Below are 68744 nucleotides of genomic sequence, written 5' to 3' on the forward strand. Positions count from 1 at the left end.
CAGCACCTCTGGCATCAGTGAGGGGCAGCACCCCCAGCCCCCTGCCCACCCTGCCAGCAGCCCTTGGTGCTGCCCCGGCCGCACAGCACGGGCCGGGCTGTGTGCAGGCTCTGTGGGGTCCCTCTGAGGATGGGAGATGATGGACAGACGTTTCTGGCATTACTCAGCACACACAGCACCAGGCCCTGGCCGCTGTGGTCAGGTGCTGCCCGTGGCTGCAGGATGGGCAGTATCTGGTCAGGATGGAGAGGGCAAGGAGTGGGGCAACAGGGAGAGGCCACTCAGGAGATGAAGAACACGGGTTGGAGGTCTCTGAATAGAACCCCTGCAGCTGGGACACCTGTGGCCACCACGCCCAAGGACCTGACAGCCACTGCGGGCAGGGCTGCTGATGCACACGGAGCCTCTGGATGCACCTCAGCCTCTCCCAAAGCCCCCGGCTCCGTGCTGGGCACGACCCCTCCCGAGGGCTGCGGCACCGACCCGCCTGCAGCCAGCCGTGCACACACCACAAGGGAGGTGTCCCTTGCCCTGAGGAGCGCACAAAGCACGGGCTGCCCACACACCGCCTCCCCCCTCGCAGCGTTCCGAGGAAACACAAACGACAGCATTCCTGGGAAGCACAAATCACCTTGACTTTTGCTCAGCGCCCTGGAATATCTGGGGCAGAGCGTGGCTGGGCCCAGCGCTGTGCCTGGCTCGGGGCTCCGTGGCTCCAGGAGCGGGTTGTTTTCCACTGGTGCCTCCCCAGCACCGATGCCTTGGCCGGTGGGCTGCAGCCACGGCTCCCCCGATCCGCTCAGGGCGGCTGAAGGGCAGCCCCAGCACCGAGCACCCAGCCCGGACTGTGCTCTCAGAGCTCCCCCAGAGCATTCCCGTGTTTCTCTGCAGCCGAACTGTGCCCTGTGGCCAGAGGGGCCACGGCTGCAGCAGCTGCTGGGGTTCACTGAGAGCAGCCAGGGATGCTAAAGCACCCCAAGAGTGGTGCTAGAAACAAGGGAACGAGTGCATCACCCTCCCTGGGATGGCTCCAGGTTTAAAGGAGCTGCTGCAACACCCCCTGAGCAGCTGTCATCCAAACCCGAGCTCCACACAGCACTGGAACCCCTGGGCAGTGTGTGATGGCCGGAGTGGGGACACAGCAGCAATGGAACAGGAGGTTTCCCCACAGCAGGGGAAAATGAAGGATTTCTTGCTAGAGCCAGAGGGACTGAATTGACACAAATGGAGAAACCAAATACTCATCCCAAAAGAAAGGTAGTGGCTTTGAGGGTGGTTTATTTTCTACGCTTAGGAGTGTTTTTGCTCCAAGTCACATTTTTGCATTTGTGACTTTTCCCTGACATTTACAGGGAGCTTAGAGATAAATCACCAAGGGGGGTCCACCAAAGGGGGGAGAGCTCTTGGCCTCTCCCAATGGCCTTTTGCTGTTTGCAGACACTATTGCTTGTTTAATTCCATGTGAAGATACTGCCTGTGCCCTAAGCTGAATTTGCTGTGGCTTCTCAGTTCCTCTTGGAAAACAATGTGGCTGCCCCGATGCAGAGAGCAGTGCAGCCCCTGCTCACAGAGCTGAGAGCACTTCCCTGCACACCCGTGATACCGACCCACAGAGTGCCTGGATGTCCCTGGGCTGTTCCCTGTGAGGCAGCCCTGGGAACTCACCTCCTGCTGTGGCTCAAGGAAAATCCCACCGTCGTTTTGGTTTTACTGCTGTAAAATGGGTTTGAGTGTTCCTGCCGTGCTTTACACCAGTGACTCCTGGGAAACCCACTCGTGGGAGCAGCGCTGGGATCCCCCAGGAGGCTGAGTGAGCTCAGTGCAGTGTGCCATGGTCCCTGTTCATGATCCCCACGGAGCAGGGGAGGAGAAACTGCAGATCCGGAGCCTGTCCTGGCTCCTGGTTGGCACCGTGATGGGCAGGTCAAACACTGAGGGTGCTTCAGTCCCCAGACCCCCAACTTCCATTGCACAGCACCCCCACGGGGACCAGTGACACAGAGACTGGGGCTGGAGTGGGTGGGTTTGTCTGACCCTCTCCTCGCCTCTGCAGGAAGCCCCCGTGTTCCCCTCTCATGTTCCATCATCACCCTCCACGAGGAGCCAGTGCCGTGGAGACCCTGATGGGAGCCCCCCGTGTGAGTGGGGCAGGCTCAGCTTTGTGCCCCGGGGTCACAGGGGCTGGCACAGACATTGGGCTGGCCTCAAGCCCCAGTGGGGGGACAACAAAATCACAGGGGAGTGGAGTCCCTGAGGACAAAGGGGGACAGCAACCCTGGGGGCCTCCTGAGTGGTGCCCACTGCCCTCCAGCAGCAGCCCGGGCTCTGGGTTACCTGCAGCAGCCGTCTGTGTTTACTGTGTCCCCTCCCTGCCCTCTTCCCCCTTTCCTGGGCAAACAGGCGTGTACCAGCCTGGTTATTGCTTTGCTCCCGCAGCCGGACTGTTTGCTGGAAACAAAAGGGAACGTTTTCCTCCTCCCACGAGGTGTTTGTGCCTCACGTGCCCTGACTCTCTCCAGCAGAAGTGCCATGGGATGAGGGGCTCACGCAGTAGCAGCAGGTGGGGGAGATCTGGAGCAGTGTCCCCTGCCACCTCTGCAAGGACAGGTCTGCTGCTGCTGTGTGCTGTCACAGAGAGCTCATGGCAGCCCTGGCAGCTCACCAAAGCTCTCCAGAAGCCTGGCTGAAGCCTCATGGGGTTCTGACATTGATTCTGACTTAAGAAAAAACTGATATTTTCATTAACAGAGCAGGGGTGAAAGAGTCTGAGCCCTGCAGGGCTCTGGAGAGCTGAGCTGTCTGCTCTTGCTCTCAGGGTCTGATAAGGGACACGCTCCTGCCCAGGGCAGAGGAGCTGGATGGCTCTGGGATCACCAGAGCTCGGTGTGAGGATGCTCTGCAATGTGATGGCCACATGAAAAGGAGCCTGAGGTCATGGACAAGAGCCTCAGGGACAAGGTGATGGGAGCTGCACGCCGTGGGGGACAGGGCAGCTTTTCCCTGCTGCCCTCCCAGCCCAAGGCAAACAGCTCAGCACCACTGGCAGTCACCTCCTGGCAAAGCTGCTCCTCATCCTGCACACAGGCAGCCCCATTTGCCCTCAGGTGACCCATCCCATCTGCCCACCCCACAACCCATCCCAGTGCCCATCTCAGCACACGCATCACACTTGCAGGCACTGCTACCTTATTGCTGCCCAGACTTTGAAGCTTTCTCCGTCTCAGTCACTCTTCTGGGCTTGGATTGGAACAAATGGCCTGGAGAAACTCACCTTTCCCTCAGAAATTCCCGAGTCAGTGAGCAGTGGCAGAGAGACCACACACAGCTCACCCCACTGGGCTCCCCCACGAGGGAGATGCTGGAGCAGGAGAACACAAGAGCATCCTGCAGAGGCAAGGAGGGACTCAGAAACTCATCAGAGTCCCAACTGTACCCAGCCACTCACCCTGGTGTTTTGATGCTGATCCCCTCATTATCCTCCCCACCAACAGGATCAGACATGTCCCTGTTCCACCAGCCCCAGCACCTGGGGAGCCGTGGGGGTACATGGACATGGGGGCATGGGGTAAAAACAGATTCCCAGGTATTTTTACATCTGCCCTTGGCTGCAGCAGAGCTGTCCTGTCTCAGAGGAACAGCTTTAAAGAGCCTCAGAATGGGGCAGTCAGTTGGTGTGGTGCAGAGCAGGCTCAGGAATGCTCCTGACCTGTGTCCCTCTTCCATCAGAGCGCTTGGAATGTGCTACTGGGGGTGTCCCTGTGGGCCACAGAGTGGGGGGATATCAGTAGTGTATGATTTTTATGCAGATTTGTACAAAACACAGAGGGTTGAATGAAATATCTGGAAGGGGGGATGTAAGAAAAAACCTCTCCTGGGTCACAGTGGAATATTTGGACTCCGGTGAGGCACCTCCCAGGAGACATCTGCAAAGCACACACTCATCTCCCAGGAAACAGTCTCACCCCTGTGTGAATTCAGGCTGGAGAAGATAAATGTGCCATTCCCAAACAGTGTCCAGGGCTGCTGTCTGTCCCCCACCTTGGTGACAGCCAGGGACCTTCACTGCTAGGAGCTTTTGGAAGGAGGAGGGAAGGAAGAGGAGAATCTCCAAGAGGCAGCTCGGACAGTGATGCCATGGGTTACTGAGCCAGCCTGAGGTCACTGCTGTGCCACTGAAGTGTCACCTTGCCCCAGTGAACTCTGCTGTTGTCTTCAGGCAGCTCCGTGACAACGCCTGGCCCTTGTGCAACGGCCACGAAATGAAACTAAAAATAGCTCCAGCTCCGTACAGAACACCTGGCTGCCAGCATCTGCCACGAGCTGCGCTCCGAGGGCTCCCTCCTCCGAGCTGTGTGGGCACTGAGGGAACACCTCAGCCTACTCCCGTCCTGCCCCAAGCCTTGCCTGGCCTCTGTCATGCCTGCCTCAGTAACCTGGGGCGTCTTGGAAGGCTACTGGAGGATGCTGTGGGATGCTGGGGCGTGTTACATGGGTGCTGGGGGATGTTAGGGTGTTGCTGGAGATTTTGGGGGGAAGTTGGGGGATGTTGGGGGATGTTTAGGGGATGTTTGGGGCTGCCAAGCTGCCCATCCTGGCCCCTGGCACAGCTTGCTCTTTGCCCAAGCCTCTCCAAGGTGCACTGTCATCACTCCCGGAGCCTCATGTGGGGACTGATGCCACCATCTCTCCTGCCTGACCTTTGCAGAGGGAGCTGGGGTCAGCACTGAGGGTTCACTGAGGAGCAAGTCCAAGTTACTCATCCTTCAGCTAACCCAACTTGGTGCTCAGCTGACCAAGCTGCCGTGCCCTGACTCTGCTGGCACCCCCACACCTGGGCACAGCACTGTGCCCCATTCAAACTGGACACAGTCCAGCTCTTTGGGGCATTTTTTCTCCACTAAGGAAGATACTTAGCTCATTTTAGGTATTTAGGGCAGTGGACCGAGGCCAGAGCAGTCATGAACCCTGAGGATGTCACATGAACTTTTACAGATTCTCTGGAGTCCCTGCAGCCAGAGCACCTGAAGCACACAGAGACCCTTGGGCTGTCAGGGAGCTCAGGCTGAGCTGTTCTTCCTCTGTTGCAGTCAGGCTCTTCCAGCATCAGGCCAGTGACCCCTTCGAGGCAGCAGTGTCTCCCTCACGCAGGCCAGACCTCGAGCATTGCCATTGTCTGCTCCTGTAGAACCCAGAAAGAGCCAAAATCCTCCTTTTCTCACGGAAAACTTCCAAATGATGCTCAAAACTCAGAGCATTACTGAGAGTCAGAGAGCAGCACCTGACTGCTGAAGCTGTGTGAGAAGGGAGAGACCCTGGGCACAGCTGGGCACAGCTGGGTGGTGCCCCTGAGCTCTGTGGCCACGCCTGACCCTCACTGTCACACACACTGAGGACCAGCCCCAGTGCAGGAGTGATGAAGGGCTTGTGCTTCACTGAGCCCATTGATTTGAGGGCACTCACTCCTTCTGCCTCCCCCTCCAAGAGTTTCTGCCAGCCCAGCTGTGGTGGCTCAGCACCAAGTGCTGGCTGAGCACTGTGGAGGCCCAGGGCTCTGCCACCAGGAGAGATACCCTTTGAGATTAGGGTGAGAAAAATCTTCCTCCCATGGGCCTTTGCTGCCATGTATTTCTTAGGTTTCACTGTTTTGTCAGGTTATGTCACCCTATATGTCACCCCATTCACCATATATATACCCTTCCTCGAATGTTCTTCCTTCACTTGGACCCCACTGGGTTATTTTTGCCGCAGGACCCAAAAGTACCTGTGACCCCATTAGTCCCCCTGGTTCCTGGCCACCCCTCTTGCACCACTTTTCCCTATCCCTATTGGACCCTCAGGACTCCCCCTTTTCTGTGGTATATAACCCTGGATCCTTGGCCCCGTTTTGGCTCTCATCCCTGGAGCACATTGGAGGCTGTACCCACAATGCAGACAATAAACAGCACTGGGATTTCCAGATGGGACCCGTCTCCTCATCTTTGTCATCAGCCCTTTATTAGCAGAGTTCTCCAGGCCCCAAAGGTGCAGGTCACTCTCAGGGACATGCAGCAGCACGATGCAGCAGAGCACAGAGTGACTTTGAGTAGAGCAGGGGCCATCCCACCACCAAAACACCTGTCAGCAATGTTCCCCATCCCATCCCATCCCATCCCATCCCATCCCATCCCATCCCATCCCATCCCATCCCATCCCATCCCATCCCATCCCATCCCATCCCATCCCCCCCATGTCAGCAATGTCCTGCATTCCAGCATTGGAACCCCTGTCAGCAATTCCTGCCCTCTGGTGTCACACACTCCCCTGAGTCCCAGGACTCAGATTCCCTGCTCTGGCTTCAGTGGCACTGTCTGTGCCAGTTCCCAGGGACACAGCAGGAGGCCCATGTCCCCCAGTGCTCTGGGGTGCCAGCCCATGGTCCCTCCTGCCTCAGGCAGGGGTGGGCAGTGCCAGAGGTGGCAGTGGGGTCCCAGGAAGGGAGAAGCTGGGGTTTGCTGTCTGCCAGGGAGGAGGTGCCCTGGCCCTTGGCACTGCCCTGGGCAGGATGGGGACACACTCCCCTGGCGTGGGGCAGCTCTGCAGCTCCAAGCCTGGCAGACATCCAGCCCCACAGGCTGTCTGCATGACACAGGGCAGGTCCCCAAAGGGAGCCCCATGGCCCTCCAGTCCCACAGGCTGAGAAAGAGGAGACGGTGCAGGGAGGGATAGCAGGAGTCTAGGACAGAGGAGAGGAGGTGGGTTTGGGGATAGGAGGGAGAAACAGAGAAAGACAATGGATGGGGTGAGAGCTTGTGGGTCTGGGGAGGACTCACAGATACAGAGATCAGGCACCCCAGTTCTGTTCAAACCAGTCTTCTGAGGGGAAGCCAGGAGGAAAACCTTGGGAGAGCTGGGCCAGCAGATGTGACCCCACATTGTCACAAGGAGCATCGCCTGGAGTCACCAGTTCTTCCTCCTGCCAAGGGCAGCCCTGTCAGCCCCCTGTTCCCAGGGAGATGGTTTGGCCATTTGAGAGTGTCCTGACTCCAGGCTGAGTGGGCAGGGGATGTGGCACATTGTGCCAGACGTGTCACATGAGGCCCAGGGCTGCACCTCAGGCCTCCTGAGTGCCACCTGCTCCAGGGAGAGAGTGGGATATCTGCCATGGGAAAAGCTGAGCTGGGCAGGCCATGGGCAGTGCCAAGCTATGGGCATCCCTCTCTTGGCTTGTTCTCAGGGGATCTTGGAGGATGCTTGGGGCTGTTGTGGAATACTGGAGAATCTTGGAGGATGTTGGGGATGCTGAGGGAAGCTGGGGGTGTTGGGGAATACTGGGGTGATGCTGGGGGATGTTGAAGGATGGGGTATTATTCTAGGGGGGATGCTGAAGGAATTTTTGAGGATGTTGGAGAATTTTTGGGGGGATGCTGGGGGGATAGAGGGTAATGTTTGGGCATACTGGGGGATTTGTGGGGATGCTGGGGAGAGGTTTGAGCATGTTTGGGGTATGCTGCGGGATGTTGAGGGGATATTTGGGGATGTTGAGGCAAATGCTGGGAGGTGTTGGGCGATGTGGACCTGCCCAGTCTGGCCACTGTCCCATCTTCCGGGCGGTGGGTGACCAGCAGAGGGCTCGGCTCCCCTCCTGCCACCGCTTTATCCAGCCCAGCGCTCCGCCGGCTCCCAGAGCCGCGGCCGGAGCCGGACCGAGCGGCTGCGCCCGGCCACAGCTCCCCAGCCGCCCCGGGGGCTGCGCCGCCTCCATCACACGCGCTCCCGGAGGGTGCGGGGACCGTCGCGGGGGCACGATGCCTTCGCCACCACTTCTGCTGCTGCTGCTGCTGCTGCTGCTGGCCCCGGGGGCGGCGGGGAGCGGCAGGACTCAGCGCGGCCAGGCTGCGGACAGCCCGGAGGGGCAGGGGGTGAGGGAGAGGCTGCGCCGGGGCACGGAGGAGGACTCCAAGTCGGTGCAGCAGTACGTGCCGGGGGTGCGCGTGGAGTTCCCGCGGCCGCTCAACTCCGCCAGCCTGCACCCCACCAGGGCCCTGCTGCCGTCCAGCACGGACCCATCGGAACCGGGCGTCCCCACGGACAGGGACAGGGCAGAGCCCCGAGACAACCTCACCACTGTGTCCGACAAGCGCCTGCAAATCCACAACCCCCTGTACCCGGTGACGGAGAGCTCCTACAGCGCCTACGCTGTGATGTTCCTGTCCCTCATCGTCTTCACGGTGGGCATCATCGGTAACCTCTCCGTGATGTGCATCGTGTGGCACAACTACTACATGAAGAGTGCCTGGAACTCCATCCTGGCCAGCCTGGCTTTCTGGGATTTCCTCATCCTCTTCTTCTGCCTGCCCGTGGTCATCTTCAACGAGATCACCAAGAAGCGGCTGCTGGGGGACACGTCCTGTCGCATTGTGCCCTTCATGGAGGTAAGGGGCTGCACAGGTCCCTGCAGGGATCAAGGACTCTGCTCCTCTCTGCCCTCTTGCTCCGGGGGTGTCCTTGGTGCTGGTGGCCTGGCACAAGGGCTGTGTGCCAGAGACCGCCACTTTGGGGCACAGCAAGGAGTGAGGGACAGTGCCATTGGTGACCTTCCCTCTGCCCCAGGCCATTCCTCAGGCTCTGCAGCCAAAACCGATGCTGCCAGGGCTGGGAAAGGACCATTAGACCCTCCTCCAGCACCGGGACTTCTGTCAGCAGGGTCCCTCCATTTGTCTGTTCCTGTCCCAGCCCAATGCCCCAAAGGCTGTGGACTCGGCCCTGCAGTGTGCTGGCCACTGGGGCTGCTGAGGATGGCCCAGCAGCAGGTGGACAGTGCTGGTCTGCACTGGAATGGGACAGCCCAGGAGTTAGTTCTGGAAGCCTGAGGTCTATGTTTGTCCTCAAACCTCATGTGGGAACAGGTTGGCCACGCTCAGGGAGAGCCAGGCATCCACTGAGAAGGCCAGAGGGACTGTGGTGACAGGGGATGGCAGAATGAGCAAAATTGCCCCAGAGGGCAGGATTTGGGCTGATGCTGCTCTTGTGCTGGAAACTAACCCTCAGTGTGCTCATCTGCCATCCTCCAGGGAACCTTGGGGTCCAGCTGTGCCCCTCCATGCCCTGGTGGGACAGACAGACCGAGCCTGCTGTCCTCTGTGGCCACTGCCCCGGTTATCAAAGGGTGCAAACACCTGGAAGAGTTTAGGGACAGTGTCAGATCACTGAAAACTCAGGCTTGGTCAGACCAGACAGGGTTCAGAACCTGCCCCTCCCAGTGAGCATCCACCCCAGTGTTCTGGCCTGGCTGCTCTGTGCCCTGCTGGTGCCAGAACCTGTGACAAAGCCACCTGTGACAGTCACCTGTGTGTGCCCCAGTGCCCCTGTGCAGGGTCTGCACCTGCACAGGCGTCCCTGGCTGTGCACAGCCCCAAACCTGCACAGCACAGCCCTAAACCTGCACAGCACAGCCCTAAACCTGCACAGCACAGCCCAGCACAGGGATGTGGGGTTTGCTGGGGCAGCCCTGCAGTCCCCCTGCTACCCTGTGTCCTGCCCAGCAGGCAAGAGCTGCTCCTTTCCAGAGGTGTCCCACCCCATCCTCTCACTAACTGGAGAATGTCCCACCCCTGTCCTCCACCTCAGGCTTTTAACATTGCATCTGGGGGGACTCAGAGAGGGGCAGGAATTTCCCCAAGCTGGTTCAATGCCCCAGGGAAGGATGGGAAGGGTGATGTCCCCAAAACAGACCCTGTCTCAAGGAGGATCTGAGGAAGACGTGCTGCCCATGGGCTCCCTGTTCCCGTGGGAGAACCCTGGGGATGGCACCAGCAGGTTCAGGGATTCAGCAGCACCAGGGTGCCCTGGGACAGCTTGGTCCCAGAGGAGTCAGGAAGGGACGGGAATGGTGGGATGGTGGTGCTGCAGAAGGATGAGCATGCCACAGGCTGGGAGGCACAGTCCTGGTGTGGGGGCTATTCTTGCTCTGCCCCCCAGCACCAGCCCTGTGCTGCCCTCCTGCCCTCCAAAGCACGCGCAGAAAGGGGCTCCAGGGCTTCAGCTGGGACCCAGCTGCAGGGAGCCTGGGTGGGAGCCACAGCCCGGCCAGAGCCAAATGCCCAGCAAAGGGTCAGCCATGAGAGGGGAACCGATCTGGAGGCCAAGGTTTCGTGCCTGGTGGGACTGTGGCTCAGGCCACTGGATGGATGCTGTGGGAAGCAGATCTATCCCCTGTAGCTGCTCAGTGCTCTGGCACAGAGCCAGGTTTTGGGAGCAAAGCTGGTTACAGGGGCTTCTGGGGACAGGCCATGTGCAGAGATGTGCTGCACTGACTGATGCCTCCAGGTACATCCCCACCAGGGCACTGGAGATGGCGCTCTGCAGGACCAAGGGCACCAGGAGAGATGGAAGGTGTAGGGGAGGAGGCAGCAGCACAGCAGCACTGAGGGCTGCAGGTGCCAGCCAGGGAACGGGTCCGGGGTGCTGGGTGCTGGCTGTGGGGCAGAGCAGGCTGCTGAGTGCCCAGGCCGCCTCTGGGCTTTGGGCAGAGGAGCTGGGGCATGCTGGGAGGTGGTGCTGGGTGCAGGATGCTGCTGCTGGGCTGGTGTCCTGATTCTGTGTCTGGAGAGATGCTGCTGTGCATAACCGATGGTGCTGCTGAGTGCTGGCATCACTCTGGTCATCAGCTGCTGGAGTGACCAGCCCAGGGCCAAGGAAAAGGCTGGGGGGTCGGGGGGGGTCAGTGTTCCGGGCTGTTCCCCATGCACCACGTGGAGCCCTGGGAGGTTTCCTGAGTGCTGGGAAGGTCTTTCAGCACAGGGTAGTGTTTGATGGCTTCGTGAGGCCAGGAATGGCCACAGCACTGGGACACCAGCATGTGACTCTGCCATCATCTTGGCCAAGGGCTGTGGGACTTGGCTCCCAGCTCTGGGACTGGGAATGTTGGTCGGTGCCTGGCCATCCCTCCCAGAGCCACAGTGGCTCTCCCTCCCTTGGCCTCCTCCTTTGGCAAAAGGGGATGTTTTTCTTGCTATTCTCAATGCAGCGGAAATTGCCCCAAGCTGATTTGGGACAAGAGCGCCTTCAACTCACTTGGCCTCTCCAGGCAGGCCTTGGGAACCCTGGGAAGGTGCTGGTGGGTGTGATGGTTCCTGCTTCTCCTGCAAGAACCATCCAGAATAGAGGAAGAGCCTAAAGGACAATCCTGCTGTTCCCACCTTGGGTGGATGGACAGACAGACATCCAGCCAAACTTCTCCCTTCTGCAGAAAAGGGAGCTGGGCAGGGACGACAGGGTCAGGGGGACATTTTTATCCTTTCAGGAGTCACAGAAAAGTGGCTCTAAACCCTGGGATGCAGCCACAAGCTGTGACCTCCCTACAGCCTTTGAAGGAGGGGTTGCAGTCTTTGGTAGCCAGGGGTGGAACCAAGTTCCCCGTGATGTCCCTGCAGCAGGGCCCACCTGTTCTGCCTCCTCCCTCACCAGGTATCGTCACTGGGAGTCACCACCTTCAGCCTCTGTGCGCTGGGCATCGACAGGTTCCACGCGGCCACCAGCCCCCAGGCCAGCACCCGGCCCATCGAGCAGTGCCAGTCCATCATTGCCAAGCTGGCCGTCATCTGGGTGGGCTCCATGACGCTGTCGGTGCCCGAGATCCTGCTCTGGCAGCTGGCGCAGGACACGTCGCCCGTGTCCGGCGTGGTGACCGAGTACTGCACCATGAAGCCCTCGTCCAACCTGCCCGAATCCATCTACTCTCTGGTGCTCACCTACCAGAACGCCCGCATGTGGTGGTACTTTGGCTGCTACTTCTGCCTGCCCATCCTGTTCACCGTCAGCTGCCAGCTGGTGACGCGGCGCATCCGCGGCACCGAGAAGAAGAGCGAGTGCCGGGGCAGCAAGCACGGCCAGTGTGAGGGTCACCTCAACTGCACCATCATCGCGCTGACCATCATCTACGGGCTCTGCACCACCCCCGAGAACGTCTGCAACATCGTGGTGGCCTACATGTCCCCCGACATGTCTAAGCAGACTTTGGATCTGCTCAACCTCATCAACCAGTTCTTCCTGTTCTTCAAGTGCTCGGTGACGCCTGTCCTGCTCCTGTGTCTCTGCCGTCCCCTGGGCCAGGCCTTCATGGACTGCTGCTGCTGCTGCTGCGAGGGCTGCGGCCCCGACACCACCTCCAGCGAGAGCAGCGCCGACAGCAAGCTCAAAACAGAGATGTCCTCCTCCATCTTCTTTGACAAGCCCCGGGAGACTCCCCCACCCCTCCTGGCCCTTGGCACCCCATGCTAAGCGCCACTGGGGAGCTGTAGAGATCATTTCACCACCTCCTCCCAAGACCAAACATTGTTTTGCCATTAGTACTCGTGTCTGGACGTGGAACAAGCAGAAAGAGACAGCTCAGGGGGCTGCGCCGTGGGCTTCAAACCCAGCACTGGGTAGATGGGGCTTGAAATCCCAGTCCCCGTGACTACACTGGTGACCCTCTTGCCTCTGCCCAAAGGTCAGTGAGGACAGCAGCACCCTCCCGTGCCAGCTGCCTGGCTGGGCTCCATGGGGCTGCTGCTCTGGAGATGGTGTTGCGCCGGAAAGGTCTTACCTGAAACCACAGAGGCTGGCCATGATGGCTCACAGAGGACACAGCGAACACAAACTGCCCTTTTCCTGTCCCCTCCCCTCCTGCCAGCCCCTCCACAAGAGAAGGTCCAACTGGCTGTATCCCACGGATTCAAGCCATGCCCTGTATGAGCTCAATAAACCAGTAACCTAGAGCACGTCGTGCTTGCAGCCACTGGCACTGCTGGGCTGAGCCCTGGGAGCCCCTTGGAACGGCTCTTCCCTAAACCTGGTGGTTCTGGGGTGGGCAGGGGCAGCTGGGGGGGCAGGAGGGCAGGGAAGCAGCTGTGCCAGAGCAGGCAGCAGCAAGGGGAGTTGGGGAAAGGCCTCCAGCCCCTTTACTCCCTCCCTCTGGGGTGATGCTGAGTGGTGCCCATGAGAGGGTGCCCTCTAAGTGTTGGGTTTATGGTGATTTGAACTGGTCTCAGTAAAGCCCAGCCAGGCCAGCACAGGGCTGAGGTACCCCCCAGCCTGCTGGTTCCCCATGCACAGCCAAGGTGCTACTGCTGCACACTGCTGCTGTGCAGGGCTGGGAGACGTGGGACCACCACCCTCAGCACCCCTTGGGGAACCTTGGGGTGAAAGCATCTCACCCAAACTGACCCACAGGGCTCCTGGCCCTCATCCATGGGCCCACTGCAGGGACAGAATTGTCACACGAGGACGGGTTCAAGGCATCAGGGTTTCCAAGCCCACATCCACCCCCTGCCCACGGCAGGACAGGGGCAGGGGGGTCAGGGAGCAGGGGGGTCAAGGAGCAGGCAGGATGGATCTGCCTGAGGGCAGCCTGGCCCATCCAGCAGAGCTGTTAGAGCTCCTTGTCCCAAGCGCTGGCAGCCGCCCCAGCCCCCGAAATGCCGGGGCGAGGGAGACGGTTGCCAGGGGCAGTGAAAGCGAGGGGCTCACTGCGGGCTTTGTGCGCAACACCCACCGGGCTCCGCGCGCGCTTTGCTTTCGCAGAGCCGTTTCCAGGGAAACAAAAGCCCCAGTTTTCTTTCGAGAGCACAAAACTGGGTTTTTCTTTTCATCCTCCTCCTCCCAGCCCTGTGCTGGGCCCCACAGTTTGGGAGGGGTGTCATCCAGGCCCAGGGATGCAGGGGGGTTCAGAGCCCAGGCCGTACCTTCAGGCCCCTGTGCCCGCGGGGTGAGCGGGGTCCCTGTGAGGGTTTGGTGCCTGTGGGGTGGTGGGGGAGGGCACCTCTCATGCGCCTGGTCCACATCGCTCCGTCCTGAGCCGGGGCCAAGGGCGAACAAAGCCAGGCTTGTGCTGCGGCCCCGCGGGGCTGCAGGCGTGGGGAGGGGCAGGGGGTGCAGGCAGCACTGTCACCGTGGCCTGTGGCAGCACATGGCCCCACTGCAGGCACAGCAGCCCACTCACTCTCACCCTGCCCCCTGGGCACCTGGCAAGGGCAGGGAAGGGGCCATCCCCGGGGCCCCCAGCAGCAATGGCCACAAGCTCCCGGGGACACGGGGAAGGAGGCCACCTCCTGGGGACACAGGGCAGGGGCAGCCCCACAGCAGTGGGCACAGCCCCCAGGAGGCAGCAGGGAGAGGAGACAGGAGCACTGCAGCCCACCCAAACCCAGCAGGGTTCTGCAGCTGTTCTGGCATGCACCGGGGGCACAGGGAGGTCCAGCAGCAATGACGGCCGTGGGTGGAGTGTCCGAGCTGTCCTTGGTACCCAAGCCAAGGAAACAAGGCATCTGGAACCATCAGAGGTGCATCCAGCACCTCTTGGGTGAGCATGACCACACAGGTGCCCAGTGCTACCCAGGGGACAAGATCTCTCCCTCCTAGGCAGGGCCCTGAAGGGTGGGTGGCAGAGATGGCGAGGAAGAAATGTGACTGTAACCACACCCGCAACGCAAAATTGTTAATTTATTATTAGGAGGCAAAAAAATTGTACAGTTACAAGAATCATTTCCCAACAGAGGTCAAGTCTGAGTCAAAATATCTCTTACAAAAAAAAAGGGGAGGTGGGGGGGCAACAACACTTTACAAGTCATTAAATTAAAAAAAAAAAAACCAAAAACCAAAAAAACAAAAAGAAACCTCTCTTTGTGCAATTCTGCAAAAACAAGAACAGAAGGTACATCCCTGGCCTGACGCCCTGGAGCTGAGTGGGAAGAGGCTGAGAGGGGCCCTGCAGCCCCGCCAGCCATCCCCACCCTACACCTGCACAGGGACCAGCAGCTGCCTCCCTCTGCACACCCACCCTCCAGTGCCAGCCCACTCAGCCCCCCCAAACCAGCCCCAAACAACCTGGCCAGGCCCCCAGGCTGCACCTGAGAGCCCCACCAATGGCACGGACACGGCACAGACAGGCACAGCCCTTCTCACCCCACAGGATTCCACAGCCCTGCACCCTCTGCAGACACAGACCTGACCGCTGTCCTGCTGCCCCCTGCCCCATGGCTCCCGTGCCTCCCAGCCAGGGCAGAGTGCAGGGGGAGACACGGGCTGTAAGGAATGGGGAGCAGGGCATGGGAACAGGCACAAGGCACACCCCCTGGGTCTGGTGAACAGCACTGAGGGTGCACAGGTGCTCTGAGTGTCTCCAGGTGCCTCCATGTGTCCCTCCTTCTCTGGCATCCCAAGGGATGTCCGTGGCCAGGGCAGAGCCAGCAGCCCCAGCCGGCACAGGTTCCCCACTTGGCATGTGGGGAGCCAGCCTAGCTGTCCTGAGAGGTGACACTGGGCTGAGCCAGCCCCAGGACAGATGGGAGGCAGGTGCCAGCCCCCTGCCCCTCCCAGGGGCTGCTGGTATTGCTGGGCCCCCAGCACTGGTACCCGTGCCCCAGATCACCCCACGAGCAGGCATATGGCAGTGGGCAGGACTCGCCCAGGCATAAGAGCAGGGGACACGTGGGGCAGGGGGACAAGTGGCCCTGGGCCCCAAAGAGGGGCTGGGGAAGAGGAGGCAGTAGGGGAGGCTGATGGCAGTGGCTTGTGGCTAATGCCTGTCCCCTGGAGGGGTGAGGAGCCTGCAGGTGGCATTGACACGCCCTCTCCAAGCCCAAGGCAGGCAGGGCAAGGTGGGTACCCCCCAACACCCCCAGGGTGGTCTCTGCCTGGAGGCAGCAGCAGGACACCCAGAGAAGGAAGAGGGAGCCTCAGGGGACCTGCCTGCAGCTGGCACAGCCCCATCCCCAAGGGTTGCCTTCTGCTACCACCCTCATCCTCCTCCCAACATTGACCTTTGGCTGGCCTTGGGGAGCCCCAGCTTTCCTACTGCTTGCAGGGCCCAATTTAATAACAGCACTATCCCTTAAATTAAAAAAATTAAAATATATATACATATATATATACTGTATACACAGACAACAACAGAACAGTGCCAAAATGGAGGAAGAGAGGGGAGAGGAGAGGAGAGGAGTGGGAGAGAGGAGGGCAGTCAGACATCTTCTTTACAATAAAAACAAGGACTCTGCCCCAACGTGAGCAGAGTCTGGGGTCCCCTAAAAATACCCATCTAGAGAGAGAGCTGGAGGGACAGAGCAGGAGAGAGGGGCATGGGCTTGTACAATGGCATCTTCCCAATCCGAGCCAGGCCTGCAGGACCTCAGCTTCGCCTGGACTTCGAGTGCTGGATAAGCCACTGTAGGGTGATGTCTGCAGAGGCAAGGGGACACTTACAGCCTCTGTCTCTGGTTGTCACCTCCCTCCATACCTGAGCACACATGTGGGCACAGGCTGTCCCCCATGCCCATTGTGACCCCAGCCCACGGCACTCACCAATGTTGTCCTTTTCTTTGCAGGAGATGGAATAGCAACAGATCTCTCGGTCCTGGATGGCAGAGAGGTTCCTGTGGGAAGGGAGCAAGTGCTGGCTGCAGACTCTGAGCTGTGTGGGGTGGCCATGGGAGACATCCCTGGGCAGCCCCTAGAGGGTCTCTTTGGACTTTGTCTCTGAGACAGAGTACATTGAAGGGGCAGCAGCTCCCCAGGAGCTGCATGTGGGTCAGGAGAGGGCACCATTGCTCCATGCCTGAGGGGCAGGGGTGGGCTGGGGGGGAGCTGTGTGACAGGGCAGGAGGGACCCAATCCCACGGAGACCCTGGCCACCAAATTCCATAGGTCCCGCTCAGCCCTGCAGCCAGATGGGGCAGGGAGGTCTTGGGAGCAGCACAGGGCTGGCAGCATGGGAGCTGCACAGGTGCCCATGGTCCAGAGGCGCTCTGCAGGTGGCTGGAGGGGAGGAAATGCTGTGAGTCAGTGCAGCATCCCAGATCCCCCCTGTGGAGGAGCCCAGTCCACTGTCCAGTGCAGCACCTGGGGGACCAGCTCCACCAGCCAGTGCCACGCTGTGCTGGGCCCCCACGCCACCATGTGGCATGTGAGACCCAGCCCTGGCACTGGTGGTTCCAGCTCCTCTGGGTCTCCACAAGGCACCACCTCGGACATCCTCAGCCACTCATCTCTGCCAGCCTGCTCCAGGCACCACAGTGCCACCCCAGGTGGGTGCTGGTGCTGGTGGGGACACAGCAGAATGGGGAGGGGGGTCACACTGTGTCACACCCCCTGTGCCCAGGGCACCGGCACACTTACATCTTCTCAATGAGCTCCTTCTCATCCAAGGCACCGGGCAGGTCCCGCTTGTTCCCCAGGACGAGGACCTGCAGGGCAGGACAGGGGACACCTGAAGCACCTGACCATCAGATCAGGCAGGAACCTGCTTCTGCCACTCAGAAGCAGAGCCTGCTTGTGACACCAGACAGCCCTGGCTACTCCACTAGTATGTCCCAGACAGAAAAACCCCCTTCAGCAGCACTCAGGAGGAAGAGCACTTCAATTTACTGCCTTAATTAGCCTGTACACAGCATCTCCTGTGCACTCCCTACTCCCAGGGCAGAGATGGCCCCACAGCACATCCTCTCTGAAGGGCACCAGCATCTGCTGTGCCACCTAGGACATTCTCCCAAGAGCCCCTCACTGTCTCTGAGCAAAAAGTCAAGTGAAATGGCTAACAGTGACATTATCCAGCAAGAGCAAACTGTGGATGCTGGGCAAAACCCACTCTGCAGGCAGCCAGCCCCAGTCAGGATCAGCTGTTTGTGCCATCACTTCTCTCTCCTTCAAGGCTCTTGACAGCCACAAAAGCATTTTCAGATTGTGTAAGGAAAATAACCATCCAGCAGGGCTGGTTTGTCCCTCCGGAGCAGCCATGTGACTGTCACCTGACAGGGGCGGTGCCGAGGCTGTGGCTGCCCCGGCTGCCGGGGCTCTGCAGCAGCACAGGATGAGCATCCCCTCCTCCCCGCTTCAATCAGGAGGCTTGTTCTCCGAAGAGAGCCTTCAGAGGCCTGCAACTGCAGTGTGGTATGTCAGGAGCTTAATTTAGCTGGCAACGGACATTTGGGATCCGTGGCAAGATCTTCAGTTAGCTCCTTTCAAAGGATGCTGATTTGGGTTGGTTGGTGCACGGCCCACCTGACACAGTGTGCCTGGCACTGTGCCATGTCCCACCTCCTGCACATGTCACAGCCCAGCAGCTCCTCTCGCAGGAGACAAGACCTTCCTGTCACACCATAAATCAGGTGTGGTAAATCCATGCAAGAGGACAGATTCACCCAGGGGCCTGATCTGTGCTCCCTGCTCCAAGGATCTGTGCTCAGCTGCTTGGCCCAGTTGTGACCTAGAAAGTGTCACAGTCCCAGCCGGCTCCCTCAGGAGTGCAGCAGGGAAGTGACACCTCCAAGACAAGGGGAGCCCCTCCCTGAATCTGCCCTGCAAGCCCTGGCAGTGCCCAGCCCCAGGACCACCAGTGGCTGGGGGCACAGGCTGAGGCACCAGCTCACCGGGATGCCCTGGAGCTGTGGCTTGTCGAGCAGGTTGTGCAGTTCGTTCTTAGAGGCCTCTATCTTCTCTTGATCAGCAGCATCCACCATGTACCTGCAAGGCAAGGGACAACCCTGAGCACAGGTGACTAAGTCTCCACGCCCTTGTGCTGTACAATGACATCTGAGGTCTGTGCTGAGGTCTGTGCCACCCCCAAACCTCCTCTCATAGCGGCTCACTGCCCCCCACTGGAAACTGCGCCAGCACGTGGTTGACAACAGGATCCTTCCACCAGGATGCCTCTTCCCAGGGACAGCTGTGAGCCTCTCATGTCTCTGAGGGGAGGGGGCACCACCCCATCCTTGTCTCTGCAGGTGCCAACCTGCTGACAACAGGGACAGGCTGGGTGAGGGAAGGCAGGAGAAGCTGCAGGACACACATTGTCTCCAACAACATGTGAACAGTGGCAGCTCCCTTGTAAACACCCAGGACAGAGGACAAGCAGAGAAGGCAAGAGAAGCTGAGGATGGAAAGGTGATTATGGGAAGGACTTTCTCATCCCATCGATGAGGTAATCTTGGGAGGGGCCACGGAGCACATGGATGTGAAGCCGGTGGCAACCAATGCTTCTCTAAGCAGAAGGGGAGATTTGGGAAATTATTTTGTTCTTACAGGCCAACTTTTATCCTGCAAAGGATGTCACTGAAGCTGAAATTTGGGTGAGGAACCGATCAAAGCAGCCTTGATTCCAAACATCAAGAAGCTGGGAGAGAAGGAGTGAGAAGCACCAGCTCATCAGGCCTTGGGGAGTTATTTAAAAACAGGAAAAGGGCTACTAAAGTGCTTAACACAGGAAAATGGGAACACTGTGCTGAGAAGGAAAAACACCCCCAGGGGCTGCCCCAGTCCTTGTCATGTTGAGCATGGGTGGGGAAAGCTGAAAGCAAAGGGAAAAGAACCTGACACAGCTCGATGTGATGAGGGCAGACTGGAGTGTGACCTGGATGCCGACAGGTCCTTTTGTTTCCTGACAACCATATGGGCCAAAATTATGACATTATAGAAGAAGGCAGCAAAAGGAGTGAAAATACAGAGATTTTGTAATTTCTAGCAAAGCTCATTGTAATAAAAAGTGTAATAAAACCCTCCTGCAGATCCAAGGCCATGTCCCACCATGGTGACAGTCTGCAAGGGCAGAAGCAGATACCACTGTCCTAACATGCAGAACAAGCAGTACCACACTCTTCCTCACCTGCCAAGGCTTAGAGTTGGGAAGAGCAGCACAGAAAGCAGCCCTCCAAATCTCAGGGTATGGTCACCTGGGAAAAGATCCCATAAATCTCGTTTTCTGACTGGGTTTAAGTAACCCTAGTATGGTGTCCCAAGATCAGTATTTGTCCTTTGGAATAGGCAACCTGCTTCCCATGAGTGCCTTGCCATGCTCACCCTGAGCCTGGACTCCCTTGGGATTGCTTTTACTGCACTGTTTGCAATGGAGACACCCAGGGACACTCAGATTTGCTGACTCAGTAGTGGGTGAGACTTCTGCTCTCAGCACAAGATTTATCTGGCAGCACATAAACATCCTGACCTGGAAACCAGCCTCTGAGAAGGGCTGAGCCCCAGGACTGGGTTTGCAGAGCCCCTGCAGTAAGCAACCAGCACAGAGGATGCATGGGAGCCTGGGAGGGTGACATCTGAGGAACAGAGCTGGACTGAGTGATGCTGGAAGGGAAGAGAAGGGTCTGGCACAGCTGGAGGGACCTGGCTGTCTTCTGCTCAAAGCCCATGTAGATATCAGTCCCCAGGGGAAGTATCTAGATAAAAGGAGGTTCATGGGGCACCTTCTTGGTCTCTCCAATTCCTTGACAAGAGGGTGGAGCCAGGTGGGGGTCAGGCTCTCCTCCCAGGAAACAAGCAACAGGACCAGAAGAAATGGCCTCAAGTTGGACCAGGGGAGGTTTAGGTTGGCTATTAGGGAAAATTTCTTCCCTAAAAGGGTGGTCAGACCGTGGTACAGGCTGCTCAGGGCAGTGGTAGAGTCACCATCCTGGGAGGTATTCAAAAACCATTTGGGGACATAGTCTAGTGGTGAATATGGTGTGTTGGGTTACTGGTTGGACTTAATGATCTTAGAGACCTTTTCCAACCTTCATGATTCCATGACGATCCAGTGATTCCAACTCCTGACACAGGTGTCCAGCCCGGGCAGCAAAGGCACTGCAGCCCCCTGGCAGCCCAGCACTCTGGGTAGGTGATGCCCCCAGCCCTTGGCAAGGCTCAGCAGCAGCAGGGGCCAGCAGGGCTCTGGATACTCACACGATGGCACTCACTCCGCGGCAGTAGCGCTCCCACATGCTGCGGAACCGGGGCTGCCCACCGATGTCCCAGAGCTGTGACAGGAGACAGCAGTGTTACCCCAGCACTGCCCCACGCTCCTGCCCCACACAGTTCCTCCCCCACGTGCCTGACTGAGGCACTTTGGCCATGCACCAAACCCACCCCCATCCTCTCCTCTGCAGCTCACACCTCAGGAGGAGGCTCCTGACTTGATAAAGAAGGGAGAAACTGTGGAGGCCCAGGGGCTTATCCCTAAGGGAGCTGTGCCTCAACCCTGGAAGGACAGAGGCAAATGGGGAAAGATAACCTTTTAGATCATGGCAAGGAAAACTTTCCTCCCATGGGCCTTTGCAGACACATGTTAATGTTTCTTAGGTTTCTTTGGTTCATTGGTTTGTTATGTTCATGTTACCCTGTTCAGCCCTGTTCACCATACATGCACCCATGCCAGAATGTTCTTCTTTCCGTTGAACCCCATTGGGTTAAATTTGCCACAGTGTTACACCCCTGTAACCCCATTAGTTCCCCTAGTTTATATTTACCCCTTTGCACCACTTTTCCCCATTCCTATTGGACCCTGACCCTCAGATCCACCCTAGTTGTCTCGTTTATAGCCCTGTGCTCTCGGCCCCCTCCTCACTCTCATCCCTGGATTTTATTCAAGGCTGTTGCATCCCTGAACCTCTATCCTATGTCCCTGGACCCCTTCGCTATTCCTGCCTGTGTTCCTAATAAACACCTTTGGGATCCTCAAACCAGAAGCCTGTCCCTTTTGCTATATTGTAGCAGTGTGCCTGGGGCTCAGAGATGCTGGGCTCTCTCTAGCACCAGGCATCACTCCCACATTGCTACAAGAAACCTCAGGAAGGGGAGCTGGAGGACGCTGAATCTCCCTGCAGTGTTCCTCTGCTGGCAGGGAAGGGACCCCCTGCCCCAAGCCGGGTGCTCCTCCCCATGCCCATCACACCTCCTGGCATCTCCCTGAGGCATTTCCCATTTAAGTTCAGCACACTCTCAGAAGTGTTCCTGCAGTAGCCAGAGATACACCAGCCTGTTTTTCAAGCCTGTCCAACAGCTATTTCTCAGTACAGTCCCGGGCCCTTGAGATATCCAGAACAGGTAGAATCCTCCTCTTCCTTTGCTCCCAAGGCAGAGACCACCACTGCAAGCCATGACCTGTTTTTCCCACCACTATCACCCTCACCAAGGTGACCATGTCCATAAGTCCCTACCAGCAAGCCAGAAACATACGAGGAAACCTGCAGCTTTGCAGCCCAAACTGACTTACTGCACAAGTCTGGATCTCCTACAGCCCTTCTCACCACCTCCTCTGGTGGGTACCTGCAGGACCCTAACAGGGCAAATCTTTCACTTCCAGATGGTGGAATCACAATCCCTGGAAATGTTAATAAAACATGTGGATGTGGCACTTGAGAGACATGGTTTAATGGTGAACATGGCACTCCTGGGGGAATGGTTAGACTCCATCTTAAAAGGACTTTCCATCCTTAATGCTGCCATGCTTCTATTCTATGAGCTGCAGCTGGGATCCCTGGAATTCTGCCCCCACCCCTAGCAGAAGAGCCACCAACCTCCCTCACCTTCACCTCATCTCAAGAGCTCTCACCAGCAGTAACAACTGCATCTTACCTTTATGGTAACATTCCCTTTGGTGATCTTCCTCATGTTGAAACCCACTGTCGGGATCATGTCTTCATTGAACTGCCCCGACTGCAAGAAACAAGGTGAAACAGCGTTAGGGAGGCAGAGGAATGGAGCCAGCCCACCCTGGCAGGGCAGCAAAGCTGACAGCCTGGGATAACCCCAGAGGCTCTGCCAGCCCTGCCCTGGGCACGGTGCAACCATCCTGAAGGTCCAAGCCAGGAGCATAGAGCCCAAGAGACACGGTGCCACCAGGACTACGGGAATGCTGTTCTTTTCCAGCTGGGAGAAGCCTGGTGGGGGAAGGGAAACCATTGTTTCATTGTACCGGGCTTGGTGAGCATTTTGCATGTAAATCACCCTCTCTTTGTACACTTTTGTTATTAGTACTGTTGCTCTTACTGTCTTCTTATCTCGTTGCTGTTTCTAGTAAATTGTTCTTATCTCAACCTGTGATCTTTGCCTTTTGTGCTTCCAGTTGGAGGGGGAAGGGGAAGCAAGAGGCAGGGAACACCTAACACCAGTGGGAGCACCAAATTGGGGAATACCATGCCTAAACCACGACGCTGTGGCTGCTGCAACGGGTACAAGTGCCCTGGGTGCCCCAGTGCAGTCCCCAACCCTGCAGCAAGCTGCCAGCATCAGCCTGGACACACTGTTGTCCCGTTGGGCTGGAGCCTTGCCCATCCCAACTGTTTCAGGATGGGATTTCCAAGCCCTTCGTGGAAGGAGGCTGAGACCTTCATCCTCCGCAGTGACCTCTGGTGAGGCAGCCCCGCAAGGACCTCCGGGGATTCAGGCTGGGCTTCCCACCCAGGGAGCCACCTCCTGCTCCAGCTCCTTTCCAGCTGCAACTCCTGGGGGCACCAGCGTGTTCATGCTTGGGATCATTTACAGCCCAGCTCAAACCAGACTGACTTCTGCTTTCAAGCGAGTGCTGTCTGCACTGGTCCCCAGTTCTGCAGCCTGCCTGTGCTGGGTCACTTGGGGGTCACAAAGGGTGCCCCTCCCAACCCGCAGGAGCTGCTCTCAGTGCAGCTTCAGTGTCTGCTGAGTTTATGCACCAGATGCATGAGATCCCTGTGGGGCTGCAGCATCCCAGCACCGCTGTGGAACGGGTCAGGCTTGTTGGAGCAGTGAGCAGGAACCAGCCCTCAGCTGATGCTGGCTCACGAGCTCACATGCCCAGCACCACGCCAAAGGGTCTGGCAAAGCCCACCACATTCCAGTTTGCTGCTCACCTCCCAAGGCTGCCAGACTGGGCCCAGGAGCACAGCAGGACATTATGGGCAGTCCCAGCAGTGATGTGGGATCTCTGAGGCAGGAGCTGGCCCAGCCCTTCACCCATTGCCTCCAGCAGCTTCCCTGGGACTCAAACCTGCAAATGCATCCTGGGGGGAGGCCATGCTGCGGAATGCTGAGGAGCAGTAGGGCAGAATGTCTGACAGCCAGGACAGTGCAGCCTTGGGGATTTCAGCCACTAGTGCCAGAAACCTGCAGGAACCACCACCCACAGCCAAACTCATCCTAGCAGGTTTTACTACCTTAAACCTCAGTTTCTTGAGGGCTTTTCTCTTAGTTAACACAAACTTCAAAACAGGAAGTCAGTTTATGCTATTTTCTCATAAGCAGATTTTTGTGCCTGGTTGAGCCCGTGGCTCCTCCAGAAGCACCACATCAGCAAGTCCCCAGGGTTCTCCTGGCGTCTTCCAAACACTCTGCAACACACACTGCTTCCCTTTTTCACATCCCTTTTGCACTCAGCAGCAAAACCTGGCAGCCAAGGGGTGTTCAGGCCATGCTGCACCCAGAAAGCACTGTGAGGAAGGGCGTGGGGAGAGGAGGGGAAGCAGCAGGGGATGTCTCCTGTGTCTCCTAGGGATTGAGGTTCAATGCACAACTGAGCTTTATGAAACCAAGAAATTCTCAGGCTTTGATCGATTGGCATGGAGAGCAATTGCTGAAGAGCTCTTGGAAGCTGTAGGCACTTCCCTCAGGGATCCCAGACCACATCATGGGATCTGCTAGCTGGGCAAAATCCACACAAGACAAGGTTCCCATGTGATAGAAGCTTCTTCAGGAAGGGGTGTAAATGGAGGAGCCAGGAGTTACCTCTTCTTTCCTCCATGGGTGGGACAGAGCATGTCTGTGTGAGTGACCACAGCCTTGCTTCCTGCCCCAAACCCCCCTCCCACTGCAGCACCTGCCTCCAGGCTGTCCATGGCCAAGGGGCCAAGACAAATCCACTGGAGCTGTCCAAAACAGGCTGAGCTGGGAATGCAGGGCATTGTGGTCCAGGATGGCTCACAGGAGCTCCCTGCTGTACCAGCACACACAGAAGCATCTTGCATGTGCTCCTCCTCCACCAGCTCGTCTCTGCATCAGCTACTCTCTGAAAGTAACTCTCAGTGGTGGAAACACCTCTTCCCTCTCCAACTACCCCTGACACTGGTGCCTTCAATATATTTTCAACTCCCTGTGGGGTCCAGTCATCCACAGCTCCACTGTCAGGAAAGCAGTGAGCACCCAGAGGGAGACAAGCAAGAGCTTCATTCTTCTCTCAAATTTTGGTTATGTAGTGGACATAGCATCCATGCTGACCCTGAAGATGATGCCAATCCAATTGTTTAAGAATGGGATTCCATTGGGAAGCACAAAAATCGTTTCAGGCAAGATGGATTTTGTGGCCAGAAATGGCAGATCAGGTCTTTACAGACTCCAGTTCCGTGCTGGTCTTGCCTGAGTCACCCACTGCTCTGCCCAAACCACTCTGCCTTGGTGCCCTGCCTGGAGGGCAAGAGACCTTTCTGCCCAGTCCCAGCACTTTCCAGTTGGGTCACTGAGAGAGGCAGCCAGAATTCAGCTTTTGCCAGGGCAAGTGGTGCCCCCAGCTCATGCTGAGCCCCATCCCAACACGTGCACATGGATACTGCATCACCTGCCACTTCAGCCACCACCCCTTGCCCAGACAGGGCCTGGGACCTTGGCTTGCTGGCACATGCAGAGAAGCCACCTCAGCCTCCATCCGCTCTGGTGAGCAGCATGCAGGGCTGAGGTGGCCAGGCCCTGCTCCTCACCGTGGCCAGGTGGCTGCCACCCTGTCCCAGCACAGGATGACACTGCTCTGCTCTAGATAAATCACGGCTCTGCAGCCCTGTTCCCCAGAGATGGCAGTGCTGGAAGCCTAGCCCTGGGTCTATGCAGTTGTGTCTCCACCACAGCATGGCCCTCTGTGGGACAGAGGCAAAAAGCACCTCAGGTTGAGTGCCTCCCATCAGTGCCTGGACCATCCCCAGAACTGCCCAGCCTGGCACTCCTGCAGGCATCTCCTACCATGTGCCATGTGAGTCCATGCCAAACCCTGTCCAAGCTTTAACATGGAGTAAAACTTTTATATAAAAGATATAAAAAATAAATGTTTTATGATGTGAGAGGTGAGGCTCTGGCACAGAAGCTGTGGTTAACCAAAGAAGCTGTGGCTGCCCCATCCTTGGAAATGTTCAAGGTCAGGCTGGATGGGGCTTGGAGCAAACCAGTCTAGTGGAAGGTGTCCCTGTATGTGCCTGCCAATGTTAGGGGTGTTGGATAAGGTGATATTTAAAGGTCCCTTCAAACCCAAATCACTCTGTGATCCTATCTCAGGAAAGCCAAATTGTCCATTTTTCTTGGCTCACGTTGACAGAGCTTGCAGCAGCAAGACAAGACCATGCCTCAGCCAGATTCTCCTCCTCTCCCAGGAAAATTGATAAACGCCCCAGAAAACCTGCCACCGTCAGTATTATGAAGCCAAGGTGCAAAGATATACTTGTGGAGGGCCCAGGTGCTGCATCTGGAGGCAGAATGACCATGAGGCAGCATGAGAATCTATGGCCACAACCCACCCACGCTGGTCCTGCCAGACCCCACTCAGGGGGCACACCCAGAGTTCTGGGGAGAGGTGGGTGTCAAGACAGACTGGCACAAATGCAACAGAACATCTCCCTGCTACTTCCTCAGCACCTCCCTCCTCTACCTCCACAGCAAACCCTGGGGACCTTACAGACCTGGAGCTGCACCTTCCCTCCCAGCCCAGGTGCCAGAGCACATCCTGCCAAGATGGGTCAGCTGGCTGGGGAAGGGGTCAGTGTCTCTCTGAGGCAGGTGCTGAGCTCTGCAGTCCTCTGAGCCATAACCAGGCCATGCCTCCCCCAGCAGCACTGCTGGAGAGCTGGCTGCCTGCCACACCATCCACCATCCTGCCTGGTGCCAAATGTGAGGCTGATGTGGTTTCACAGGATGGGTCAGCTTGGAAGGACCACAGTGGGTCACCTGATGCAACCTCCCTGCTCAGCCAGGATCATCCCAGAGCATATGGCACAGCATTATTCCCAGACAGTTCTGGCATAGCTCCAGTGAGGCAGACCCCACACCCTCTTGGGGCAGCCTGTTCAGTGCACAGTCACTGCACAGAAAGAAGTTCTTCCTCATGTTCGGGTGGAACTTCCTGGGCATCAGTTTCTGCCCATTCCTCTTGTCCCACTGCTGGGCCCCAGGGAGCAGAGCCTGGTGCAGCCTCTGAGCCCCTCCCTGCAGACACTGACAGACACTGATGAGGGCCCCTCTCAGCCAGCTCTTTTCAGCTGTTTGGCTCAACAGCCTCAGCTCCCTCAGCCCATCTCATGAGATGCTCCAGCCCTGTTAGCATCTTCACAACCTCCACTGAACTTGCTCCAGGAGCTCCATGCTTCCTCATGCAGCACTGGTCTGAATCAGTTTCTAGGCAAAGCTGAAGCACAAGATGGTGGCCCAGAGCTCCCACCACATGTCCAACACCCTGGCACTTGGGGCTTCAGTGTCCTGGAAGGCTCTAACACAGATAGAATGAGTGTGATATTAAAAAGCAGCAACACTCTCTTGTTCTAACCATGGCCTGCACTGACAGGTTTTGGGCCCCAGCACCTGCTGAGGAGTTCTCCATGCCTTTGAGTCACCCATGTCACCAACCAGACTGGAGAAGAGGCATCTAAAAGCCCACTAGCTTCAGGTTAAATCAAGACCAGGTGTATCTACAGTTTTCACTTCTTGTAGGAAAGACTTCAAGCCTCAGCTATCAACAGCTAGGAAAAGAAAAAATAAGTCCTGGAAAATCGAAGTCCCCAGGGAGGTGAGCCAGGAGGAGTCACCCTGATCATAGCTGCCTTCAGCAAAGCCCTTGCCTGGTTCAACCACAGCCTGGCTGCTGGAGGGAGCCACCAACCTTCCAGGGAACCAGAGTGCACTTTTCAGTCAGGTGCAGCTACAAATCCTGGAAGAAAAGGACAGTGCCAACAGGCCCCCAGACGAGCTCCAGTCCCAGAAAGGCTTCTTGTGACCTCTCTCCAACACTAAAATCCCATACTTCTTCAGTTCAGTTTTTCCCCCTACAAAGCCCAAATCACAGCTACTTCCCCTTCCAACAACCTCATTGCAACACCCTAAAGCCAGGCACCTCCAGACCTTCTCAGGCAGTTCCTGACGAGTTGGCATTTTCTGTATCATGCTTCCATTTTGCTGTGCCCAGCAAGTCCTTCTTTCTAGGATGTCTTCTCCTATGGGTGCTCCTTTTTGTGTGCATCTGCCACAAAACTTGAACTTTCCAAATAACTTTAGAGGCTGAACTCAGCACCCTGAGCCTGACTGCCGTGTAAGGGTGTCAAACACCCCACAATAGACCTGACAGACCAGCAGGCTATGGGGCCAACTTCAGCCATGTCAAGAGCTGCTATAATTCCTCCAAGTCCCTTTTCCCTACACCAGCAATCCTGGCTAAGCAGAGAGTCCCAGTGCATGTGTCTTGCCCAGAGTAAAAGTGCCAGGTACAAAGTATTTACTCACAGAAGCAAACCCCACAAAGCTCACACCGAGCCCAGTCTGCTCCAAATGTGGCTGGGAGAGGAAAAGGCATGTGGGGAACAGGGAGCTGAGTAACACCAAGCCTTGGGGTTTCCAGCCCTGTGCAGGCAGAACAGCACAGCAGGTCTGGGATAAAGCTCCATCACCCTTCACAGCTTAACTGGGTGATTAAAACCAACACTAAAATACTTTGCCATTTTTAAGGCAGCCTGGGTGCTGTTGACAGCAACATCCAGTGGATCCAGAGCAGGACCAGCCCACACATGGCACCGCTGTGTCCCACCCTGGAATGGGATCGCAAAAATTGACTATTAAACACACACATGGCAGGGAGAGGTCCCCTGAAAATAGGATTGGTGCTCAGGGTCACTGCCCCAGAGCCAAAATGCTCCCTGTCCCCAGACACTGGTGTTGGTTTATTGGGGGAGCCAGCTGGAGCGCTGAGACATGACTTCCAGCAAAACAGCTCAAGAGCAGGAGTGCCATTGTCTCCAGGATGAAAAGCATTTTAGGGTGTCCTCTCTCTGCCCCTAGACGCTTCAGGAAGGACGTTTTTGTACCTCAGCACCTCCCAAAGAGCATGGCTCCAGTGCAATGAAGCTTCCATATGAGTTGAAAATCCTCTCTGAGAGCCCAGCAGCTTCCAGCACCCTGAGCAAGCAGCAACATCTCTCTGTTTCAGATCCATGGCAGGCATGGACTTCGGAGCAATGTGCAGGGACAAGGGGGCAGCGAGGGAGCCAGGGCGGTTCTGCATCCACCTCCCTCCATGAAACCCCCCAGGGGCAACAGCCCAAACCCACCCCTTCAGGATCCTCCCGCCTTGCACCAGGTATTGAGAAGGCGAGAACAGCCCAAAAAGCGAGAGGGGAGACTGCCGAGCATCCCGACGGGTGAAGCCACGCCCTGGGCATGGGGATCCAGGACATGCAGCTCCTGATCCACTGCTGGATGCAGGGACCCCGCGGACGAGGCAAAGCAGCCGGGGAGAGGCCGGGGCTGGAAGGGCCCACGGTGGGTTTCGCTGTCCCCATGGGGTGCGGAGCGGTGCTGCTGCAAGAGCAGCCGGCACCCCCAGGACGCTGCTGCGGGCGGATGCTTCCCCAGGAAGGTCGCCAGGCAAATACCTCCCACACCGGCCCCAGGCAAGGAACCCCGGTGACACCGGGCCCGACAGGGTCGTCATGAGGCCCCACCTGCGCGTCCCGGCGGCGGCAGCCACGATGACAAAGCGCCTGCTGTTACGGGAACGAGAGAGGGAGCTGCCCGGCTCCCAGGGCCAGGCTCCCGTAGTCCTGCCGAGCGGCACTGCCCTCACGGGGCACCGGCACTGCCCGGCCCAGGGCACCGGCACTGCCCTCACAGGGCACCGGCACTGCCCGGCCCAGGGCACCGGCACTGCCCTCACAGGGCACCGGCACTGCCCTCACAGGGCACCGGCACTGCCCTCACGGGGCACCGGCACTGCCCTCACGGGGCACCGGCACTGCCCTCACGGGGCACCGGCACTGCCCTCACGGGGCACCGGCACTGCCCTCACGGGGCACCGGCACTGCCCTCACGGGGCACCGGCACTGCCCTCACAGGGCACCGGCACTGCCCTCACTGAGCACCGGCACTGCCCTCACAGGGCACCGGCACTGCCCTCACGGGACACCGGCACTGCCCGGCCCAGGGCACCGGCACTGCCCTCACGGGGCACCGGCACTGCCCTCACGGGGCACCGGCACTGCCCTCACGGGGCACCGGCACTGCCCTCACGGGGCACCGGCACTGCCCTCACGGGGCACCGGCACTGCCCTCACTGAGCACCGGCACTGCCCTCACAGAACACCGGCACTGCCCTCACAGAACACCGGCACTGCCCTCACAGGGCACCGGCACTGCCCTCACGGGGCACCGGCACTGCCCTCACTGAGCACCGGCACTGCCCTCACGGGGCACCGGCACTGCCCTCACTGAGCACCGGCACTGCCCTCACGGGGCACCGGCACTGCCCTCACTGAGCACCGGCACTGCCCTAACTGAGCACCGGCACTGCCCTCACAGGGCACCGGCACTGCCCTCACGGGGCACCGGCACTGCCCGGCCCAGGGCACCGGCACTGCCCTCACAGGACACCGGCACTGCCCTCACAGGGCACCGGCACTGCCCTCACGGGGCACCGGCACTGCCCGGCCCAGGGCACCGGCACTGCCCTCACTGAGCACCGGCACTGCCCTCACAGGGCACCGGCACTGCCCTCACTGAGCACCGGCACTGCCCTAACTGAGCACCGGCACTGCCCTCACAGGGCACCGGCACTGCCCGGCCCAGGTCACCGGCACTGCCCTCACAGGACACCGGCACTGCCCGGCCCAGGGCACCGGCACTGCCCTCACTGAGCACCGGCACTGCCCTCACAGGGCACCGGCACTGCCCTCACAGGGCACCGGCACTGCCCTCACTGAGCACCGGCACTGCCCTCACAGGGCACCGGCACTGCCCTCACAGGGCACCGGCACTGCCCTCACTGAGCACCGGCACTGCCCTCACGGGGCACCGGCACTGCCCTCACTGGGCACTGACACTGCCCTCACGGGGGACTGACACTGCCCTCACGGGGCACCGGCACTGCCCTCACAGAGCACCGGCACTGCCCGGCCCGGGACACCGGCACTGCCCTCACTGAGCACCGGCACTGCCCTCACTGAGCACCGGCACTGCCCTCACGGGGCACCGGCACTGCCCTCACAGGGCACCGGCACTGCCCGCTGACCGCTGGCGGAGCTCCGGCCGGAGAGGGCGAGGCGGTGCCGGACCCTTCCCCGGGACCTGCTCCGGCTGTGGCCCCGAGCACCCCACTCGGCTCTGGGGATGCGGGGAGCAAACGCTGCGATTTATCTGGGCCTGCACTGTACCCCACTGCTGCATCCCGCAGCCCCAGCCTGCATCCCCTCCCCAAAGGCATTTCCAGGCTGGGGTGGGATAGGGCGGAGACGTTCTGAGAAATACCGAGGGAGTGCACTGGGGACATGCAATGGGGGTGCAATAGGGGCGCAGTGGGGGCTGGAAGGCGCGGGGATGCACCGGGGATGCAATGGGGATGCACCGGGGATGCACTGGGCGGATCCAAGGATGAAGCCCTGGGGTGGGCCGTGACCCCTCGGGGATGGGGCGATGCGGGGCGTCCCCGGGCTCACCGCGATAACGTTGACGAAGGTGGTCTTGCCCGAGTACTGCAGCCCCACCAGGGTCAGCTCCATCTCCTCCTTCCAGAACAGCGCCCGGAACCAGTCCAGCAGCTTGTTGAAGAGCGCCAGCATGGTGCCGGCCGGGCCGGGCCGCGCGGAGTGGGGCCGAGTTGAGCCGAGCGGAGCCGAGCCGGGCCGGGCCGGGCCAAGCCGAGCGGAGCCGGGCCGGGCCGGGCCGAGCCGAGCGGGGCCGAGCCGAGCCAAGCCGAGCGGGGCCAGGCAGGGCAGGGCCGAGCGAGGCCGAGTGGAGCCGAGCGAGGCCGAGTCGGGGCGGGGCCAGTCGGGGTGGAGCCGGGCAGGGCCGAGCAGAGCCGATCGGGGCCGGGCAGGGCCGAGCGGAGCCGATGGAGGCCGAGCGGTGCCGATGGAGGCCGAGCCGTGCCGATGGAGGCCGAGCCGTGCCGATGGAGGCCGAGCCGCCGCCGCCCGCCGGTATTGTCCGCGGGCCCTGCTGCCGCACCGCCGCGCCGGGTGGGGCCCGCGCCGCCTGCGCCCGCCCCGCTGGCGCGCCCCCTGCCGGCTCGGAGGATCCGGCGTACAGCCGGCTCGGCCCAGCCGGTCCCAGGACAGCCCGGACAGGCCGGACACCCTGCAATAGTCCACACCCCTGCCCTGGTCACTCCCGGCGTCCTCGCACCCTCGGTAGCCCACGGCTTCTCAGGTGACAGTACGGCCTGAGGGACGGGGGGATGCACCCCACACCCCTGCACCCCGATACACCTGTACCCCTGCAGCCTGCACCCAAAGCCTTCCTGCAGCCTGGGCATCGTGCCCCCTGCGCTTGCCGCATCCCCGTTACCTGCACACCGCCTTGGTACACACACAGTATCCTTCCAGCCTGTGCTCCCAGCACCCCTTCACCTGCTGCCCACTGAGCCCAGCAGCCCCAGCTCCATCGCCCCCAGTGACCCCCGTGCTGCTCACCCGCACCCAGCACCGGCAGGTACAAACCCTGCACCCGCGGCAGTGCCCCGACACAGCCGGCACCAGCTCCTGCAGCTGTGCCACTGGCCACCCCCAAAACCTGCACCTCTACCCCTGCACCCCAGCCCTCCACACAGCTGGGAGGGCCACTGGGACCCCCGGCACATGCAGCAGGACTGAGCCGGCCCGTGGGGCTGCCCTCTGCCCTCCTGCCCCACTGCAGCCCCGCTGTTGTCACCTGCCCTAGGTACAGCCACAGCAGGACAAGCAGCACCTGGCCAGCGGCCAAGGCAGGAGCTGTCCCTGGCCCTGCAGGCCCCTTGCCCAGGGCTGGTGCACACACACATCCGAAGGATGGTGTGGCAAGGTAACACCAGGGGTGGTGGGGCCCCAGCAGGGTCCTCTGAGACTCCTGGTGTCTCACTGGTGTTCCCCTGGCTCCAGAGACTCGGGGAACACTGGCAGGTGTGGGGACCTGGAGGTCCAGGCCTGAGGGAGGTGCACCCTGGTATGATGGGACCTCCATGGGCACAGAGAGGAACTCATCCACTTGCTGTTTTCTTCTGTCATGGGCCAGTCACTGGTTTTGTGGCTTTGGAAGCTGTGCTTTGACCTGTTGCTTGGCCTCAGGCCTCAGTTTCCCCAGGTGATGCCTGTGTGATGTGCAGGGTGCAGTGTGTGCAGGGATGCTGGGGGTGCAGGTGTTTAAGGGGTGCAGGCAGTGTGGGCAGTGCTGGGTGGGGGAGTTGCAGGGCTGCTGGGGTTGCAGAGGTCCTGGGGTACTTGAGGGTGCAGGGTGTGATCAGTGCAGGAGAACTGGGGCTGCAGGGTGTACAGGGGTGTGCAGGAGTGCTGGGGTGGGCAGTGGGATGTAGGGGGTGCCAGGAGCCCTGAGCAATGCCACAGAAGCTGACAATTCCCACCTGGAGGACGAGACACACCCCAAAGGCACAGCTTCCTCAAAGGATGTTCCTGTGAGACCTCTACCCAGGCTGCTGCCACAGCAGCCTTCAGCCATCGGGTTGGACCCTGCAGCCTCAACACCCTCTTGCTTTGCCCCTGCTCAGCTCTGCTGGGCTGGGAGATGCAGAGGTGCTCCAGGTGTGTGCAGGCTGTGCCTTAGCTCTGCTGTGCTCTCCCACACCGTGCTGGGTGCTCAGGTCAGGGCTGCCTGGCCATGCCAAGCCAACAGGGCTGGGTTCCATCCACGTGGGATTTGAGCCAGTCCTACAGCCAGGACTGGCACACCAGGCTGTTTGCCTTACACCAGGTCCTTTATTCCAGCAGTTGCTGGGGAGAGCACATGTGTAGAGGTTGCTGGTGCTCTCATGAGACACAAAGATGCTGAATCCACTGCTGGGGCTGCCTGAGACAAAATGTGTGTGCACAGGAAATTGGGAAACTGGGTGGGGATTCAGTTCACCTCACAGGGAGTATCTCAGCCCCCACCAATTAATGGTGGGGAAAGTTCCCTCGTGCTGTAAGTCACAAGGAAGCAGCCTTTGTTTTCAGACACAGGAAGCATTTTGATTTCCAAGCTGCTGCAGCCTGCTCAGGATGCCTGTGCTCTCAAAGGGAGGCCCGAGGAAGCAGAAATATCATTTTCTATAATCACACCATCATAACTCCTCATACCAGTGAAAAATTTATCATGCCCCAAATCTTGTGTGTAATTTCTGCTTGAAGTTTGGTGTGTTGTTTTTTTGGTTTTCATAGAATCAGAGGATTGTTCAGGTTGGAAAAGACCTCTAATATCACCGAGTCCAACTGTTATCCCAGCACTGCCATGGTCACCACTGAACCATGTCCCAAGACACCATCCTGCAAGGATAGTGACTCCACCACTGCCCTGGTCAACCTGTGTCAGGGCCTGGCCACCCTTTGGTGAAGAAATCTTTCCTGATATCCAATCTAAATTGTCCCCAGTGCATCTGTTTCTTCTTGTCCTGTCCCAGTTCCCTTGGAGCAGAGCCCAACTCCCCCCGGCTGTCCCATCCTGTCAGGGAGTTGTGCAGAGCCACAGGACCCCCCGAGTCTCCTTTTCTCCCAGCTGAGCCCCTTTTCCAGCTCCCTCAGCTGTTCTTGGTGCTCCAGACCCTTCCCCAGCTCTGTTCCTGTCTCTGGACATGCTCCAGCATTTGGGGCGTCTTTATTTCCATGAGGGGCCCAAAACTGTACCCAGCATTCAAAGTGGGGCCCCACAAATACAGGGGGAAAACAGATTTTTATATACATTCCAGCCCAAAGAATGTCCCTACACCAGTTTGGGGCTCCCCTCCCCAGCATTCTGCAGCACTGAAGCTGTTAGAAATTGTCCCTGGATTGTAGGGATGTTCCTGCAATCCCTGCCACAGAAACTGCCCATCTAGTGCTTAAACCAAACTCCTCACAGTAGGGACAACTCAGTTGTTGACCATCCTTACACTGGGAGAGACATGAACAAATGAGCAAAAAAGATCATTTTCATGCACTGTCCCCACTCCATCCACCCTCTTTCCCTTATTCCCATCAAGGGGAGCCAGCCCTGACAAGTTTGGGGACATTTGGCTGTTTCCCACTGGTTTGAACCATGGTCCCAAGCTCTGCTCCCTGCAGAGGGTCTGTAGTGGCACATGCAGGGGTGCACAGAGCAGGTCTGGTCCCCTTGCACTCTGGCCTCCTTGGTGTCAGCCCATGGTGTTCCTGCCAAGAGCTGGGGACTGGGCAGAGCCCTGGGCAAGAGCTAGCACCACCCAGGGCCTCTCCAGACAAGAGCACATTTGACATTCCCAGGACGTGTTGCTGTGGTTGCTCAGCCAAATTCCTTAAGGAAACAGAGGTCAGGGCTGTGCCAGCCCATGTGGGTAAGGGGTGGCACAAGGAGCTGTCACTCCCATGTCCCACGGTGTTCCTGGTGCTCCCAGCCCCCAGGACAACCCTCCCTCTGCCTCTGGGCGAGTGCTGCTGGGTGGACCTCGTCCCACCTGCTGCAGGTGCTCCCATGGGGCCTTCTTGAGATCCTAGGACCCCAGAGCTGCCTGGAAATGTCAAAGCATGCCCTGAAATGTCTCCTTTCAAGATGATGGCTTGGTCACTAATTATATGGAGTCCACAGGTGCTGTTGGAGCCTGTGGTTACCATCACTCACCTGAGAGCAAAGCTGGCATTAATTACTCAAAATGCTTGATTTTGGCATATGCTCTGCCTTTCCAAGGACCTGCTGAAGCAGTGCTGCTTGATGGTATTGAAGCTTTCCACCAGCTGCAAGTGAATTTGGGGCATTCTGGGTCTCCTGCCACCACCAAAGCTGGTGTGTGCCACAGCGGTGATGTGTGCCACGTGGCCACCAGGTTTTGTTCCTCCCATCCCAGTGAGTTGTTGCAAGGGGAGGGAATGATTTATCAGCCTGGAAAACCCCAGGCTAAAATTAGTCATGTGGATAGGACAGGATCTTATATCTTGTGTCTTTATACCTAATATATTTTCTTAGATGTAAGAAAGAAATCTTTTATAAAGAGGGTGGTGGGGCCCTGGCACAGGTTGCTCAGAGAAGCTGTGGCTGCCCCATCCCTGGAAGTGTCCAAGGCCAGGTTGGACTTGCAGCCAACCTGTTCTGGTGGAAGGAGTTGGGACTAGATGGCCTTCCAACCCAAACTGTTCTGTGATTCTGTGGAGGAAGGACTTTACCTGAGCCCTGGGCAGGATCTGGCCTCCTGGGGACATGGTTCTCAGGATGCTGCAACCCAGGGCCCCCAGCACCAGCATGCTCTGCCTGCCTGGCTGGGCTGTACCTCTGGTGAAGCACAGGACCATGAGGAGAAGGACAGCTGGGGTTTAAGTGGGGGAGTGAGGAACAGGAGTGATCTTGGCTGTGCTGAAACCCCTGGCCGAGCTCAGGGGCTCAATGCTAGCCCAGGCATGGGGAAGCATGAGGATTTGGAGGGATTCCTTTCCTCTGCTGGGCTCCCTGTGCCCTTTTATGGACCGGGTGAGGCAGTTTCTCAGGACACTCAGGACACAACCAGAGCAGATCAAATCCTGCTGCACTCTGACATGGAGTGAGCCCAGGATGGGGTTTGGCAATAACACAGGAGATGGTTCAGCACAGCCCCCAGCACTGCTCAGGGAGTCAGAGGATGGAGGGAACTCACACAGTGGCCAGGTAAGTGTGGAACAGATGGAGCTGGTAGAAACTGAGATCAAAAGGCAGGAAACCTGCTTAACTGATCATAGTCTGCATCAGAGAGCTGGGCTGGAAAAACTCCCAGCACCTGTTGGGGAATCTGGGAGGAGGTGACAACAGCCCTGGCCCAGCTGTGATCCTTGTGCTGCTCCTGCAGGCCTTGGGAGACCCTTGTGCAGCCCTTGGCCTGAGCCTGCACTAAGAACTCTCCTCTGGACAGCAAAGTGAAAGCATGAGGAAAATGGTGCATGCCTGTGTCCTCCTGTCCAGGGAGTGCAGAAAAACTGTCCAGGTGCAGTTTGCAAATCTTCAACTTCTCCTGCCCGATGGCAGTGGGCGAGGAGGGGGATGCTGAATGAAGCCTGTCTCAGAACTCAAACCTCTACTGGTGTCTCCGGAGACATCGTTAAAGGCAAGAGTTTTACACCAAATTACCTGAGAAGGCAAAGTCCTGAAGCTTTCATTGACCTGCAGGGAGCTTGCAGAAGCTCCACAGCCTCTCCAAGTGCTCGAGCATCATCCAGGAGTTCCACAAAGAACACAATTCCCCCCTAAGAACCTGGCTGGGCAGGCTGGGGCATGAGGATGGGCTGACCTGGCACTAGGAACAGGGGGATTTCTCTGCCAGGATGATCAAAATGTAGCAGATGAAAGGACATTACTTGAGATGTGCTGCTTTTCCTGCTGCTAGGCCAGGAAGTGGATTTATTCCTGGTGCCAAGGGAGGGAAGTGGACAGGGAAGACCATTGGGCAGTGATTCAGCTGCATTTTGGGGCCCATGGAGTGGTGAAGAGGTAGGTCATGTACACAGCCCTGCTCAGGGAGCCCAGGCAAGCTCACACTCATTCAGCAGGAAGATGGATCTGACACTGGGTCATGCCAGGGCTTATGACATGGGCAGGCACATACTGGGGAGATCCCATCTCCTTCCCAGCCCTCACTGCCCAGGTGTGTGTCCAATGCCCATTGGTCAAGGGCAGCTTTGAATACCTTCATAGTAATTCAAAATAGTTCTCAGAATATTTCCATCTCCATGCTTTACAACAAAATGCTTTTCCGTCTTCTATTTTTCCCCCTGGATTTATCAGTTTAAAAAGCAACCTAATAAAACCCAAACATTATTTTGTTCTTATTTCAGGAAAAAAAAACCAAACCAGGAATTCAAAATCCCCACCCTCATGTAACAGAAGGCAATCAGGAACACATCACTTTCAAACTGTGCTTGGGAATTTCCCCTGCTAGGGAGAGGGGAGGTTTGGGTTGGATATTGGGGAGAATTTCTTCCATGAAGGGATGGTGGGGTACTGGCACAGGCTGCCCAGGGAGGTGGTGGACTCACCATCCCTGGAGGTGTTCAAGAAACAACTATACAATTCATGATGCAGTTTAGTGGGCACAGTGGGTTTGATCAGAGATTGGGCAGATCAAGGTGTGTCTTTAGCAAGAAGAGTTTCGTGGTGCATGTTTGGAGCAAGCCCAGCCCTGCCCACAAAGGATGCCCAGCCAGGACAGAGGCTCTGTTTATTTCAGGGTAGTTCCACCAGCGCTGTGTCTAATGGGGTGAACATTTGTGTGCAGCTGAAAGGCAAACCTCCCTCCCGGCCTCTGCCAGCTGCAGTTCCTCTGCACAGCTTGCTCTTCTGGTGCAGGATCTTGCACTTCTCAAAAGCCAAAGCTCCTTTCTATGGGTGAAATCTGCCTTGAGCTGACCTCCTCGAGCACTCACTGCACTCACTGCACTGCCTCACCTTGCTCATCCCCAGGGTCCAAAGCCACAGTGCCCGTGGCTTGGCTCATCACCCCAAGGGATGTTCATGCTGCTGCTCTGTGGCCTGGCAGCATCAGGAGAGGTTTTGGTGAAGGTGTCGCCGAGGCTGGTGCAGAAGAGGTCAGAGCAGGGAGCCACAAGCCCGGTGGGAGCCCTGCACTAGCGGCCTTCCCCCTCCGGCAGCTGGGAAGCGTAGAGAGCCAGTGTGTGATGGAGGAACTGGTACTGCTCGCTCGTCTGGATCATCCCACCTCTGCAAGGGAAAGGCAGGGCCCACTGACACTTCACCAAACACAGAACCCTGTCCCCAGCTCTCTGCTCCCAGGGCACAAATATTCCTGCTTCACCTGCCACGTCAAGATGCCTCTGAAACAGGCACCAGTGCAGCCCAAAGAACAGAGGAGTTCAGAAGCATTGCTGGGCTGTTCAAAATGAGATTAGCAACTAATTTGGTGCTAATTTTCACCTCTATTTCTTGAAAAGTGGCCAGGTGGAGTTTTTCTGGATTTAGTGGCTGAGTGGAAGGGAGGAGCGCATGGCTGCCACGTTCATAGCTCCTCTCCCCTCCCCTCCCCTCCCCTCCCCTCCCCTCCCCTCCCCTCCCCTCCCCTCCCCTCCCCTCCCCTCCCTCTACAACAGCTGTGACAGCAGAACCAGCCTGGCTCTGGGATTGTTTGCTGCCCACACACCTGCATCCCCCAGCCACCCTTCTGGCTTCCACCTGCCCCCTTGGGATGCCATCCCCACGTCTGTGCCACATCCCTCCCACTCCTCTGCTCTCAGCCTTGGCACCCAGCAGGACCCTCCAGGGAGCCACCTGCTCTGTGCACCCACCTGTCAATGCGGAGACGGCACACAATTCCCAGGATATCCACCTCCCCCTTGGCCTGCAGCTGCTGACACCCGATCCTGGTGGCAATGAAGCAGCCGGTGCGGCCAATGCCTGCGCTGCGGGAGAGACACAGCCGTGCTGAGCACCCACAGCATCCCCAGCCTACACTTGCATCTTGCTGAGCTGGATGCACTGCTGGACTGGTTTGCTGTGTTTTCTTCCTAGAGGAATGCTGTGGATCTGGCCCCAGCTGCCACACCAAGCTTCTTAGCCAGGCACTAAAAGGTGTGGGCTGGGGTCACTGTGCCATGGCAAGGAGCTCTTGCCGTGTTGCACAGCCCGGCTGAGGCTGCTCTGGAAGCACAAAACCAGTCTGTGCCCATCCTTGTTCAGTGCAGGGGGCTCTGCAGCCCTGTCACCACCCAGCTGGGCTCTAACCCCAGCAGCAGCAGTGGTTTGCACTCAGCCTGCAGCAGTGCATGCTGCATGTTCCTTAGGGACAGCTGGGTGCTCTGCTCCACTGTACCCAAATTCACTGAGCAAGGAGAGGAAATAGGCAGAGGCCACCTCCTGCAGGAGGGCTGTCCTGAAACATGGCTCCATATCCAAGCCACAGGCCATGCTTGGTGGCACAGGGAGCAGGAATCAAGGAATTACAGAATGAGTCGGGTTCAAAGGGACCGACCATGGGGTCACCAGGTTCCATCTCCCTGCTCAAGCAGGATCTTCCAGAGCTAGAGCTGTTGGTGTACAGGGGGCTGGTGGCTGGGTCCCAAATGCAGACCCCTCCTGCTCCCACCCTGCTGCACCCAGGTGCAGGATATGCCACTCTCATGCCACCATCCTGCTGCCAGGAGAGGAGCTGCCAATTGACAACTCTGCTGTGGGTGGCTGTGCCCTGGGATTTCTGCATCACCGTGGGACACGTGCATGGGGACTCCCATGGGATTTTCCCCTCAGGCATTTGCAGCCTGACCCCGAGGAGAAGCACAGACAGGGCTCAGGTGAGGTGAAAGCTCTTACCTGCAGTGCACCACGATGGGCCCTGGGCTGGCTGCAGTCTGCAGAGCCTCCTCCACCTTGGACACCAGGTGCAGCAGGGACTTGGCTGACTCGGGTGTTTGCTGGTCCGGCCAGGAAGGGAAGAGGATGTGTTTGACCTTGCGGTGTTCCTTTCCAAGCTTTTCCAGCACAGAACAAAGAGAAATGGGGATGTGAGAGCATGGGCCAAATGAAACGGGGAGTTCAGCTCAAGCAGAGGCAAAGCAGCCCATACTCATCTCAGCCACTCTGCTCCTGAATCCCTCTTTGAGCCCCTGCCGGACATGAGGGAGAACCCCTGGGCCAGAGACAATGGATGTGTCCCATCCCAGAAGATGAGAACAGATGCAGAGTGTTTCAGTACTGTCCCCAGGGTCCAGGCAAAGCAAACAAGATCCTTTAGGCTGCTGTCAGCCCAGAGTAACTACAGAGAGCCCATGGGGCACAGCCTAACCACACAGTGCAAAAGCACTGGGCTGGTAGTGCTGCTCTGCCAGCTGACCCCTTCCTTTGTACCCCAGGGCTGGGTCCAGCCTCTCCAGGCAGGAGGGGCTCTGCAGACCCCTCAACTGCAAGGAGGTTCCTAAATCATGAACCCTCCTCTTTCCTGTCACGCAGCATTGCCACCTCACTAGAGATCCCAGGGCTGTCAGGGGCACTGCTGGGCCCCACGTGCTCCTCTCTGACCCCAGGATGAGGCTCAGACCCACCTGGATGGAGAGATCCCGGACCATGTACTCCACAGACTCGCTCACCCCCTGCACGTGGATGGTGAAGGGGCCATAGGTGCCCTCCTTCTCGGGCCAGTAGTGGACACATTTCTGGAGAACAAGGCAGGTTTGTGGCTGAGGAGATGCTCAAGGACATCCCTGGACATTTGAACTGTGCTTCAGTCAGTGCTCTTGGGAGGGGGCATCACCTTGGGGGCAGTAGGGGAGCAGGGAAGGTGGATGTAGAGTGATACAGAGGGAGGGCAAAGAAGGGATAGATCCCTACTCCTGCTTCTGCTGCCCTGCACCCTCTCCCATGCCCTGTCCTGGCTTTCAGACCCCGGGGATGCATATCCCTGCTCAGCCCAGGAAGCTTCCAGAGGCAGCAGGACCCAGGGCACAGAGAGGCTGTCAGCTGGGAGAGAAGGGAGCAAGGACACGGGCAGGAAAGAGAGTTTCCAGTTCTCAGTTCACTCAGCTGGGTCCTGTTGGCTCCCATCCCAGAAGCAGAAAGCAGCGGGCAGCAGTGCCCCTCTGGTTCCCAGAGCTCTCCCCTGGGCTGGATCCCCTGGCTGAGAGCTCCCAGCCCAGGGGAGAGCTCTGGGGGGCCAGAGGGGCACTGCTGCCCACTGCTTCTGCCCCATCCCTGGGGGTTGCTCTAAACCCTTTATCCTATTACCCAGCTGGTAAAGCGTGCCCAGAGCACACAGCCATGTGAGGAGGAAAGACAAGGCCAAGGCTGCAGCCCTGGGGATCTCTTCCTCCACTTGTGATTCATCTGAGATGAAAGCACAGTAAGTGGGTGCACAGACACCACATTTGGCCTTGCACAACCCCCCACTGTCATCAGTACCCCACTCCCCCGTGCCCCTGGGTCAGTGGTACCTCCTTGCGCTCCTGGAGTTCAGTGATCATGACGATGAGAGGAGCCTCCTCCTGCCACACCATCTCCCAGAAGTCGGTGACAGTGTTCAGCATGGGTCCCTGGGTGGCAATGTACTCCCGGGGCCGCCCTGCATAGCCCTGCAGAGCACAGGCCTGTCAGGGCACCTGGGGCACCTTGGGGACAGTCCCCAGGTCACTCCAGCCCTCACGATGCTTTTCTCCTTTACTATTCAGAGGCTGAGCCACATGTGCTGTTTCCTACTAAACCTGTCGTGAAAATGCTTTGAATAGATCTGCTGAGGAACCACCAGACATCCTCCCCCTCCCACTGCTCCCATCATCTAGGAGCAAGTCCATGCAGCTGCCCTTGTACACCCAAGTTCCTGCAGCATCCCCAGGATATCAGTGTGACAATAGTCAGTGTGATGAATGCCTTGGCAAGGCAAAGCTCACATAAGGAACTGCACTCCTCACTGTGGGCATTTCCACGAGGACAAGCAGGAACCCCTGTTTCATAGCTCCAAGCATCCTTTGTCTCCAGACACTTCTCCTAGTATAAAATGGCCAAAGGTTTCAAAAATCCAGGCCTTCCCAGCAATCTGTTAATGGTTTGGTCTCACAAGAAGTTGCACTGGCCCAGCTAAGGGACAGGAATGTTTCCAGGAATATTTTTGCAGAGCCCTGTTTTCATGCCTTGAGATTATTTATTTTTCCTAGGGGAACATGATTTTCCATTCAGGAGACCTGGATGTGTCAGCCTTGGGAATTCCACCTTCCCCCCACACCCAGGCTCAAAAACATTTCATGAAACACCATCAGCAGGAAGAGCATCAGTCCCAGGTGGAGCTGATGTGATCAAACTCCTGCAGAGCCCTCCCAGATCCCTGTGCCTCCCAGGCATGCCCAGGCAGGCTGGGCTGCCAATTTTCTGATGTGCCCACAAATTCCTGCACTGCTACACCTTTGGAGAGGTAAGGGGAAGGAAGGGGTCAGGAAATACCAGTGCACACAGGGGTGTGTGGGCACAGGTGGGCTCTGTGTGCACTGCCTGTGTGCAGCTGTGTGTGCCACAGGGACAGGCAGTGCTTGTGCATTGTCAGCAGTCAGGTGAGACAGAGGGCATGCCACCACACCCCAGGGTGTAGGGACAGAGTGCTGGTGTCACCTGATGTGCAGCTGCACGCTGCCAGGCTGCCTCAGGAAACCAAAGTTCCTCTGCTGCCCATGGTCAAACTGCCCTTGGACCTCCCAGCAGCTCTGGGCACAGAGCTCTTGTCTTAAAGGAGCTCTGACCCTCCCTGCCAGGGGCTGGTGGCTGCTGTCTCAGATCTCAGCCACAAGCACCATCAGAAAACAAATGCTCCTAACTGCTCCACCCCACACCCTCTGAGCACCCCCCAGGGGTTTGTCTGTCACCCCAGAGAGCACTTTTTGTGGGCTACTTTTCTAAGTCCTGCTTTCCCTCACTGCCAAGCACTCACAGTATCCATGGCCCCACCTCTGCTTCCCAGTGCCCTGGCCAGTCCCAAGGGAAGGGTGCTGCAGTGGGATGAAGTGCTCAGCAAGAAGCCTGCCCAGTGGGCAAAGCTGGCACCTGGCTCACAGGAGATCCCATCCTGGGAGAGGCTGCAGCCTGGAAGGGTTTTCACAGGGATGGATATCAAAACCAAGTTGTCTAAGTAACACCTTAGGGTCTGGGGATTTCTCAGTCTCTGGAAAGGAACCCCACGGGGTGCCAAAAGTAAGCCACATCCCATCTTCATTAGCTCGCTTCATCAAAAATTGCAACAAGTTCCCTGAGTAGAGGAAATCCCAGGATGTCTGAGGTTTGAGGATCTCTGAGCTGCCATAATCTGCTGACACAGCTTCCCTCCCATGGCCTTGCCAGACAATGGGCCAGTGTGTGAGGATGGAGAAGCCACTCACTGCAAGGGAGCCTTTTGGGGTGCCCAATCTGCCCAGGAGCCTAGAGCAGTTCCCTCATGAGACACTCCCACCAACAGGAACAGTGGCTCTGCCCTGTGCAGATGGAGCCACATCTCTCCAGCTCCAAAACAGGTGGCAAGTTAAGTCTGCTGGCCCAGGGCTGCCACAGGAGAGCAGGTAAGAGTGCCCCAGCATGTGTGACCCAGTGTGGCACCTGCAGCCTGATGCCTTGTGAGCCCTGGGCTGCAGGCCCTGGGAGGACACTCACTGTGATGTAGTTGGCATTTATGTAGCTGTCTTCCTCCTGGCTCCCAGCCCTTCTGAGGCAGACCCGGCTCTCAGGATCTGAAAGATGTCACAGGAGTTACCCAAGAGACTGATCCTGCCCATCCTCCCTGTCTCAGCCTCAGGGGCTGGAGGCTGAGTCCTCCTGCTCCGTGCCACACTCAGAGCTGTCTGCACCCTCCCTCAGGCCTGAAGTTCTTGCCCCATTTCAGCCCCACTCCCCTGGCAGGACCCAAACCTGCAGGTACCATAGTGAGCAGTGGGATAACTCACCTGCAGTGACCCCCCAGGACATCCCCCCAGAACCTGACTGGAGCCCAGCTGAATCCTTCCAGAACATCCTCAGCCTTTACACTCTTAGGGCCATGTAAGGCCTCATGAGTGCTGCACACCTGGGTAGGACACCCCAGGGAGCAGGTCCCCATGCACCCCCCAGCATTGTGTACACCCCCTGGAACACAGCACCCAGCTCCTGCAACACGGGCAGGAGGAGCAGGCATGGAAGGAACAGCAACAGCACCCAGGGGTGCCCACCCCAGTGCCAGGGCTGCTCTGAGGGACCCCTCACCCACAGGCAAACACAGGCAAATGGGAGGCAAAGGGACACAGAAGCACGTACTGGGGAGAATGGTTTTGTATCTGTCCTTGAGAGCGCGTCCAGGGATTTCCAGTTCCTCCGGACTCACGAAGTTGGGTGGGATTTTCTGCAGGGGGAGAAAACAGCCATGAGAAAAATCCAATCACTGTCACTTGTGTCCCCTAGTGGTGGCAGACCTGGTTGCCCAGCAGGGCAGAGCTGACTCAGAGGCATCACCAGAGACGCCAGCTCCTGGGATGAGTCCTGTCTTTACTTCAGTTGTGGTGGGACTCCTTCCACAGAGGCGACCCTGGGAGAAGAGCATGGCATGGGAGGGCAGGACAGGGTTTTTGAGGGACCCCAATAGGACATGTGTGTACCAAGGAGAAGCTGGTACCCGAGCACCTCTCCCCTGTTTGCCCACACCACCTGCCCTCCCACTAGGGCACAGCTGGGCTCAGAGCCTGATGTTTGCCACTGTCAGTCCCACCGCTGCCAGCCCCTGTCCCCCCTCCTGTAAGCAGGGAGAGGGAATCATCGAACCGAAAACTCCTCCTGGAGCTGTGCCAGGCTCTGGGCGTGCTGCTGGAGCTCCTGTTTCCTCAGCATGTGGCTGGATGTCCTCAGAAACTTCAGCGTGATGTCCCGTGGTGTGCAGACAGGCTGGATGGGCTCCACGTTCCCCAGAGAGCTCATGTCCAGCACTAGTGATACATTGGAGCCCCTCCTGAAAGGCAAAGGGGTTCCTGGTTGATCTACTACCACCGTACCATCAGTTTAAAACACCCCACACTGAGCAAAAGCCAGATGGAGACCCCAGTAGATGGGGAGATTGAGGAACAAGGAACTAGCTGATCATTTTGCCTTTTTGTTGGGAAGCCCCTGAAGGACAGTGTTGAGATTTGTCCTGGGCTGGGTGGGGGCCAGGGCGGCCTCCACGCTCAGACCTGGCACCTGCACATGCTGGCAGGCAGAGGGCTGGCAGGAAGGAATGTCAGGGGAGCCCTGGGGATGAGCAGTGCCACGGGTACCCTGGCCAGGGCTGAGGCACACTCACCTCTCCTGGAGACGTACATGCTTCTTGGCAGAGGGACTGGGCTTGTCTGGCTTGTCCATGTCTGCTGCAGCTGCCTGGGCTGCCAGGCTGCCCCTATGAACTCTGGAGCACGCCAAGCAGGCTTGGACCATGCTGCAGCAACCACGGAGCCCTTGTCCTGAAGCACAGCAGGGGCACACAGGGGGCCCTCAGCTCCTAGGAGATCATGAAGCCATCAGAGGAAAAGCAGCTGGAAAAGAAAAGTCAGATCTGAGAGATACCACAAGGCTGGGTGGAACCCCTGAAAGATGGTCTACAAGCAAGGGATGGGTTTGAAGTCCTCAGTTGTCCTGGAAGCAGGAACCCTAGCCCCTGTATCCAGGTGGATGGAGAGCTCCCAGCACATTCACCCTCAGGGATGCTGGCAGCACTGCAGGCCACACAGGCACCACAGGGACCCTGGGCATGGCACCAAGGGACACCTGCTTCCCCTGAGGGGAGGTCACCCACTCTGTGGTGGCAGGGCACGGGCTGGTTTGGGCGAGCTCCAGATGCTCTCCACCTCCATGGAAGCACATGCCCTGTGTTTCCAGCCATTCCCCATCACATCCCCCTGCTTCGTCCTGGGGACACGGTGGGGCAGAGTGGGAGCTGGAATGCCTGAGCACAGCAGGCAACATAAGGTGGCTGTAGCCACTGCACAGAGTCTGGCCATCTCCTGCTGCAGGGAGACACAGACTAGTCACCCTCAACAGCCTCATGGCTCTGAAAAGGGAGGGATGGCCCTGGGACAGCCTCCTCCATCCTGCAGGTCACAGCAACTGTCAAGAGGAAATGGCTTTATCTGCATGGCTGAGGAGGCAATGGGGCAGCCCAACTGGGGAAGGTGCCAGACATCCTCCATCACCAGCAATGGGTCAGCCCTTGGCAGGGATGGGGAGATGCAGGTGATGCTGATTCACCTCTGGGCACAGCTCCTCATGGTGCAGGCAGCACCCTGGCATTCTGAGCTCCCTTCTCATCCCCAGCTTCCTCCGTGAGGAGACAGACCCACAGAGACAGGGAATGATGCCGAGTCAGGGCTCTTGGTGGGCAAAGAGCGGGATCCCAGGCAGCCCATCTGCTCAGGGAGGTCTTGAGGAGAGCCGGGGTCCACGTGGTGGTTGTGAACACAGCCAGGGCAGGGCAGGAGCCCATGACTCCCGGCTGCCCAGTGGCATTTCTGGGAGTGGCAATGCCACCACAGCCATTCACGCCATCCCCATGTCCCAGTCAGGGTGTCCTGGTGTTCTCCATCCAGGCAGGACACCTGGATGTGCCTGCAGCTGCTCAGAGCAGCTGCTCAGCAGTAGCAGCACCAGGAGAGTTCCTGAGCAGAGGATCCCCGGCTCCCATCCCAGCAGCTGTCCAGCCAGGAAACCCCTGGGAGATGCCCTGGCTAGCAGAGGTGCCCAGGGAAGTACCTCAGCTGCCAGCACCTGCAGGGACAGTGCTCACATCACCTGCCCAGCATCCCAGCCCTGCCTGGGGCTGCCCATGCACACGCAGAAGCCCACGGCCCCGGGCGCCTGGCGCAGCCCGGCGGGCTCTGTGTCGGGGGCAGCGTGGCCGGGCTGGGGGCTGCCTACCTGCTGCCCTGGGGCTGTCGCTCCCGGCTCAGGCCCCGCGCGTGTCGGTCTGACACCACGGTTCGAAAGTGTTCAGGAAGCTGCTTATCAAAGGAGCTGCTGCCTCTGCTGCTTCCTCTCCCTCCTTCTCCCCCACCCCGAGTGCCGCCCACGCACATACCGGCCACATCTCTGCAGCTCGGCTCTGCACACCCAGCCCTGCTCCCCACCCTCCAGCCTTCGTCCTGCGCCCCTGGGCACGGCCTGGCCTCCCCAAAACCCTGGAGCGTCTCCGCGGGCCCCTGCCATGGAGCTGCCGGGGTGAGCTTGATGGCCTCTGTGACAAGCCACGGCCAGCACCGGTGCCACCCGCGGGGCAGGAGGCAGCCAGCGCCGCTGGCAGGAGGCAGGAGGCAGGATGCTTCGCACGGTGCAGTGGTGCTGCCCTGGGGACACCGCAGCCCACCTGCCCCGCAGGAGGCCAGAAGGAATCCTGCCATGGCGGCTGTGCTGTGCCTCCCAGGCCGTGCCCTGGCTGTTCCCCATCCCGCTGTGCCGTGTGCCAGGGCTCGCTCAGTGCCTCCCACCCGCAGTGCCTGCCCATGTGCAGTGTGCTCCTTGTGCCACCCCACTGTCCTCCAACCCCTGTCCCCGTGGGGACACCCCTGTGCACCCCCGACCATCCCTGGGTACCTCAGGGTAAGCCGGGTGGGCTCCCCCTCCCCAGCAGGGAAGAGCAGGGCTGTGTTTGGGGACCAAAGTCGCTGGGGCCTGGCTCAGGTAGGCCAGGTCTGCCTTTGGGGCACTGCACATCCTTCCTCATGCATCCCCACTGCTCTTCCTATTTGCTCTTGCCCGGGCTCTGCATGCTTCCTTCCTCCTCAGCCCCCACCCTGCTGCCCTGCAGCAGCCTCTGCTGCACCCCAACAGCCACACAGACCCCAAACACGTCTCCCATGTCTGTGCCGTGGGCTGCTCGGGTCAGAGCCACCCCAGCCCAGCTCACTGAGGTGACTGTGCTGTCCCCAGACTGTGCCAGCACTGCTGCTCACCTTGCTGGAGAGCTGCATGTCTGCACACCTGTATGTTTGCAGGCGTGCCGGAACAACAGCTTCCCTGGGACACCCTGGGACACCCTGCCAGTGCCACCCTCTACCCAAGGGCTAGGAGATCAGAGGGCCCGAGCTCCAGAGCAAAGTGCTGGACTTGGCCAGCAGCAGAAGAGCCTTACCCTGGAGAAAAGGCCACCAGCACCCATGTCTTACCTGCAGATCCTAGAGTGGCCAGAGGACAGACTGAGGAATTGCTTCCTGCCCTGCGTGGGATGAAAGAACACATCTGTAAGGCCTAGAGGCAGCCCCACCACACACTGCCCTTCCTTCCCACCAATCCCTGACAGAACTCAGGAATTCCTGGGATGACCAGCACTGCAGGACTTAACAAGGTGTCTGCATAAACTTGCTCCCAGTAGGAACCAGAGTAAAGAAACAGGGTTCTGTGCTGGAGTAACAGGCTGTCAGCCATGCAGAAGCTTCCTGAGGCTGGGACTGTATCTGCCCTCTAAGTGTGGAGGACATCTGTCCCATCTGGGTGTCTTTGAGCCTAAGGGGTTCCTGAGCATAGAGCCAAGATGCAAACCCCTGGAGCTGCTTTTGCTCCCTTTTGGTGGCCTGATCTTGCTGCAAGTGTGGAACAAGCTCAGTGTGGCATCGGGGCAGATACCACAGGGCCACCAGCACATGGAGGACACTGGGAATGTGTCAGTGACATCTGAGCACCAACACTCCCTCCCAACCTCCCTGGCTGCCAGGCACCTGTGACAGGGAGGATGGAGACAGCTGGACCCTCACAGACCTTACAGGATCCAGGGAACATCCACAAATCTGCCAGCACCCCAAATGGGCAAAGCAATGGGGCTGTGACAGCTGGGCTGTCCAGGGTCCCTCGCTGGACCCAGGAGGCACGACAGCACATCCTGATCCTCTGCACAGTGAGCAGGAAACCGGGGATAGAACTGGCATTTGGGAGCTGGATTTTGGCTGGTTTTCTCCAAAGGGAATGGGAACTTTTTACCAACACATGATTTTATGCAAGACACAAACTCCAGCTGCCAAAAGGGTATGAAACAGAGGCTTTTATGGAGGCCAGCAGCTCCCTGCTCATTTCAGTGGACTGTGGTGCAGTGTGATTTAAGAGATTTGGTGGGCATTTAAAAGGATTTCAGCAGTAAGTCCCTTCTTCCTCCTGCCAGGTTCTGCCTTGGTCATGAAATGTCCCTGGATGCTGCAGGAAAGATGCTGATACACTTCCTTTGCAAAATGGCTTATTTGGTTCCACTTGAATTTGGTCATGACAAGGAACCTCACACAGGATAGAAAGAGGAAGCTGAGATGCTGGGATGTAGTGGACCCTCTGCCTCTGAAGCATCACAACACCAAGGTACTCACATTCAAGAATGTCCCCAGAAAAGCCTTGCAGCACTTTCCCTTCACTGCTCACAGACCTCCCTGTGCTGCTGGCTTGGCTCTGCCAGTCACACACCTACCTGTGCCAGCTGCAGCTAAGCAGGACACCCAGGATATAGCCTCTGGAAACTACACCAGGCCCCCTTGGGCTTTTCCTTATGCAGAAAACTCCAATAGAGACTGAAGGGACTGTCCTGGCCATGGCAACTCACCCAGGATAGGAGGAATCCAGTAGGGATGTTGTGTAGGGGTGTGCCATGGCCCAGACTCCTGTGAGCAGAAATATTTGCACTGCTGAGATGTCCTGACCCTTACATACCTCTGGTGGTGCACAGACCTGTGGAGACCCACAGCAGGAAAATGAAGGTGCTGGTGGAAAATGAGGCATGAGCTGGTAGAGATAGACTGGATGTGAGGGGGACCAGGAACAGATGGAGTCAGAACACACTGCTTGACCCAGGGCATTTTTCAGCTCTGTGCCACCCGGACAGCAAGTTGTTCCCCCCAGACAGCAAGTTGTCCCCTTGTCTTGGGTTGGAATGCAAGATGTAACCAAAAGTGTGTATTCTGTTATCATCTGTTGAAACTGGTTGGGGAGGTGGTTTTTTTCTGTTCTGTGACCAATTCCTCATGACTCCAGGGGCGGAAGGGGGAAGGGGGCGGGTGTCTTCTGTGAATGGGCCAGCTGTTAAAACCAGCTGGGGCAGTGTTCTTTATGTCTTCCAGGACCCATCCTTCCGCTGGGGGATATCTTCTGTTAATGGGCCATTGAAGCTCACTGCATGACTGATAAAATTGTATCATCCCATTGTGAGATGCTCCACCCAGTGGGAGGGGCCCAGCATTCCTACCTAGATAAAACCTGGGATTCAGAACACCAGCACAGCCTGTCTGCACTGGATTCCTACAGGGAGACCTGACCCATCTCACCACCACTGGACTTTCAGAGGAAATCTACACCCTTCTACAGAATCATTGCTTTCAACAGAACCACGTCTGTCACTCCAGGAGGACTTGACTGGACTGCTCCCAACACCCTGACCATCAGGGGGTCAGGGTTTATTCTGACTCTGTCAGTGTTCTTCTTTCTTGTTTGTCGGTTTGCCTTTTTTTTTTTTTTTTTTTTTTTGTACTACTACATTTTGTATTTTTAATATTCATAGTAAAGAACTGTTATTCCTATTCCCATATCTTTTCCTGAAAGCCCTTTAATTTCAAAATTGTAATAATTCAGAGAGAGGAGGTTTACATTCTCCATTCCAAGGGAAGCTCTGGCTTTTCCTACCAGACACCTGTCGTTCCAAACTAAGACACCCCTGTACCTTGTTGCACCCACCTACCTCTGCTGCCCTTCTGGGACTGACCCCTACCCCCCTCCTGCCTGCAGCTGGGCTACACGGTGGGTGCACACCCACACATGCAGTGCAGATGTCCCTGGTCACTCATCAGTGCCCATCCGTGCTGGTGTGCAGAGACCTTGAGCAGGGGAAGTCCAGACATGTCCTCCCTCCCTTCCCCTGAGTACACCTCTGGGCACATCACTTCTGGCCACCTCTGAGCCCTGCTTGGAACATGATGCTGTCAGCTGGCTCCTGCTGAGGGGCACTGGCTGGGTTTGCAGAGGAGTGCAGTGGGGAGCAAAGAGCCAGGAAATGCCCTGGCTGGAGACCGTGCCTTTTGTGTGCAGCCATGCTTGTCTCATGTCACATCACCAGCTTTGCAGCAGCTGCATCAGGCTGACCTGGGTAGCAGAGCTGCTGGATCCTACAAGCAGGGACTGCTGGGGCCAGGGCAGACCTGGCTTTATGGGGAGATAGTGTCCAGTCTGGGGCAGGTCCCAACCCAAAGTCAGTTTGCTGTAAGGACAGGACCAGGACATCAGGACAGCCACTGCAATCTGGTGTGAGTGAAGAGGAACCTGACAGTCTCCAGGGTCAAAACCCAGGAGGGGATGGGAGGAAGCAACACTGAAGGAAATGGCTCTGGGCAGGTCACTGCTGTTCCCCTCACCTTCCTTCCTCCCTCCCTTGGTGGGGAAGGACTAGTGAGGTCCCAGAACAGGAACATCCCTTGTCTCCCTGCATTCCTTTCTGCTCTGACCTTGGTGGCAGTGGGGTGTCAGGGGTGATGATGATGCCCAGAGTGGTGCTGGGAGGGCTGGTGTTGGAGGAATACACATGAAGGGAAGAGTCCCAGCTGTTACCACACCAGCCATTCACCCTGGCTCAACCAGGGATGTGCCAGTCATGGGATCCCCTGTGTCCTCTGTCCTGGACATCTGTGCATTAGGATTATCTGTTGGGATGTAAGGACTAGAGAGGTCTGTGGCAGTCTCAGGGGCCTTGAAGGGTCCTTATAGGTGTGGCTTTACTTTCAGCAAGATATGGGGTCCCTATGGAGTTGGTGCTCTGGAGAGGAAGATCTGGATTTATCCCTGACTGGTACTTGCTGTTTGTTCACTTAAATTTTAAAACTCCACTTCTGTGGGGTCATGTTGCACTTCTGGCCATGATTTCATAGCTAATTGTGCAAAGAGCACCTTTCATAGCTCTTTGTGCAAAGAGCACCTTCCAGCTCCAGACTGGGACTTGTTTTCCCACTAACGACCAGCCAATCCTTATTCCTTATGCCCATTTCTGCCCCCCAGCTTCTTGAGCATGGGCTTCCTGACCCAGCCTCCCTGCCCTGATACACACCCCGGCACCTCTGCTCTCCCTCTCCACACAGCACTGCAGCCCCAAAGTCACCTCAGCCTGGGCAGGCACTGAGCCGGCACCCAAAGCACGGACACTGCCCAATAGTTTCACTCCCCAAAATTGCCTACCACACCATGGCTTTGTCCCATCAGGTCCCTTCACCTCTGGGTCCGGCACTCAGGAAGGGATGGTTCTGCTTCCGTTGGCACGACTGGGAGCCAGGATGTCCTGCAGGCTTTTGGAAATTAGCCCATCTCCTCCACTGCCTAAACATCGCTCGCAGGCATGAAGGTGAAGCAGCTGCCTGGGGACGGAGCAGACTCGCAGCAAAGCGGCCGATCGGCTGTCGGCAGGGCAGAGAAGGGCGGTGCAGTGATGCCGAGCATCCCGCAGAGCCGGCGTGCGGGAGCGAACCTTCGGCACCTTACCTGGGCGGCCCGCGTCCCCCTCCCTCCGGCCTGGGGCCAGCCAGCCCCCGGCAGCCGAGGGAAGCAGCTCCGCAGATCGCTGCTCCGGAGAACAGCGTCTCGCTATTCCAGCGTCCTCCACGAGAGCGCGTTCCCAAGGACAGCCCCGGCAGGAGCATCCTCCGGGCGGGCTGCGGGAGCTCAGAGCCCGCAGCGCAGCGCTGCCTGCGAGCCGGGGCCCTCGGGCATCCCACGGCATGGAGCTGATCCCGGGCAGAGAGTCGAAGGCAGCGGGATGTGTGACCTTTCTCCCCGTGGCCGGTGACGGTCCGTGCAGAATTTGCTCCTGCTGCTGCCTGGCTTGAGCTGGGAGCAATTAAGCAATTGCTGGTTCGTCTTGCCAAGGCATTGCTGCTGATCCTGCAAGCCCCCGAGCCTCTGCCCTCTCCTCAAGGAGAACCAGAAGAATAGTTTAGGAGCTGGATTTCCTGCTTAACTGCTGGATTGTTTTCTTTGAATCATTCGGTTTGTTCAGCTTAGACAAGAAGTGACTGAGGGCAGACCTCTCTGAGCTCTTCAACATCCTCATGAGGGGCAACTCCGGTTTCTGCTCTCTGTTACCAGTTACAGGACTAGAGGAAACAGCTGGATCTGTGTCGGAGGACGTTTAAGTTATAAAAGGAAAAAGTTTTTCACCCAAAGGGTGGTTGAACACTGGAGCAGGCTCCCCTGGGAAGTGGTCACAGCTCTAAACTTGTCTGAGCTCAAGGAGCATTTGGACAAAGCTCTCAGGCACAGGGTGGGATTGTTGGAGTGTCTGTGTGGGGCCAGGGGTTGGACTTGATAACCCTGATGGATGCCTTTCAACTCAGCATATTCCATGATTCCATGACTGCTGAGTAGAACCATGTTTGGTTTCTGGAATTAGATACTCTCCCGTATCTCCTACAAACAAGCTGAGATTTCCTCCAAATTTCCCAACAGAAAAGCAGAGCTGGTGAACCACCAGCACCACTGGGCTGGGCTAACACTGATGCAGAGCTGGTATTGTGTGGACTAAAGAAGGTGCCTTGGCACAGGAACAGTTCCCCTGGGAAAGATGATCTTCCAGAGTGAAAGTGTTTATATCAGCTTGGTTTGTTCCTCTCCTCATGTGGGAAGAAGCTCCCCCTGCTCGTTTTACAGTGGAGTAATTGCATGGAGGACTGTTCCTAAGCCAGGTTTATCGAATCAGGAAATGACAGGAACATTAAGATTGAAAAATCCCTCTAAGATCATAAAGTCCAACCATTAATTGACCACTGCCATATTCACCACTAAACTATGTCTCCAGGTGGTGAGGGTAAAGGGCATCTAAGTCAACACATGAGACCTCCAAGGTGCTGAGACTTTGACACTCTAGCCAACAAATGCCAGTGGAGAAGCCACAGAGGGACAGCAAGAGCCACAAAATGACTTGGTTACCAGGACAGTCTGCTGGGGACACAGCCCCAGCACCTGTGGCAGCATCTGTCTCATCCATGTATCACTTGGGTGTAGCAGTGGGGACCTCGGCAGCCCTGTAAGGTTTTTATCTTCTTTTCTTCCTGTTAGAGCCAGGATTAATGCATGGGAGATGCAGTTTCTTGTGTCTGGACTCTGTTAATTAATTCTCATGTATAGTACAGTCTCACAAGTTGTGAGTTCTAGCTAACAAGGTAGAAAATGACTGTCTCTTATCTCTTTCCAAGGTCTTTTAAGCATAATTTGTCCAATAATGAGATGACACCTCTATTATTTTTACTTTTAACCCAATAATTAGCCATCCATGGTCCGCAGTATGGCCTTTTCACCCAATTAGAAAACACCACCCAAACCCATGAAGAAGAAGGTGAAAGAAGAAGAACTTAGCCAACACCCTAAATCATCCATCTTGCTGTCTATATATTACTATATACTAAAACCTTAAATCCTAAGTTTTGTACCCTGTGATATCACATGCTTCTATTCAAACTACACACCCATAATCCCAGAGCTATCACTCAATTCCAGAAGCCTGTTCCAAGGCCTCAGGTCAAATGTAGTGCTTGCTTGAGGGTCAGTGCCTTTTAGCACAGAAAGCCAGAAATCCCCAGCCTCCAGGGTTCCAACACAGCCCTGCAGGGTTTGCCCAGCACAGCTCTGCTGCCCCAGTCCCTGGGCTGCTCTCTCAGGGGACACTGAGCCTGGTGACCTCTTGCTGGGTGCAAGGGCCATTATCAGTAACAGGAAATGAGCTGGGCAGGAGGGGCAGGAGACAGAGACCCAGAAAGAAAGGAAGTGGTTAGAAAGCCGTCACTTCCATTTCTGCTGCACCAGAACCTGCGCCCACGCACCGCCGGGTGTGGGGAACAGTGCTGCCCTGCTGAGCTGCTCTGGGATCACCAGGAAGTGTTTATGATGAAGGCACAGGTCCTCTCCTAGCCTGTGATAAAAGCTAGAAAGGTGGTTAAAATAGCCCCCACTCAGCCAATGGCTGGTGCAGAAATAGGTGTGAGTCCAGCCGATGGCGAGTGAGTCACTGCTCGGGGGTTAAGGTTCTTAACCTTGCTAAAGACAGACTGCACGTGATGCTGTCTGCATCCTACCCAGCACAGGATGGACCTGGGCATGCAGCTGCCTGGGGCCAAAGGGCCAGGGAGGATGTGCTAGCGGTCTATATTTTACGAAAAATATCTTCACTGAAAGGGTGATCAGACACTGGCACGGGCTGCCCAGGGTGGAGACAAAGGCATGTCAATGTGGCACTTGGGGACATGGCTTAGTGGTGAACATGGCAGTGCTGGGGCAGTGGTTTGCTGCCCAGAAGAAGGCTTTTCCAAGCTGAACAATTCTATGATGATTCTTGCATGGCAAGAGGCAGAGCCCTTGAGAGCCGTGGCAGGTGCCATCTCTCCAGGTGGAGGAGAAAGGCTGTGGATAAGCAGAGGCAGCCAGAGGGCAGCAATGCAGAGATGATGGATCTGCCTAATGCTGCTCTCCCAGCTCCTAGCCATAACAGAATGCTGGCCTCTCTGCTTTTGAAAGCTGTTCTGGATTGTGCTTTCTGGCCTCAGAAATTCAGGAAGCTGCCATGTTGGGCCATGAACGCTCCTCCTGTGATTCCTCTGAGTCCTCTTGGTCTTGCTGCTAATGTGTGGCTGTAGGTGGAAGCCACAGGAGCTTGCAGAACATGAGGTCTGCTTTGTCCCAGTTCCAGGCATCAGAAATATTCCTGTCTGCTCACAGTGGGGAAGCTGTGGTGCTTGGAGACACAGATGCCCCAGATCTGAAAAAAAAAAAGAAAAAAAAAAAGAAGAAAGAAAGAAAGAAACTGTGAGCTTTTTAGAGCTTTTTAGTTTCTTTCCTTCTGCTGTTGAGGCTGAGAGGGGTCCCTAACTGCTCTGGGGCTGGGAACACCTTTCCTGCCAGCAAGTGCAAGGATGGAGTCATGGAGCTTTCAGCACTGGAGGAGAAATAATAGAGGCAGCAGCTGATGTCACCAGAGCCCCAGATGCAGCAGAAATGTTTGGCTTCTTGCCCATGAGAGCCGTGCCTTGCCAGATAGCAGCTGTCCCACCCTGCAGGGCTGCTGAGCACCCTGCCCTGCTCCTGCCAGCAAGGGCACAGGGTCAGGGCTGGCACCAGGGTGGTGTCTGTAGTGACCATGAGTAAAGCACTGGGCCTCCCATGCACGGGGCCCAGCAGCAGATCACAGATCACTCTGCAGTGCTACAGCTGCTGGTCCATCAACCTTCCACCCCCACCCCTCCCTCCTGGCGTTTGAGGGGCATTTTGGGGCAGAGTGGGTTCCTCTGTAATGCTGAGCCTAGCTGTGGTGCTGGGGCTCAGGTCTAGCAGGATGGGGCAGGAGAGATCTGTGCTGCTGGTGAGTGGGGGGGAGGATGGAGAAGCAGCAGCTGAACACTGCCAGGGCTCCAGAGAAGGGCACAAAGGCAGTGAGCTCTGCTCTCAGCTGGGGCTGGCCACCCCTGCCATGCCCTGCCACCCCTGCCAGCTCAGCATCATAACACTGTGGGCACACCCCGCTTGGGCACTACTGCATCTCCAGCTCCTGTCACAGCCCTTGAGCAGCTCTGCCTGCCCCTCTCCTGTGGGTCTCCTGAGCCCGTCCCCAGAAGCACTAGGGGGAACACCTGAATGAGCTTTGGGGTTGCTCAACTTTGGGGAGCTGGAGTCCAGCTGGAGGCCCTACAAAGCCCTCATGCAGTGTCCTGGGCAGATGTTGGGTGTGGGACTGTGCCCTGCAGACCTGCCTGGCTCTGGGGCTCTGACAGGACCATGTCTGCCTACTGCTCCATCCCTGCAAGGGGCTGATTCATATTTTTGTCATGGTCAGGGATGACTGAGCATGTAAGAATCCAGGACTGGACCCTGAGGAGGTCCAGATGGATCTTGTCTCTCACAAGGAGCCAGGACAAATTCAAGCAGTGAAAACCTGCCTGTACATCAGCGTCCTCTCTGTTGCCTCTTCCCCAGGGATCAGCCAGGCCCCAGGGGCTGACACAGTGCAGACTCTTTTAATAATGTGCAGTAAAGGAGGGGATAGGCATGTTTGTCAGTGGAGAAAGTGTCTGTGTGTTCCCCTGGAGACCAGCTGGGATGGTTCCACCAGTCCTGGTGCCCTGCACAGGGCAGAGGGGAGTTTCAGTGACAGGCAGGGAAGAAGCAGGAGAACTGGGCAGAGGGCTCCAGGCTGAGCAAAGGAGCGGCTGCAGGAGCTGGGTGGGCACTGTAGCAAGGTGAAATTTTAGATGGTGGTTGCTGCTACCCTTTTCCCAATAAGCATCTCATGTGGAAAGGCCACTTGGGGAGGCATTTGGCCAAAGCAGTCAAGTTCACACACTGCACACACCATGGCTACCTCAGCCAAGAGAGGCAAGAAGGGCCTTTTGCATTATAAATTCCAGAGAAGGTTTATTCCAACATGCCAAAGGGAATCAGAGACAAAAGACCTGACCATGTGGTGTTGACAGGGTTAAGTATGGGGGCAGGAACCAACGGTCTGAGGGCACAGGGGCAGTACAAAGGGCAGGGCAAAGGGCAGTGCCCTAAAGAGGACACGGGGCAGGCCACCAGGGACACCACAACCAATGGGGAAATGAGGAAAGGAGAAACCACAAGAATTAGGGAAATATGGGGAAAGCAAAATTGGGGTAGATCGCATAGAATTGCAAGGCACCATGGGGGAAGGCTTTTCTTTCAGCCTAGGTGCAGACTCTGAGGTGTATTCTTCCAGGGCAAGGCCCTGGGGATTCCCCTGAGGGGTTCAAAGGAGGGCACCACGAGGCAGGGTGACCTTACCTGTGTGCACCACTGCAGACAGGCTCAGAGGGAGCAGGGGTGGCCCTCAGGCTGGAACAACACTGAAACTGCACAGGACTCTTCTCAGCACCCTACATGCAGTCAGGGTGCCTGGCCTGGGCTGGAGCAGGAGTGGGGAAGACGGAGACAACAGGGATGTGCCACAAGGTCCCCTGCCCTTGTCTCTGCCGTCAGCAGCACCCTGCAGATCTGCAGCACCGGGCTGTTCCTGCTTCCCACTGCACCAGCCAGAGTGTGCTGAGCCCAGGAATGCCTGTGGTTGTCAGGCCATGGGAGGCTGTCCCTAACAATCACCAACCAGGCTCTGTTCACAAGCAGTGTCCTTGGCCTGGGTGCAACCACACATCCAGGGATGCCTTTGGCCCATAGAGGAAGGAATAGAGCTGTCTCCTGATCTTGGTTTGAAATACAGGTGTTTGCCAAGGAAGGCAGGAACCTCCCTTGGAATGGACAATATGACCATGTTCCATTCAAATTATTATAACTCTGAAATTATAGGGCTTTCAGGCAAAAAGATGGGAAAAGAAACAACACTTCTTTACTAGTATGGGTGAGAAGACAAACAATCACACCAGCAGCAAGAACAAACAGAACCACAGACCCGGTGACCTAGTACCAAAGACCCCATACCACACACCCAGTACCCCACTCCCCGGTCCCCCAGTTCCCGGTCCCCAGCCCCAGTTCCCCATCCCCGGTACCCCGGTACCCCAGTACCCCAATACCGGTTCCCCAGCCCTGGTACCCCGGTACCCCGGTACCCCAGCCCCGGTACCCTGGTCCCCAGCCCCGGTACCCCAATCCTGGTACCCCGGTACCCCAGCCCCGGTACCCCGGTACCCCCAATCCCGGTTCCCCGGTTCCCCAATCCCGGTCCCCCAGCCCCGGTTCCCCAGCCCTGGTACCCCGGTACCCCGGTACCCCAGCCCTGGTCCCCCATCCCCGGTACCCTGGAACCCCGGTTCCCCGGTTCCCCGGTACCCCATGCCCGGTTCCCCGGTACCCCGGTCCCCCAATCCCGGTACCCCGGTTCCCCAGCCCCGGTCCCCCAGCCCCGGTTCCCCGCTCTCCTCACCGCCCTTCCCCGGGCGCTGCAGTCCCGCTCACGGCCGCCGGGGGCGCTGGTGGCTCCGGGCCGGGCGGGTGCGACGATTCCTCCCCGCCGGTAGGGGGCGCTGTGGCCGCGGCTCCCTCAGACGGGATGACGGGAGGATGGCGGCGGCATGGAGAAGGGGGCTCCTTTACAAACCCCGGGACAGCGGCCCGGTGCCCCTCTGCCCTCCGCATGGCGACAGGGGCTGTGGCAGGAGCCCCAGAGCAGCGGCGGGAAGGGCAGAGGTGGGCACACCCGGGGTGGCAAACAAAATGTAACAGAAACTCCACAGCCATAGGGCAGAGCCATGGTGTGTCCCGGCAGGCACAGGGTGATGGGTTAGAGTGTAGCCAAAAAACCCATAGCAACGGCAAAGGGCATGGGTCGGGTCCTGCGTTTTCCCCTGAGGCACCCCAGTAGATGATGGGAGCCCTTTTCCAGTAAAGTCGGGTGTTAATAAGGTTCCAGTTCAACTCCCATTCTTGCAAGCAAAGAGTCACCCACAGTAAGGAAGAAGTTGAGAGGAAAGCTAATGTCTTTACAAACAATTGGATGGGTGAAGGGATGAGTGTTAACATCTTTGAAATGGGTCTTAATGTCTCTACTAACTTTGGGCAGCAGGTTTGTTGCAGAGCCCAGACTGACAAGTGTCTGCATAAACCCGAACTTTGGGGTAAAATAACGGCTTCAAGGGTGAACATGTGGCAGGCGGTTCGGGAAGGCTGAGCCTTCCTGCTGCCTCAGCGAATGGGGAAGACATCCACAGCAAGGTGTGCCCGGGAGGTAGGACAGGATTCTGTGCCCTCCAGACCTTGGAGAGATAAAACCCTGCCGGTGCGTGCCCTCGTGGACTCTCTCCCTTTATTCGAATAAAGTTGCAGGACTCCTCTGTCTCCTTTTTGGATGTAAACCTCTGGCATTTGTGGATTTTCCTGACAATGCAGTATTGGGGCTTGACTCTGGTGGCAGTGAATTCTCCCCGCAGTAGCAGCAATCCCACCATTCCCCTCCGTTCTGAGAGAGAGGGCAAGGAGCTGAGGCATCCCCTCACACCCCAGCCAAAATCTCGGGGTGTATCTGTCCTTCCCAAGAGACAACCCCTCAGCTAAGAGAGTAGTCAGCTGCACCCTTTCCCCCACCTTGGCCACTTCTTTTGTCTCTGTGAAGTACTGGTTGTTATCATCTCTTAGGCAACAGATGGGACAAAATTCCCTAAGAGAAAGAAAAGAAAAAAAAAAAAAGCAAAAATCCTAACCTCCAGCACTCCTGCTGCAGGTCTCTGGCAAAGGTCGCAGCCGATCTTTTGCAACCTCTTCTGCCAGATGTCAAGCAGCAGAACTTGCCTCCCAGACAGGGATCTGCTCCGGGACCAGGCTCTGTGCAGGCAAGTCCTCTGCCCCAGAGGTGCTGGAAGAGCTCCTTAGAAAACAGGAAACCACTCAACCAGAAGAAGCAGTGAAACATTCCATTATTCTGCGATGTTTGTTGTTTTAGGCTCTCCCAGCCAAGTGGCTCAAGCTGAACTGCAGCATGGCTGATCCCTCTGAGCCTTGGGGCTGTTCTTCCAGCCTAACCCAACCCAGCCACCACCCACGAGAGATGCAGGACAGCGTGGCTTTGCAGCCCAGATGCCAAACGTTGCTAATGAGAGCCCAGGAAGGAATGAGAAAGCTCAGAAAAGCTTGATGCATCACTGTTACCAGTCTGCTCTCCCTCCCCTCCAGCAGCAGAGTATCTCTGCTTCCTGGTGTGTGGATGGTAAACTGAGGCAAGGCAGGTGTGTTCCAGCTCAGATGTGAAAATAGCTTCTGCCAGTGCTTGGGGTAGGGACCAGCACTCCAAGTCTGGCATCTGGGCAGGTCTCCAAGCCTTACAGATGCTCCATGCCCCCAAACCCTCAAATCAGGATGTCCAATTCAATGGACACTTCATTGGGAACTCCTGGAGGGACAAGGCTGAGCTCTGTGTCACTCTAGAAGACCTCGTGAATAGTCCCACTGACCCCAGCCAAGCAGCAGAGGCTGTGGCTGAAAGGACAGACAAAATTCTCCGCAGGCAACAGTGGAGGATGCTGATCCTGCATCCCTCTGTGACGCCTCACCCATGCTCCAGAACTGCAGCAGCCTCCAGGCGAGGCTGAGCATGTGCCAGCAGAGCCTTTGGCAATCGATGGCTGTGGGCCCCATGCCTGTGGCCAGGATGTGTCCCAAGAAGCAGCTACCGCTGGGATGTGTGGCTGCCCACAGCAGCGCCCTGGGGAGCAGCCAGCCTGTGCCAGCCCAAACGTGCCTCAGGCTGAGGACGGTGGTGTTGGACTCCCTGCAGCTGGGCTGGGGGAGTAGAACCCAGAAGGGGTCTCCCAGCTGCTCCTGTGAAGAATCAGAGCTGCTTGTGCTGGGGGCTGGATGCAAAAAGCAGCAGGCACTGCTGATGGTGTTGTGTTTGGCTTCAGGAGCTGCAGGAGATGCCAGGGAGAAGCCTGAGAGCTGCATAAGCAGGCACTGCCAAGGCTGCAGCCACAGTGCAGGGCCAGGAGCACCCCTGGGTACCACACTGCAGCTTCCCAGAACTGCTGCAGTGCAAAGGCTGTCCCCATGGCCTGGGACACTCAAAAGTCACAGCTACAGGAACTGGTGTAAAAAGCCTCAGTCCAGGGCTTGCCGCTGAATACAGTGGTGGTGGTCATGGCATTGGTGGGGGCATTGGTGTTGGCACTGGAACAGGCCAGGGCACAGGAGAGAGGGACAGCAGCTGGGCAGTAAGAGAGGGGGCAATGCCCTGCCTATGACCTGAGCTGCCAGGAACATCTCCTTCCTACCCTGCGACATGAAAGATGGGCAGGCTTTGTGTTTACTCCTCTGAAAAAGAAACCTTCCTCTTGAAAACAAAACCTTTTGTGTGCAAATGCAGCTGTCTGCAGGTTTGTTTTTATACAGGAAACTTTGAACCAGAGGCTGGGGCTGGTTTCATTTTGACTTGTGATTTTCAGCTCATGGCGGTATTTGGAAACTGAGCTACTTTCCAAATTTGGAGGCTAGCTTTTCACATCACTGCAGAGTGTGGCAGCAGTGCCCAGGGCTTCCTGTTGCTGTCCCTCTCCCTGTCTGCAGAAAGCTTAGCCCAGCCAAGGTGGGGATGGGTACCCTTTGGGGGAAGGCTGAATACCTTGAGTGGCAGCTGAAATGGGTGACCCTCCTTTGTGGGAGTGGCAAGGGTTGGGTGCAGAACTCCTCCAGTGTACGCTGCACAGTGTGCAGGAACCCACCGCTGCCATGTGAGGCTAAGCTGGGCCCATCCTGCCAGCCTCTGGCAAGGAAATGGGACCTGTGAGGTCCAGACCTTGCCCACAGCTGAGACCCGTGGAGACAGGAGTCCTCACACTCAGTGCCATGACTGTTGCACCTCCTCCTGCTGCATCCACCTGGAGCCTTGGGACCTGCTCCCAGCTCTCCTCCAAACCTACTGGCAAGACCCTTCTCCTCATCCCCAGGGGCCAGCTGCCCCCTGTTCACCAGGCTGAGGATAAGTGCCATTCTGGACAAGCTCTTGGAATGCTCTGAACCTCCTGAGCCAATGCGCCAGCTCTTCTCCATCCCCCGTGATGAGGGACTGAAGGGTCAGGATGCCTTCACTCCAGGATGGTGCCTGGTCTGATGGGGCTGCAGGCAGCAAAGCCTTTGGCAATCACAACCCACACACACCTTCAGGGCTGGTGCACGGGCTGGATGCCTGTGCTGACTTCATCACTGTCCTGAGGCTCTCCCCATTCCTCTTTGCAGCAGCAGCACAAGGGGATGCTCAGCGTGACCAAGGGTCCCCAGCACCCAGCTGAAACCACAGCACGTGAGACAAGCTCTGGCAAGGTGCAGGGAGCAGTGAGCCATGCCCAACCCGCAGTGTTGCCACACAGTTCCTGCCCCCGGAGTGCAGACCGTTCCCCTCAAGAGGCCACAGGAGACATCCTTGTCCAGCTGATCCCTCCTCCCCAGCATCCAGCATCCTGCAGCTGAGAGCTGGGCGAGCCCAGGCGGGCCTTCCCGCCGGTCCAGCCCAGACTTGAACGTCAGGGCCGTGCACTAGCAGAGCAAACGGGTGAGCGTGAGCGTGCCAAGTTGACACCGCACGCGCCAGACGCGCAGGAACGGGCTGTGGACCACGCCAGGGACAGCCACCAGCCGAGGTACGGGTCCCATTTCTTGTCCCCCTCCCTCTTCCCAGACGCCTGGTCAAAGCCAGGATGTGTGCAGCGGAGAAAGGAGCACGGAGCTTTCTGTGCCCTGGCACGGGGCAGGCAAACCTGATGCCACAGCCCCGGGGGGCGGCAGGGGATGGGCAGCCTCTGGGACGGCCGTGCCAGGAGCAGAGCCTGGCACTCGGTGGCTGTGCCTGTGGAGGGGGAATCTCGTGCCTGGGCACCTCACCATGGTGCGGCACAAGCAGGCACTGGGAGCTGCTTCATGGCTACTTCTTGGCTCTGTGTGCATGGCATCCGCGCAGCACTGGGCACCCTTGCTGCCAGCCTGTGCTGGCACTGCATCACAGGGTGGGAGCAGAGCCCCACAGGATTCCACAGGCTGTTGGCAACGGGGTGGGTGATTTTGGAGCCAGGTGCTGCCCCAGCACTACTTGCAGTAGGTTTGGTGCCGGCACTATCCAGGCTGCTCTCAGCCTTCCCCAGTGAGTGCCTGGCCAGGGGAAGCGGAGCCTGCTCAGCCCCAGGGGCGGCACCCACGCCCCGGGGATGCAGAGCAGGTCTGCCCGGCTCTGCCGGCTTTGGGCGTGCTGTGAGTCACCGCAGCCCTGCGCTCCCAGCTCTGCAAGGCGCCTGGCTCGCAGCCGCAGGCATCCCGGCCTCGGTGCCAGGGCTTCAGCAACGGGTGCGGGGAGCGAAGAGCCATCACCCAGGTGATGGTAGCAGAGTCATTCCTGCCACTCATCACTGTCCCCCGGCCTGGACAGCGTGGCTGTGCCTTGCCCTGCAGAGGGCTGACATTCCCCACTGCCCGCCTGCCCTCCCACCTCTGCAAAATGGGAAGAGCTCCAAGGTATCAAAGTGTGGCTCAGGAGGCAGCAGCAGCGCTGGCAGGGCTCCATGTGGGAATGATTAAACACTTGCCAGGGGTTGGAGAAGGAGCATCCCAGTGCTCTAGGGTTTAGGATTGGAGAACCACGGCGTGTGAACCTTGCAAAGCGAGAGGTCCCATTGGCACCTGCATCCTCTGCAGGTTCTGCCCTGGGAGCAGCCTGTTCCTCTTGTTCCTCCCTTGCAGCCCTGGGCAGCACTCAGCACTTCAGAGTGATAGTGGGGAGAAATTGTGGCCTGGGGCAGTTCACAGTGCTGGTGGGCCCTGGGAGGGACTGAGGGACAGGGACCAAAGGGTTGGTCTTGGCCTGAGGCAGGACAGCAGCCCCAGAGCTGTTCCCAGCCCAATCCCAGTGGCATTAGTACCCCATATCACGGGGCCCCTGGGCACATGTTGTAGGATGTCAGGTTGGATACACAGAGGAATGGCAGAGCTCTCACAGAGACATCAGGGCTGCATGTCCAGGCAGCAGTTGAGGCTCCTCTGTGCAGCACCAGCATTGCCCACAGCACCAGGTCATGGCTGTGCCCTCTGCCTGACAGGTTGAGTCCTTGTGGGAGTGTCCTCAGCTGTCCCCTGAGAGGGGCCCTGCAAGGCTCTGCCCATGCCCAGCCTTGGTAATATCCCCTGCCACTGTCATCTCTGCCACTGTCACCTCACACAGACCCTGTGACACAACTGGGACCCTTGGGTGAGGTGGGCACTCTGCTGTCCACCCTGCCACCCTCACCCCAGCAGGTGCTTCCCAGGGAGGTCTTGACCCCTGCCAGGTGTGCTGGACCATGCTCAAGTCTAGGAGATGCCTTAGCAGGGCCAAACCCAATGCTGCCAGTTCCATGCCCAGGGCACCTGGAGAGGAGGCCAGTGCATGGAGCACAAAGTGGGTCACCCTGCTCTGCTCTGGGGATGGCTCTGCTTGGGAGCCCAGAGCCCAGAGCCTTTGCCAGGCAGCGCCTTTGCCACTGCACTGTGGCTATTATCCCTCACCTCAGCATAAGCAAGACCTGACACCACAGTGACAGGCATGCTGTCAGGGGTCATCTTTCCCATGTCTGCTCCTGGGTGATCACCTGGGAGCACAGAGCACGAGGAGTCCCATGCTGAGGCTCTTCCCTGGCCACAGGCAGTGGCTTGGCTGCGCAGCCCCTGTCCCCTCCCGGCTCTGCAGCCCTCCCGGGCGGCGGGGCGTCCCCATCCCCCTGCGCGTTGCGGTAGCGTTCTCTGTTTCGCGGAAAATGTGATGACTCGGCAGCCCCTGAGTTTCCAGGCCTGGTTCCAGCTGCTGGGTGGAGAAACTTCTGCAGTTGTCTTTAGGTTTGGCACAGCTGAAGGCTTCACAGTCAGGGGAGACTGGAGGGGTGATCTGGTATCCCCAGCTGAAGGAGGGCTCTCTCTCTCTGTGTCCCTACCTGATGTGGCACGGTATCACTGAGGTGGCCATGGGGAAGGCAGGGCTGGCACAGGATGAGCAGCTTCTGTCCCGTGTGGAGGCTGCTGAGCCCTGCGGCGCCAGGGACGGGGCCTGGGCTTGGCTCCCAGCAATGCTTTGGGCTGTTTCCACTGCAGCCACAGCCCAAACTCCCCGAGCTGAGGGAGCACAGCCACTGGGACCTGAGGTTAAATATACTGAGGCTGGTATACACGTGTCCCCATGGGAGGGGGTGACAGCTTGCTGTGCCACCAAGGAGAATGCAGAGGCTGTGAAAGCTGCTGGGATGTCTCCTGGTTCATGCTCAGAGCCAATCCCGTCCTGGTGGGCAGCAAGGCATCCCCCAAGACTGTCCTCATGCCGAGTGAGGTTACCTCTCCTCCTGGATGGGGAGGTGTGGGGCAGTGGCACAGCATGGCAGCAAGATCCGAGGGAACACTGTGTTCCAGAAATCCCTGCTTGGCTGCCCAGCCCAGAGACCAGAGCAGGTAGAGCAGACTCTTTGCTACTTGGGCAAGCCAGTGTCCAGAGCAACTGCCTCAGTGGGGAATTGTGCCCCCGTGCAGGGCTACAGCAGCAAAGGTTGTGGCTGGAGGTAGAGATGGCTGGCTTTGCAGGGCTGGTGCAGGGGCACCGAGGCTGTGCCAGGCAGGCGCAGTCAGCACGCACGGACTCAGATTCTCTCCAGCTGGGCCAGGCAGGCACAGCCCAGCTGGAGTGTCCCAGGACTCCAGGGGCTGGGTTTGTCCTCTTGCTGACCTGGAGCTGCTCTTTGGTATGCTTTGAAGCTGCAAGAGCCCCACCTTGACTCTAGCCTGGGAAAACTTCCTGTCCATGCCACTACTGCAGGGGACACTGCCTTTGACCCTGGGGCATGCAACATCTTTTTCCAAGGCTTTCCTACAAAATCAAAGGTCCCTCCTGTCCCATGTCCCTGGATCACCATTCTTAGCCCAGCAAGGCCCTCCATCCTTACCTCCAGCCCCTGTTTCATCAGCCAGGGGCTCCTTGAATTCAGCTCTTCCATCACCTGCCACATTCCAGGGACATCACAGTCCCCAGCACTGCTTGCACTGTTTCTATCCCAGCCACCCTCAGGTGACCCTCCAGGTTACTCATGATAGCAAACAACCCCATTCTCCCCATCCACAGTGTGGTGACCCGTGCTGGCAGCCTGCAGCCCACAAGGGACCTGCGTGGAGACAACTAGAAGCCTCCACTAAGAGATCCACTAAAAGCCTCTTGGCAAACGTGTTTTGGGGACCAGCCAGCTGTAACCTCCTTGATCCTGCCCTGGGCCCCAGGGTAAACCTGGCAAACCCTCACTGCAGCGAGGAGCTCCAGCTTCCTCCCAGCCAGCTGCAGCTGCCCAGCTCTGGAAAGGGGCCTTTAAAAACAGTCCCCAGCCCACTGGAGATGGCAGCAATCAGGCCCAAATCTCCCCCGTTCCATTTCTGGGGAGGTAGTCCATCTCAGGGGCTGGAGGACCTCACCCCAGTACCTGTGAGCACTCACCTTGCACTCAGGTCAGTGGAGGGTGGCCAGCTGCCCACCAAGCCGGTGTCCAGCAGCAGGGATGGGTATCCCCAGAGCTGGCTGTGGCACTGGTTGATGGGTCAGCCTCATCACCCCAGGTGGATCTCAGTCCCAAATGCTTATCAGGGCATCACTGGGAGCCACAGCTGTTACCCTGGGCATCCATCACTTGAGCAGATGCACCCACGGTATTTTTGGCATTCAGCCCTTGGAGCTGTGGGCATTAAAGGTTTAAAAAAATCTTGCCTGTGCTGGAGCCAAGGCATTGCCTTCTGCTCCCACCCTGATCTCTGTGTTCAGGGTGCAAGGGAAGGGTAGGTCTGGAGACCGTGACACAAAGATGCTCTGGTGGTAGAGCTGTACCTTTCTGCTGGGGGAACATCTGAGTCTTAGACAAAAGTGACAAAGAAGCCCTCACTGCTGCGCTGAGCTGCGGGGCCAGGGCTCTTTTTTATCCTCAGCCCACTCCAGGCAGAGACGTGACTGTGACCACGGACCCAGACTCCTGGCACCAGTCCCATTTGGCCAGGACTTGGGAAATTAACTGTTGCCCATGAAAAGGGAAGGGGATTCATGTTCACTGTCCCCTTTCCCAGCTGACTCCATCAGCCTGGGGGTTGTCAGAAGGGTTGGGGTATGGACCTGGGGTTGGAGATTGGTCCTAGACCAGGTCCCCTGTGTCCCCCTCTTTTCTTAATTGCATGCAAGAGCTGCAGCTTTCCCATGTCTTTGTGCAGATACTGGGCTTGTTCTGTCTCTCACGGGCCCCACCTGACAAACTTCTGAGTCTTTCTGTCAAGGGATTCTGGTGTTCTAGAAGACAGGTGGGGAATGTGTCCTACTCTGACAGCTCGGCGGCTCACAGTAATGAGCAGAGCTTGAATAGTCCCCATAGGTGGCCGTGCTGGCCACTGGGATAGACTCCCACGACCACAAAGGCTGTTCTGGCTTCCGGACTGATGCATCACTGAACCCCTTCCAGCACCGTCCCAGATCTCCAGCTCCAGCGCTGATGTGAAGCCAATGGCATCTCGGCTCTGAATGAGAGCTGGCACTCTGCCTCGCATTGCAGACACTCGGAGCACGGCCCTGCACGCAGCCGGGGGCACAACCCCCCAAAGGACAGCGCCTTCCCATCGCGGCACAGCTCGCTTCAGCCGCCCCCGCAGGTAGGCACGGTGTGGTTGGGGCACCTCTGTGCCCAGGAGATGCCACGGCCAGGAGCCTCTCAGAATGTGCGCTTCCCCCGCCGCAGCCTGCGGCCGCTGTGCCGTGGGTATGCCACCGAAACACTGCAGTCCCTGCCCTCGGCGTACCCAGACCCCCGTCCCGCAGCCGCACCTGCGCAGGAATTAAAGCACACAGAGCTGGAGGGTGCCCGAAAGCGCGGCACAGAGGGGGCCGATGGTGCACAGCACTCCACGGCCACACTGGTGTCCCGGTTCCCCCCGGCCTCCCAGCCCAGCGCTGC

The 68744-nt window shown here is 57.8% G+C and overlaps 3 protein-coding genes across 3 annotated transcripts; 1 reads left to right on the forward strand and 2 right to left on the reverse strand.

Moving 5' to 3' along the window:
* The first annotated feature begins 7514 nt into the window (after positions 1–7514).
* Positions 7515–12740, forward strand: GPR37L1 (G protein-coupled receptor 37 like 1). Its single transcript, XM_066335677.1, has 2 exons — positions 7515–8411; positions 11446–12740. The coding sequence occupies exons 1-2, from the start codon at positions 7515–7517 to the stop codon at positions 12256–12258; spliced, it is 1710 nt and encodes a 569-aa protein (XP_066191774.1). The 3' UTR covers positions 12259–12740.
* Positions 12741–14442: 1702 nt separating this feature from the next.
* Positions 14443–31874, reverse strand: ARL8A (ADP ribosylation factor like GTPase 8A). The gene is made up of 7 exons (XM_066335999.1): positions 31416–31874; positions 22351–22431; positions 20680–20753; positions 18381–18474; positions 17131–17198; positions 16318–16388; positions 14443–16194 (listed from the first exon to the last, which is right to left on the reverse strand). Exons 1-7 carry the CDS (start codon positions 31536–31538, stop codon positions 16145–16147), a joined length of 561 nt encoding a protein of 186 aa, XP_066192096.1. The 5' UTR covers positions 31539–31874; the 3' UTR covers positions 14443–16144.
* A 5728-nt stretch (positions 31875–37602) lies between these two features.
* On the reverse strand, positions 37603–47300 carry PTPN7 (protein tyrosine phosphatase non-receptor type 7). The gene is made up of 10 exons (XM_066335636.1): positions 47242–47300; positions 45635–45863; positions 45121–45304; positions 44620–44704; positions 43984–44060; positions 41790–41927; positions 40905–41015; positions 40177–40334; positions 39156–39269; positions 37603–38574 (listed from the first exon to the last, which is right to left on the reverse strand). The coding sequence occupies exons 2-10, from the start codon at positions 45763–45765 to the stop codon at positions 38481–38483; spliced, it is 1092 nt and encodes a 363-aa protein (XP_066191733.1). The 5' UTR covers positions 45766–45863; positions 47242–47300; the 3' UTR covers positions 37603–38480.
* Positions 47301–68744: the final 21444 nt, after the last annotated feature.

Source organism: Sylvia atricapilla, chromosome 25, assembly GCF_009819655.1.
Source record: "Sylvia atricapilla isolate bSylAtr1 chromosome 25, bSylAtr1.pri, whole genome shotgun sequence".
NCBI classification, from domain to species: Eukaryota; Metazoa; Chordata; class Aves; order Passeriformes; family Sylviidae; genus Sylvia; species Sylvia atricapilla.

Coding starts and splice junctions, on each gene's coding strand:
- GPR37L1 (XM_066335677.1), top strand. CDS start 7,515: ATGTTGAGGCAAATGCTGGGAGGTGTTGGGCGATGTGGACCTGCCCAG. Junction 8,412..11,445: donor GCATTGTGCCCTTCATGGAG/GTAAGGGGCTGC, acceptor CTCCCTCACCAG/GTATCGTCACTGGGAGTCAC.
- ARL8A (XM_066335999.1), bottom strand. CDS start 31,538: ATGCTGGCGCTCTTCAACAAGCTGCTGGACTGGTTCCGGGCGCTGTTC. Junction 22,432..31,415: donor CCTTCGTCAACGTTATCGCG/GTGAGCCCGGGG, acceptor TGTTTCTTGCAG/TCGGGGCAGTTCAATGAAGA. Junction 16,195..16,317: donor CAAAGAAAAGGACAACATTG/GTGAGTGCCGTG, acceptor TTGCCTCTGCAG/ACATCACCCTACAGTGGCTT.
- PTPN7 (XM_066335636.1), bottom strand. CDS start 45,765: ATGGTCCAAGCCTGCTTGGCGTGCTCCAGAGTTCATAGGGGCAGCCTG. Junction 44,061..44,619: donor ATACAAAACCATTCTCCCCA/GTACGTGCTTCT, acceptor GACATCTTTCAG/ATCCTGAGAGCCGGGTCTGC. Junction 38,575..39,155: donor TGCCGTCTCCGCATTGACAG/GTGGGTGCACAG, acceptor TTTCCCTTGCAG/AGGTGGGATGATCCAGACGA.